The sequence below is a fragment of the Lolium rigidum genome, chromosome 3 (genome assembly GCF_022539505.1).
Source record: "Lolium rigidum isolate FL_2022 chromosome 3, APGP_CSIRO_Lrig_0.1, whole genome shotgun sequence".
NCBI lineage: Eukaryota > Viridiplantae > Streptophyta > Magnoliopsida > Poales > Poaceae > Lolium > Lolium rigidum.
The window spans coordinates 120,427,643-120,498,462 of record NC_061510.1 but is presented as its reverse complement, the minus strand read 5'-3'; the positions used below and the strand labels follow the sequence as shown (position 1 = coordinate 120,498,462).

Genomic DNA, 70,820 nt, shown 5'->3' with positions numbered 1-70,820 from the left:
CTAATACCAATGCAGTGGTTTTCATAACCATTTCTTCAAAAGGTTGCTTTTATTCAAGAACTATGTCCGTCACCACCGGTTTACTAGAACTTCATGAGTTCCTTTCCCAAGCCGTTCGGCAGCTTCCATATCCCGTAACAGGGAGTGACAGTCACGGCTTTACACTCGCGGCAGGTGTGTTGCTTTACCCATAAGAGATCTTAACCTTGGTGCCAACCGGAGGTCATGTGCCTGTCCACACTTCCTTTGGTGGTGAGGCTCCGAGTATAAGGTCTAGCCAATCATGTTCCTCCGCTACCTCGAACACCCACCCTTTGTTGCATGCCCCGACCCTCGGGTCCACGCCGGTCCCATTATTCCCGTAATTTCAGGGTGGACCCCGACCACGACGGCAAGCCGGGGCTCTACCATACACTCCTACGCCGGTAGCCGCAACCCATCATAGACCGCATCAGTGGGGAATTAGAATGGGATCCCCACCCTCCGCTTGTTCCGCAAGACACAACCGCTACGGCAAGCAATGCTTTACCGTGGGGAATTAGAATGGGATCCCCACCCTCCTAGCTGTTCCGCCGCACACAACTCGCTACGCGTAAGCGCATCCGTTGATGAACGAGAGGTGGAAACACTTTTGACTACTCCGTCCCACTCCGGATCTTATGGTTAACACGGGTATTACGGCACAAGAATCACTGGCGACATTTGTTGTTTAATCCTAGATGGATATAAACCCGTGCAATGGAACCTCCACCATATCAACACAATCCATGGTTCCATTGCCCACCACATAGTCATATTCATAGTTATGAAAGTAGTGGTTTTGATTTTTATGCAATAGTGATAACCATAATACTTTGCAAGTAATTTGATAGAAATACTCAAATGACATGAGAAAGTGATGAACTTGCCTTTCTTGACTGCAAGATTATGCAGGCAAGGTCTTCGATACGCAATAACTCCAAATTCTGAATAGCATCATCGTCCGGTAAGGACGATGTTTAAAAGATTGGCAAAGATGCAATAATGCATAAGTATGAGATGCAATCGCTCTAAGCGTGACCTAACCCCGATGATTTAGGAGCAATGAGTTGTAATGATTGGTTTAGGGTGTGTTTCACTTTTAGAATGATTCACATATAAGGTTCTTATTCGTGTGTGATTACTTGGTATCATGAACAGGTAGATAATAGAGCATAATAATCAATTGAGCAGACAAAGAATGATAATTGGCATAATGTTAACAAGTAAAGAACAAGTGGTCGGCTTTAGTACTATATGGCATGGTTGATGATTAATTATCATATACTTTAAAAGAATAACTTTGGAAGAACATGTTCTTTAATAAAGAACAAGTATGATAATTAGGTTGAGGGGTTCTATGGTTGACTATGGTTTCAGCTAGTTTCTGGAGTAAGTATTAGATGGATCACAACATAGTTGGATTCATCAACCAACTAGGCTTGATTGGTTAAGATAAGCCTAGGCATCCTAAGCAATTCATTATACATGGTTGTGGTCAAGGTTGGTTTATCTTGCTAGTGATAGCTGGCTAGGACTTATAGGTTCTTATAAGCAGGGTTGAGGAGGATTATTTATTTACTTCAAAAGAATAACTTTTGAAGAACATACTTCTTAAATAATCAGAAGTATATCAATTAGGGTTGAGGTGGTCTAGGTTTTACTGTTGGTTCTATGAAGTAAGGAATAATTGGCTCCTAAATAGGATAGTTGATAAGTATCCAACACTAGTAGGGTTTAGTGGATTATGGTTAGGTAATACTCAAGATTTGGCATAGTTGCTCCTGAGGTTCATCACTTTGGTGTGATGCTAAGCATGGGTACTTAAGGATGATGGTTTTGGTAATAATAACTAGGGTTTGCACTTGGTTGACCCTACTTAATTATTTAGGTCTAATGAAGATGAATATATGGAATACTCATATATTGGTGATAGGTCTTCTACATTTATGTGACCAAGACAAGTATTTAGTTGCTACTATGGTCCTATGATTTGGGAAATAGGTACCATGATCACATGTTCTAACCTAGGGTTTTAGTTTTAGGACAATTTAGGGTTCACATGTACTAATGGAACTAGGGTTCCTAATTAATTTAGGGTTTTAGGAGTCACATGAAATGATAGGGTTATAAAATCATTCCATGTGGAATTTAGGGTTTGTTATTAACCATTTAATTCTATGATTAATAACTTCATTTTAAAGTTGAAGTTATTAGTAACTTGGAGATAAAAATAATATTAAATTTGGCATTTTATTATTTTTAATGAATTAATAATTAGGGTAGTTACTAATCAGGGTTTTAAATCCTTCTAATAAGGATTTAATATGTTATTAGAAAAGGAAAATTAATTTTAATGTTTTCCTTATTTAATTATTGGTTTTTATTTGTTTTAGCGACGAGGAGAATCTGGTCACGGCGTTGTGCTGTCGTCCATGCGCGACGAAGGGATGAGGACAACCCTCTCTCTGTTTTAATTTGACGGAGGGGTATCTCGGGCTGAGTTGGGCATGTGGCTGGGCCGGTGCTGATGGGCTCCTGCTGGGCTGCTCGGCTAGCTGCTGTTGGACGGCTTGGTGGGCTGTCGCGGCCAGGTAGGCTAGGTAAGGTTTTTTTCTCCTCTTTCTCTTTTTCTGTTTTCATTTTCTGTTTTGTATTTCTCTTTTCTATATGGTTAATTTAAGTACTATTTTGAATTCAAATATTTTGTAAACTTTATAATTTGAATTCAAGTAAGATGCACTCCAGGCACTTAAAAGAGTTATATTATAAATGAGCAAATTTATTATGGTACTAAAACATTGGTTTAATAATTATTGTTGATATTTGAATTAATTATCCATTTAGGCATGAATTTATATTCTCTTTTAATTTCATGTTTTTCTTATGAATCAATCTGTTTGGAATTATTAGAGTTGATAATTTAAACTCAAAGTATTTCAGAGGTTATTATTAAGACTTGGTTTCCATTTGAGAAGTGGATGACTTACATATGATTTTATGTGAGCACCAACTTATTAGGGTTTTATAACTTCTATTATAACCCCCTTTTAAGTTTAACACTATCATTATCCTTGAAAGTATCTAAGGTAGGTATTGTTCCATCATGGTTGATCTTGGTTACAAAGATAAATAGTTGATCACTACACATATGGTGTTAACCATATAATGTAGCACAAGATTTTTCTTATGTTTCTTAGGTGAAGAATAAGTGGAATGTAGATGTGGTAGAATTCTACTTATGATCACCAAGTGAATCACAAGTTAAGGTTAGGATATAAGCCTATGGTTGCTTATTAGCTACCCCCCTATGATTTCATGTGGTGAATAACATCTACTAATCCTATTAGGATTTACTTATCCACACCTACCTCAAGAGCATGATCATGGTTTAAGAATGATCCACTTGTTCTTAGTATCCTTACATCAAGTTCTTAGGGTTTATGATCATTACTCAATTTATAATGATCAAAGTTTGGCTTCCTAAGATATCTCTCATTAAATAGGTTTCTCACTTCCATGATCAAGTACTGTCTTGATCAACTAGGGTATAGTACTTATATTTCACTTTCTAGGCTGGGCCTACTATGGTTGCCTCTAAAGTTTATATCCCAGGAGAATGTCTGAGATATTATGTTAGGGTTCTACTTAATCAATGTTGATATACTCATCTGGGTATATGGATAGTTCTCTCCCTTAAATTCAAGTGTTGCCTCAACTAACTTGAGTGTAGCACCATAGCTTGAGATCTCTTTCATAGGAATAGTTATTCTAGAGTTTATGGTGTACTCCTAATATTTATTTAGGTAGCTAAGCTAAAGATTCAATTGTCTAACTTAGTTGAATTAGTCCTATCCTTATTTCACTAATTCCTGGATATAGTCTTATTCCATTTGGTATTTGGTTATCTCACCACTCCAAGATTAAAGGGTTTACCTTCTAATACTTTAGTTCAAAGATTGTCCTTGATTCTTAAATAGGTAAAGCTTGGATTGATATGAATGGTCTCTCTCATTTAGGAAGGACTTGAATAATACTCTAGGGTTCCTCTTGAAGATAATGTTGTGATCTTTAATAAGATCAAGTAGTTGATCCTTGATTAATAAGTTCTTGTGTTGATTTTAATTCCATTGATCTAACCCCTTAGATCAAATAATCTCTACCCAAAACAAGGTTGTAGTAAAGTCACATTGAGGTTTATAGCGCTTGACTTGATGAGCTACTTCAATTCCACCAAGGTCAAGTGAAACTTCAGTTACTGTGATTGTTTTACTTTAAAGCGCGAAAATTCCCCAAATTTTCTATGCATGAATGCAATGCACACATCTGTTTCCTCTATTTTTGTAACCCCATTACCTGGGATATTACAAGATGCTTCGCTGCGCCTCTGCGGGAACTGCACCGTCGCTGTGCGCCAATAACTTCCGTCGCGAGATAGGCGACGGTTAGGTTAAACTTCAATGTGACGCTGACGCATCGTTCCCGCCACTCCTCGCCTCACTTTTCGTTGTGTCCGGCGTGCCCGGAGCGTTCCCTGTGTAGCGGGGATGGGCTCAGGGCACCGGACACCGTATTGAACCGCATCGGATAAAAGGAGACTTTAGAGCACGCGGCTGGAAACGTTTTTTTTTTTTTTTTTTGCTCCGACGCACTCTAAATTCTTTTGAGAAGGGACCGCGGGTGAATATGCTCTAATTTCCTGGCCCTTAGTCGGCACAGCTTTGTGTCGATCACGGCCCCCCTTCGGCGTGGAATGCAAACTAAATTAGCTAACGTATGTAGCCGCGCGTAGGGGACCAATATTTGCACAGGAAGCTGCAGACCAATATTTCGCGAAGTATATACAAGGAGGAGATAAGATACGTGTTAGATTATGTATCTTGCGGGAGCAGATGGATCAATGCCACCAACCTCCGGATAAGTCCTGAGAATGGAGTCGACATTAATAGACGGTGTTCCATTTCCGTATGCGTGTACATCTGGGTCCATCGATTCATTGTCTCCTGATCCATGTCGAGATCGAACGATCACAGCCCTGCTGGTTGTGTTGAGTGCGTGGATTCGCCGCTAACGGAGCCGGAGTATGGAGTAGTTTTCAAACAGTCAAGACGTTTATGTCAGCTCTCTGTTCGTGCGTTGGTCAGTACTATTATCATGGTCGTTCGTTGGTTCAATGCTAAGAGCATCTCCACTCGTCCCCCCGAACAGGCACCCGGCGAGCGTTTTTTCCATCCGGACGGCGTAACAGTCGCGCACCCGGTTCCTCGTTTTCGTCCGGATTTGGGCCTAAATCCATCCGGCGATCCCACGCCATCCCCGGCCCCCCGGGGAGCGCTCGGGGACTCCGGACGAAACGAAAGCGCGCGAAACGGCGAGGCAACTTCCCGCGCATCCGGTGGCCCCAACTTGTCGGCGAGAGAAACCGATCGTCGTCCTCATCGCATCGTCTTCCGCGCGCCGTAAAGCCTCGCCGCCGGTCTGCATTCGCCGGCCACGCGGCGAGTTAATGTCGTCGTCTTCCGCGCACGCATCGTCTTCCGCGCGCACTAAAGGCTCGCCGCGGTCAGCTCGCCGCGGACGCGTCGCATTCCACGCGGCATTTAATCCCCGCGCCGCCCACGCCTATATACGCCGGTCCGATCACCGCGAGGCGTACCCCGTGCTCCACTCTCCCTCCACTCTCCCTCGTACTCCCAAGATGGCGTTCTACGACGACGACGGCGCAGCCAACAACGGCTTCCCCGCCGGTCGCTCCACGCGTGGGAGGGGCACCTCCTCCACCGGGCGGGGTACCCCCGCCCGCCGGACACGAGGCCTCCCGGAGGCGGCCGGCGGCTAAGTGCCGGCGGCGTTCCAATCCCGCCGCCGCCGCGGGGCCATGCCCTCGACGTCGCCATCGAGGAGGCGAGGATGACGATGACCGACGAGGAGCGCGCCGACCCGCGCCACCACCCCGACAACTACACGCGGTGGAACTCCTACTTCCTCCGGCGGTGGGAGCGGGAGCCGGCGGCCTACGACGGCCCGCCGCCTCCGCCTGCGCGCAACAACGCCGCGGGCCGCCGACGGTGGTGGAGCGCGCCGGAAAGGACGTTGGCGAACGTCCTCGCGCACATCGAGGGCGGCAACTTCCCGGTGCTCACGATGCCCCCTCTATCGGCATCGAGGGCACCGGCGAGCCGCCGTCGGGGAAGCGTCTGGCAGCCCACGGCGCATGGCTGCCGGCTCGTCGTCTTCGGATCGGCGTCAAGGTCATCCTTGGCGCCGGTGAAGAGGAGGAGGCGACGTCGCCTTCGACGCCGGTGCGCGTCAAGAAGGAGCCGGCGTCTCCGCCGGCGACCGAGGGCGCAGCGGCGGCGCCCTCGTCATCCGAGAACAGCCTTCCGCGCCGCGAGCGGCCGGAAGAAGACGAAGAAAGAGGCCGCCGCAAGCCGGCTCGCCGAGGAGGAGGCGAAGCGCGCGGAGGACGCCGCGATGGCGGAGGCGATCGCCAGGTCGCTGCACGACATGGAGGAGGAGAAGCGCGCGGACGACGCCGCACTGGACTGGGTGAGGCGCGACTGGGAGCGCGAGGAGGAGGAGCAGCAGCGGCGGCTGCTGGACCCGGCCGCCGCACGCCAACTCGCCGCCCGCGCCGCTCCAACCGCCAACGACGATCTCGCGCGGTACCGCCGTCCTCGCGACACCTCCATCCGGCGTCGCTGTCCCCGTCGTCGACCTCGAGTCCTCCGACGACGACCGGTACAAGCCGTCCCCGGGTGGGGAGACGCCGGCCGAGGCAGCGGCAGCCAGGCCGCGCAGCCGAAGGCCAACGACGACGGCTCCGACGACGACGGCGGCGACTACACGGTGTTCTACCGCCATTTCGGCATGTAGAGCGCCGTGTTTTAAAATTAGCGTTTGCATTCCCTAGCCGAATTCGAAATATAGTCGACTCGGCCTCTATGTATGAACTCCTCCCGTAATGTAATAAATATCATTAAATTTAGTCTATATTCACCCGTTTTTAGCCGTAGTTTGTCAAGTTTCCGTTTTTAAATTCGCATCGTCGACTTCGCCTGGGCACGCGGCTGGGAAACTACTACTCCCCACGCCAAATCTTCCTCCAATCCGGACGGAAATTTCGCCGGATTTGGGCGTGGGGAGCGCCAACGAGTGGGGATGCTCTAAGCATATAGGCGTAGCCGCGTAGGAGTACGTAGGAGCAGCAGAGATCGCCGAAACGAACCTTAAACTGCTCCGCAGCGACAGATCAACAGACGGCCTGACGGTGCCATCTCCCACCGAAACGAGTGGCAACGAGGCAAGCGACCGACACGGCACGGCGGCCGGTGAAACGCAGATGAAGCTTTTGCGCGATCAGGCCAGTCAACATGAGAGGAGATCAGCGTCAGGCCATCAACTCGTCATAGGTAATCGATCTGTGTCCCAGGCCTTTCCTCTACGTCGCGTGGTCTCTGCAACTGTTTGGACAGCGAGGCTTTTTTCTAGTACTAGCTCAAAGCACCGACACGGCGCAGAGCGTCCGATCCGACCGGAGCAGGACAAAATGCCGTACAGCGGCCGGCCGGCGGTGATCTATGGGCCGGTCGACTTCCTTTTATCTTTTCTCTGAACTTCTGAAGTGCTTGGTTGGTAGACGACTGAATCTTGCTTGTGAACTGAAACAATCTGCATTGCTGAAAACTGTTTCGTTTTTAAGCTGTGCCGTGAGAGGTTACTCCCTCCGTTCTTTTTTAATTGACTCAGATTTAGTACAAAGTTGTACTAAATCTGAGTCAATTAAAAGAGAACGGAGGGAGTATAATTTAAAATCTACGGCATTGGTGCCTCGAGTGATTTGGGGACCGTCAGCATCGGTCTCTTTTGACAAATAAATTGAAGCATATTTATTTATATTGCGAAGATATAAATTACACCTAACTTCTGCATGAAAAAAATGTTTGAATCCGTCAAGGATGCACACAACCAAATCGAACAGAAAAGAAAAATCTGCCAGGATAAGCACACAAATTATATTCTTCAAACGTGAAACTTTCAAGAAGAGAACAATGCACACACACTTTTGTTGCTCGATTAGGTTTCCACCATGGAAACTAGCCGCCGCCTCTCCTCCAAAACCCTAGCCGCCTCCATTTTAGCCTTCTCCATAGATCGGTTCCCCCTCCTCCGGTTGGCTTCGTTGGCGTTGAGAGGAGTGGGGAATCCGATCTATGCGTGGAGTTTTCAATAAAAGTAGTGTTTTCAGTTGATTATGTTAGAATTTTGGTAGTCGTCTTCTTGTTGGTTTCCCCTCAATGAAGATGTCATCGTCTTCAATAAGTGATCTTCGGGCTTTCGTTCGACGACGAGATCTCCTTCCCGATGTCAACGGTGGTGTTGAAAGATTATAATCCTCTAGGTATGGGCCTTTAGATCTTGATTCGCTAGATCGATTTTGGATCTTCTGTCGTTGTTGCCGCGAGTAGGATTATCCTCGAAGTTTTTGTCCCGGCTGCTACGTCCTCGACAATGGTGATTCGTATTCTCGTCTCTCCATGGACATCGACAAGACTAGTCGGTTGTTATTCCCTAACATACTGGTGTTGGTACTCTTACCGATGTTGAATGACTGTTTTAATGGTTACGCGCGTGCACACAACCTCGGCATTGCGGCTTAAATTAAAATTATGGGAGAACCTTCGTCAGTATTTACATGTCTATGGTTCGTTATCTATCTTCAGCTGCCTTTAGAAGAGTACAAAATTATATTTTGGAGAAAAGAAAAATTTGAAGACTTCAAAGAATTATTAGTATCTTTTAGACTTTATAACTTGTATGTACTAGTTAGCATGCACGTGCAACGCACGTCTCGATTAAGTAATGCAAAAAACATTACCCTATTTAAAATATCATGTTAATATTTTTCACATCCCGAGTTGATATTTCTTTTCAAAAAAATAAAGAAGCTCATTCACAATAGAAAGCCCAATTCACCAAAAGCTTTCTACCCAAATGGTCTATTCTAGACTACCCAAAGGCTAATACCCTGATATAGAAGAACTGAATATCAACGCACAAAAGAAATTTTTAATTTATGAAACAGTCTGTTCTTTAACTCTAAGAAAAAAGGGTAAAAAATTGTGGTTATTTAATAATTTTTATCTTAGATTCTATTGCATAGCTTCTGAGTGTTTTGAGTATTGTTGAGCAAAGAATGCAATAGCAGTATGGTATCAACAATTTATGATAGCCTCAACTGATGTTTCATTGATAACTTCGGCAACAGATTCTGAAGTTCTAATGCTTTTCCACTATATGGCACACAAAATGAGTACTACCTAGAACCTCACCTGATTGTACCATTCATGCTGCCAGTCACTAATACCCTTGACTCGAGCAGTGCGCTCCGTGTTTGAACAATGGTGCGCAATTTCTTCAGTGCCCTAGAAGCAACTGAGGTTGCACACTGGTACTTCAAACCTCTAGAACGGTGCTGAGGTTTCAACGAATATTTCAAAAAAGGGGGAAGATACAACAAAAAGGAACCTCAGGTCAGCACCTTCCGCTTCGACGCCTGTTCATAATGGCTTTGTCGCTTGAAGATCGACATGTTGCTCTTCGAGAATATCGCACCACATCCGTACACCTCCTTAAAATGGAGCAGCTCAGCTAGTAGCGGTGAAGGTCGAGGACAGTGGCGCCAAGGACGGATGACGAAGGATACGTTGGCTGAATGGAACCTCAATCTGTACAACTCTCCATATTTCTGAATAACAGGAATCCACAGGCATTTTTATGCTTACATTTGGTAATAAATTTTACAAAGCAAGATTCACAAAGATCAGGTATCATATGAAAGATTTATAGAGATTTATCTGCCATTGCTAAGCAAGAAATAATGTACTTAAATAAGAAGAGAACAGGAGAACATTCAGTAACAATATTTTGAAATCAAAAAGCAAGGATTTAAGGCTGAGAAGTGTTTGCTGATGATGCTATGAACATTTTAAGCAGCCTTCTAGCTCCCTAGTATTTAGTGCCATCTATGATCACTCTTACTCTAATCCATACTAAAAATGTGCAAGAAATTTAAGTTTACCCAAACCCATCATAGAAACCAAGTTAAATAATTGACATAAAGTCCATATTCAGACATTATTTGGTGGATTTTGAAAGGCAGAAAAACACTACTGAACAGAGTGATTCTGAAATGCAACCTAGCAAGTTTTCAATGCATTTTTATTCAAATTGAGGCTCCATTCAGTCAATGACCCACACTCAAAACTGAAAAAAAGATAACATGTCATTAGATGAAATTTTAAATGTCATTTTTGTCCAAATTTAGGTTCCATTCATGAGTGTTTTATAGCTATCCGTGGTTTATTCCTAGCAGATAATCTAGTAATATTTATAGCAACTAATTTATACAAAAATAGTTATGTTTATTCTAGGGGACCTCAGCCCTCTGGTAAAACTTTATAAAAAAAGTACATAGCTAATACTTAAAAGAAAAGCACAATCAACAATTTCAACCTCCAGGGATGAATAAATAGTACTTCGTACCTTGCAATGCAATGCAATATATTTCACTTCCCATTTTTATTCTATTTTATCCAGCATATTCCCTGTACTGCATCTTTACTTATTTTGGTTATCTGCTTCACTCACTCCACCAATCTACAAGAAGAGAATCAAAATTGGTTTCAGTCAAACAAGTGACTAAATCCACAAAATATGTCAGTGACAATTGCCATTCTTACTTTCAAAAAAAGGACAGCTATATACTGGACTAACTTTATAAACATGTCCCTGCATCAGTGACTCAATGTGCTCCAACCCAATACCCTATACAGAAATTAAGCGAAATAAGGCCAGACGTGAGTACAAATTTGCAGTGTTCAAAAGACAATAATTGGTATATACATGTTCACAAAATCCTGTTGAATAAGAAAAAGTAAAAATCTTATATGGAAGTTATCAATAACACCTGGACTAATTCATCATACCCTGGCAGTCTTGATTGCTAACTGAACATCCCTCCTTTTTGTATAGGATAAACAAAGTAATTTCTGTAGCAGAACATTAGAGAAACAGGGAAACCACCTTTTTTAACAAGGGAAAACACCTTTCTCACATCAGAGGCTTCATCCAATTCCCCTTCACAACATAGTTCCACAATGATCAAAGGTACAAAAACGCAAAGTAAATCTTGAAGAGAAGCCTCTAGGAGGTTCAGAGGTACAAGAACTGAAGAACATATCTGAACGAAGGTTGAAAATAACCTTTGTTTACAAACATGATAAAATCACCATATTCTTGCAAGAAAATTTCTTCGATTCTTCCGGAGCATCTTCCTATTTATTTCACATACTTGCACCAGTCATGTTAAATGCAAAGAATGCATTGGATGAAATGGTCAAAATTCATTATCCAGACAAATAATAAGGAAAATTGGCATCTCACCAAAAAGTGACAGTGAGCTGGCAGGCGAAGAGTGGTGTTGCAGCTAACTCGCGTCCCGACTTCGAAGGGGCCTGCACGACATCACGAAGAGCGACGGAACAATGAAGGGGCCCCTGTAGGAGGCGACAGGGTGGGGTGTGGCCTGGCGGTGAAAGAAAAAAATATGGTTGCTACATTCTTGAGTTGACATTAGATGAGTCTGGGCAACATTCTGGTCTCTGGATTGTGAAGAACGAACCATGGTCAAACACATCTTATACTGAAAAAAAAAGATGTACAGTACTGAGAATGAAAAGTGAGAAACTTATACTCCCACCTCAAATATCTTCATAGACAACACGAATAACGCCAAAGGCTGAGCATTGCCGCTAGTGATTTGTTATGAACACACTCGGCTGATACAAGGTGAAGGGGATTGGAGAGGGAATTGGGGGATTCGGGAGTTGACAGAAGCACGGGAGGCTAGGGATTTCAGAATTCCGTTCTAGAGTTTTCTTCTTCGTTGCCTCAACACGAGGACTTTCGTCACACATATACGGCTCACTCAGGAGCACGCCCACTCACGCTTACAAAGTGCCAAAAGGCCACAGTGGCCAAAGGCCCAGCCCAGTAAGGCTCACACCGACTCTATGCTTAAGTAGGTACCAAGCCTTACATTACCCCCTCCTTTTTAGGACTGCTTGTCCCCAAGCAGGCGCTGATGGAAAACGTCGATATAGATCAGCTGCGTCTTCCCAGGATGTTAGAGCAGGTTCACCACATGACCATCTGACCTTGACCCGTGTTGCAGTAGAAGCACCGTGAGGAACCATGGCCGTCTCGAGCAGTTCACTGGCATCAGAGGGAAGTCATGAGGATGGTCAATAATATTGAGTGTTTTGTGTACCTGGGTAGACGCCGGCACATGACGCTTGAGCTGTGAGACATGCACAACGGGGTGCACTTGGCTGGATGCAGGCAGTTCCAATTTGTAAGCAACCTCGCCCACCTTCTTGAGGATCTTGTATGGACCGAAAAATCTGAACGACAACTTCTGGTTGCCTCGAGCTGCAACAGATTGTTGGATGTACGGCTGTAACTTGAGAAAAACCTTGTCACCAACAGCAAAAGAGCGTTCTGATCGGCGTTTATCGGCCTGAAGCTTCATACGCTGCTGTGCTCGCACGAGGTGATGTTGCAGCAACTGAGTCATCGCTGCTCGTTCCTTGAGCCAGCTTTCCAGATCCGTGGAAGCACAAGAATCCACTTCAATGCCAAAAGTGCGAGGAGGATGCCCATACAATACCTCGAACGGAGTGCGTCCTAGAGCCGAGTGGTATGTAGTGTTGTACCAGTACTCCGCTAATGGCAACCAGGACAACCATTTCTTCGGACATGAGTGGACAAAACAACGAAGATAGCCTTCAAGGCACTGATTCAATCGTTCTGATTGCCCATCCGTTTGAGGATGATATGCTGAGCTCATGTGCAGGTTAGTGTCTGAGAGCTTGAACAGTTCTTGCCACAAGCGGCTCGTGAAAATCTTGTCGCGGTCAGAGATGATCGTCTGGGGAAGACCATGCAGTTTGTAGACACTGTTCATGAACTCATGTGCCACTGTCACTGCTGTGAATGGATGCCTTAATGGTATAAAATGCGAGTACTTTGTGAATTTATCAATGACCACTAATATCACATTGTAACCGCCAGACAGAGGAAGTCCCTCGATAAAGTCCATGCAAATCACTTTCCAAGCACCTGTCGGAACAGGCAAAGGTTGAAGCAGACCTGGGGTCTTGACATGCTCTGGTTTTGCTTGCTGACAAACTTGACAACCAGCAACAAAATCTTGTACAGTTTTCTTCATGGATGGCCAAGAGAAATATTGTTTCACCCGATGGTATGTTGCCTGTACACCGGAGTGACCACCCACACCACTATTATGCAATGCTTGTAAGATATGGTTCTGTGCCAGACTATTGTTACCAACCCAGATTCGTTTATTCCACCTGAGCACGCCATCTGTTAAGGAGAATCCCTGTGCATTAGTTCCTGTAACACTAAGCTCTTCAATTAACTTGCGAGCTTGCTCATCGTCTTCGTAACCAGCCTGCAAGCGATCAAGCCAAGCTGGTTGCAGCGTAGAAGAGGTGACAGCTGCCAAGTTCCCGAACTGACGTGACAAAGCATCCGCAGCCAGGTTTGTGTTCCCTTTCTTGTACTGAATCCGAAACTGGAGCCCCATAAGCTTCACAAATGCCTTCTGTTGCAATGATGTATGTAGTCGTTGATCAGATAGATGGAGGAGACTTTTGTGATCCGTACGAATCACAAATTCTCGGTGTTGTAAATATGCACGCCATTTGTCGATGGCCATCAATATGGCGAGGCATTCTTTCTCATAAACTGATAACGCTTGATTTCTCGGCCCTAGTGCTTTGCTTAAGAAAGCAATGGGATGATCAGCTTGCATGAGTACTGCCCCAACACCAGAATTAGAGGCGTCTGTTTCGAGAACAAACGATTTTGTGAAGTCCGGTAATGCCAACACAGGAGCAGAGGACATGGCATTCTTGAGAGTCGAAAAGGCTGTTTTCTGTGCAGGACCCCATACAAACAACACACCTTTCTTCAGAAGCTGTGTGAGAGGTTGAGCAATCACACCATAGTTGCGGACAAATTTACGATAATAGCCAGTAAGTCCGAGAAAGCCACGCAAAGTTTTCAGATTAGTAGGAGCAGCCCAACCTTGAACCGCAGCAATTTTGGATGGATCCGTAGATACACCTCGAGGCCCAATAATATGACCGAGGTATTCCAATTCTTGAGAGGCAAAAGAACACTTACTCTGCTTTACAAGTAACTGATGCTGATCAAGTAGCTGAAACACTTGCCTGAGATGTGTGATATGAGCATCCATAGTGGGGCTATACACCAATATATCATCTACAAACACCAAGACTGACTTGCGCAGTAATGGTTCAAAAATTGTGTTCATTATACTCTGAAAGGTAGCTGGGGCGTTGGTGAGCCCGAAGGGCATCACCATGAACTCATACAGCCCCTGGTGCGTGTGGAAAGCTGTCTTGTACTGCTCCCCATCTGCTAGGCGTATCTGATGGTACCCGGATCGCAGGTCCAATTTAGTGAAGTACATCGATCCTGCCAACTCATCCAACAACTCATCCACAATGGGCAATGGATGTTTGTTTTTCACAGTCAGCTCATTCAATTGACGATAATCCACAAAAAAGCGCCACTGGCCATCTTTTTTCTTCACTAACAAGACTGGAGATGCAAAAGGACTGGTACTTCTTCTGATAATACCATGACATAGCATATCATAGACTTGTCTCTCAATCTCATCTTTCTGTTGTGGAGTGTAGCGGTAAGGACGCACCTTAACTGGTTGAGCTCCAGGTAATAAAGGAATAGTGTGATCCTGGGCTCTTTTTGGTGGCAATTCGGAAGGTTCTTTGAACAAATGACTGAACTCCTCCACAAGGTTTTGAATCTCAGGCTGAAGAGCTGGACCAGGTACTGTATGTTTATCAGTTTCAGAGTTTTGTGCCAATACAGACACATTTGCATTATCATCAGGAACAGAGTTCAACACCACTATCTCAGAGACACTGCCTTTCTTCAAGAGTCCCTTCAGTTTATGCATTGTGACACGCTTGCAACTGGTCTGTCTGGTTTGTACTCCGCGAAGAGTGATGCGCCTCTTATTGTGAGTGAAACGCATAACCTTCTTGCGCCAATGCACCCACATAGGACTATGCAAATCCAACCAATCAGCCCCCAAAATCATATCATAACAGCCAATATCAAGAACATGCACTGCATGAGTGAAAGTATGCCCTTGCACTCCCCATTCAAAATCAGGAACAAATTCATTGCATTGAACAGGACGACCATCAGCTACCGTAAACTGTCTAGCAGGCATGGTCTTAGTGACAGATCCTAGCTTCTGAGCCAGAGCAGAACTGATGAATGAAGACACACTACCTGAATCAATCAGAATTAGAATTTGCTGCTTACCAACAGATCCTTGCAAGCGAATGGTATGCTTCCTACCAGCTGCAGAGGGTAGATCGGTTGTACTTGCTAGCAACATCAGATCATCACTGTCCGAATCAGCATCGCTGCCCACATCTACATGAGCATCAGAAATGGGCAGTATTTCCATCAATTCTTCAATAATGTGTAGAGGTATTTTATCCGGACATCTGTGTGTTTTGCTATACTTATCCCCACAAGTAAAACACAGCCCCTTTGATCGACGATATGCCTTCAAAGATTCCAGACGATCTTCCCATTTAGAGGTGTCAGACTTCTTTGCTTCATCATGTTTCGGAACATGCTTCTCTTTGGAATTTAACTTGTCACTGTTGTAGTTGGAACGGAAATTGGACTTGGCAAACTCTCTGTATTCAGAACGTGCTGGAGATTGCTTTTTGGAACTCTCCAGGTCCTCTTCCTGCATCATAGCGAGCAAACTAGCAGAATCTAGATCTTTTGGGCAATGAAGATGAATTGCACTACGAATGTCATCTCTTAAACCATGCATGAATTCGTCAACAAAAAATGCCTCATCTAATGCAGGGTTATACAGCAGCAACTGATTCCGAAGAATTTCAAATTTGTCAATGTGTTCTGCTACTGTGCCTATCTGACGCAAAGCACGCATTTGCCTACGGTACTGCATGTATTTATTTTTGCCAAATTTATCATGCACTAACCTACACATTTCACCCCAGTCCTCTATACGACCCTTAGCCTGAACGTTGCGAAGCCATAAAGCAGCAGTGCCTCTAAAATTGAGCGAAGCATATCGAGTGCGCAAATCATCACTGACATGATACAACTCAAAGTAAGTTTCACACTCTTGTTGCCAGACCATTGGATTTTCACCCTCAAATTTGGGGAAATCCATTTTTGGGGTGGATCCACGCCCTCCAGTACCAAAAACATGCGCATGCGCGTTCTCATGGAAATCATGTTGAACAGTTGATTTGGCCTGAGGTGATGAATGGTTGGTACCTGTGCCCGGGGCAAATCGCTGGTTCACAAGGATACCAGGCGCATCACCCCGGTGAAGCGATGGATCGCGGCGGTCCGCAGACCCGAAGCTCGTAGCCGGCCCAGGTGGGCGCGCAGCTGCAGCTCCTGACGGCGATGGCCGCGTGGAGCCCATGGGGTGTGACTCCGCGCCAAGGCCGTCTCCAGCAGCCGGTGGTGTCACCGTGATGTGCTTCAGCGCGGTGCTCGTACTGGACTCGACTACAACGAGACGGGTGGCGATGTCGTCGGCGCGCTGCGTCCCTGCCGCCACCGCGGTAGTCGTCTCCACAAGGGAGTCCTGGATCTCGTCGATTTTGGTCTGCATCCCTTGCAGTGAGTCGAGGACCCTGCTTCATGTACCCCTCCATGGTGATGTTCTGCGCGGAAAGCTCCCCCATGCTGTTCTTCAACTCCGCTTCGATCTGTTGGATTCCGCGTCGGGGAGCCAGTGCGGTCGTTCGATTCGAATCAACCAACCGTAAGCAGGCGTCTCCGAGGAGAACTTTGTGCTAGAATTTCAGAGAAATTCCGCGCCCAACAGACGGAATCCAGAGGATTAACTGGTGATTGCGGATCGAAACAAGGAATCTGATACCAATTGTTATGAACACACTCGGCTGATACAAGGTGAAGGGGATTGGAGAGGGAATTGGGGGATTCGGGAGTTGACAGAAGCACGGGAGGCTAGGGATTTCAGAATTCCGTTCTAGAGTTTTCTTCTTCGTTGCCTCAACACGAGGACTTTCGTCACACATATACGGCTCACTCAGGAGCACGCCCACTCACGCTTACAAAGTGCCAAAAGGCCACAGTGGCCAAAGGCCCAGCCCAGTAAGGCTCACACCGACTCTATGCTTAAGTAGGTACCAAGCCTTACATGATTCAGATAAACACAACTACTAGAACTATTTTTGCATGAATAAAGTATCCAGAACGCATCAGCATCAAGCTATAATTATCAGACTATGCAAACTATAATCCATCCAAAGTACAAACATCCCCAAAGAAAAACATGCAAATTTAAGTACGCAAGTGAATTCTTTATCATATCCTCCCTTGACTCGAGTGACAAGCGCAGTGGTGCCCAGCGGTGTTGCGGGAGGAGAACGTCGAGGCCAGCTCGAGATGGACAAGCAGATGCAGGGCGAGGGAGGTACACAGAAGTGGCGCGACGACTGTGACCTAGGGTTGCGAGGGACGACCATAAAGGCCACGGTTCCGCATCGGTCATCAAGGGGATCTTGAGGTAGTAGGATAGCGCCAGGGGCGCGGATCAGGGACGCATGGATCGGCGCTATCGCGTGGGGAAGGCAGCATAACCGGCGGCGGCGCATGGAACGCTTATCTCGCGTGGAGAGGAAACGACAGGGAAGGGGGCCGCGTGGAAAAAGGATGACACGATCTTTCTATCCGGATCGTGCGAGGTAGCCTATTTTTCCTTTTGTTTTGCTCGAAGATGGACTGCGCCTCAGGGTGGGGAGAACAGATGCATCTCGATCGTTTGATCGGTGTCTACGAATGGTTGAGATTTAATTTTCCTATGACACTTCGTGCCTTAGTAGAGATAATCGTCAGCTCGTGTATCTCACCCCGAACCTATCACCCCGAACCGGCCACCTCCTCCACCTCACCGCAATTCCCAACTCCGTCCCCCGTCCGCCACTCCACCCATCCCCGACACCGCGACCAGGGGTTCGGCTCCCCGCCCTTCCTTCCGGAAGCTTCCAGAAGCTTCCCAACACAATGGCGATGCTCCTCGTGCTCCGCTCGGCGCCGTACCACCGCTCCACCCTCTCCGCCGCCGCCCTCCTCTCCCCCTCCAAGCTCCGCCACTCCGCCTCCTTCCCCCACCCCGCCCGCCGCCTCCTCCGCGTCCCGGCCCGCGCCATCGACTCCTCGTCATCTTCCGGGGCCCGCCCGCTGCAGAGGCCCAGGAGCCGCTGCCCGCGGCGCCGGCCTTCGTGGTGGAGGAGCTCGGGTGGGGTACCCAGCTCGCGGTCAAGCTCAAAATGCTCGTCGCCCCGCCGTGGCAGCGCGTCCGCAAGGGCAGCGTCCTCACCATGAAGCTTCGGGGCGAGGTGCTGACTTCGGCAATTCTGAATCTGTAATCTAGACTTGTTGGGATTTTGTTTCAACATCTGTTAACTTTGCTATTATACTGTGCGGATTTGGATCTTCATCCTGTAATTTTGTGGTTGCAGGTAACGGATCAGCTGACGACCTGCTTCTCGTCGGGGCTCTCGCTGCCGCAAATCTGCGAGAATTTCGACAAGGCGGCATACGACCCGCGGATATCGGGGATTTACCTGCACATAGAGCCGCTGAGCTGCGGGTGGGGGAAGGTGGGAGAGATCAGAAGGCACATTGTGGATTTCAAGAAATCTGGTAATCAGAAGCTATGCTGAATTTGCTATCTTATTCCATGTCTTATCATACTGTGAACAGGCATTGCATGTTTCTGTAGGTAAATTTATCGTCGGTTATATGCCTGTCGGCGGGGAGAAAGAATACTACCTTGCTTCTGCGTGCGCTGAGCTGTATGCGCCGCCAAGTGCTTATGTTGCTCTCTATGGTCTGACCATACAGCAGACATTTCTCAGAGGTAACTGCATGTCCGACGATGACACGATACCGCTCTGCTTTGCTGAATGCATTTTTTTTCTTGACTTCCTTTTGTTATTTCTACAGCAACGACCCTTCATTCTGTTATAATGTTCAATTTCTGATATTTTAGCTTCCCACTGAACCGACTTTAGTAAGCTTGGCCATGCGGCCATGCCCTATGTGTTATTTGTCCACAGAATGAGACAGTCTGGATGCAGCTAAGATTCTTTCATGGTTGCTAAGACTTTTTAATTTGATTTGTAAGGTGTGCTTGAGAAAGTTGGAGTGCAACCAGAAGTTCAACGAATTGGCCGCTATAAAACTGCAGGAGATCAACTTGCACGGAGGAGCATGTCAAATGAAGTTAGGGAGATGTTGGCGGCCCTGCTTGATAATATTTATGGAAACTGGCTGGACACAGTATCTTCCAAACATGGTAATTTGAAACAGATCTGTTTCACTTTCACTTATTTAATGGAAATGTCGTCATTCCATATTTTAATCTATATAGGGAAGAAAAAAGAAGAAACCGAGGAGTTTATTAATTCAGGAGTCTATGAGGTCGAGAGACTTAAGGAAGAAGGTTGGATAACTGATCCTACTGTATGATGATGAGGTACAAATTCCTTCCAATATCACTAAGGTGGCTAGCAATTTATAGAAGACTAAATCAAGTTAACTTAGTTGCCACCACATCTTCTGCCCAACCCATAGTGATTAGTAATTTATATTAGGAATGTAAAGTGATGTTTCAGCCTCTTTGTTTCCCAATATCGGGACACCAATTGTAAGAAATCAAAAGGACGTACCCAGTGCTGAGAGCTCCCGCACTGTGCGGGGTCTGGGGAAGGTGTTAGTGGCAAGCCTTACCCTCACAAAGTGCAATGTGAGGAGACCGCGACTCGAACCTGGGACCTCTTGGTCACAGGCGGTGAGGCTCTACCGCTGCACCAGGCCCGCCCTTCACACCCATTATAAGAAATCAGCAACTCAAATAATCGTACCAAACGGTGGTGGCATAAGCTGTGAGATTGGACTCGCTCGAAGGGCGATTTTCCTTGATTTGATTGTTACTTATCGACGTGTGCTCAAAGAATACCCACGCTGGATTAATCGTATTCTGGGCCGGAGCAATGAACCTATTTGAAATCCAGCTCTGAAAATAGTAACACGTGTTGTAGATAGAGTTTGAACAGATCAAACAAGCACACGCAAACAAGAAATATAAGACATGAGATGCAAATTTAGTCCCAGAGCTTTATGTCTCTATATATCTATTTATATTTCAGTGCACAAAAAAAGAGATCCTTGGCCATTGTTAGTGCACAAATAGGAAGTCGTGTCTACACGTGAATCTTTGATTTTGAAAGGGAAGGGATTTCAGAGTTCTAGTTTATCTGTTTAGGTAAGTGTCCACAAGTAAGGAAACATCAAATTCTCGTACAAGAACATGTACTTGATATGTAAAATTGCTAGCTCAAGCTTAGTTGGAGTTTCTTTATGAAAATATGGGCATCTTCAGGATACATGGCTTGTCAGCTGGCAAATTAGACATGAAATTTAGCATTATGCACTATTTCTTTTTTGAATTAGCATGCTGAATTATGTATTTGGCTTCCCTTGTTTTTGTTGGCATTGCCTTATTCAATAGGTAATGACAATGTTGAAAGAGAGAGTAGGACAGAACGACAAGAAAAGCCTGCGGATGGTGGACTACAGGTAATTATAGTTCTGGATAACTTGGTAGAAAGTGGAAACCAAGCAGCTGCATGATTTTTTATCTTTTATCTTTTTTTTTTTGCTTCAAGCATACACATAAACTCATAAACACTTTTATACACATTCATAGAAAATAGCAATAAATAAAATTCCAGGCTGAAAGACCAAAGTGGAACTATGCTTGTTATCATGAAGTGAACAATAGCCAGTGGGACCCACAACTATCGTGGCTCTTTCTTGTTTATATGAGCGGAGGAGTGCACACCTGTGGATATTGTTCTTATGGGCTGGGATATTATATAAGGATTGGATTGGGAAGGGTAGTTGTAGGTGTCAATAGACTTGGCCTTGGGCTCATGTGATCCAGCGAAGGAGCATTGGTACTGATGTCACTTCCAAAGTTCCAAGGGCAGGAAGAAGTAAAGGGGGCCTTCTAACCTTAATTGACTTGAGGCGCAAGCTAAACGATGACTTTATAATTTAAAGAAAAGATAAACTTTGTAGCTGAAAAGATGATTGGGATCATATCCTTTAGCTGGTGTCAGCCAGGCCCAACTAAGCTTGGCACACGGGCCCTGGGTGTGTCCCTGGTCCCACATGACACTCTATCCTGTTGCATTAAATGTCGTGATTTTCCTTTTCTATGCTATGAAGTGTTTATTCGTTATCATTATGTTTACACTCTTGCTTTGTTTGGTATTGTTTGATGTTGCTCGATTAATCTGGAAAAGTCAACAGCTATGAACTTATTGTTTCATTTACTGAACTGACATTGGTCTGCCTTACCAGGAAATATTCACGTGTAAGAAAATCAACTCTTGGAATAGAAGGAGGAGATAGAATTGCGGTAATCTGGAAAAGTCAACAGCTACGAAGAGAAATTTATAAGTCCGGGAAAGTGGATAAAATACCTCAAGAACAAGAAGATCATCATCGCTGCTAGAGCCATTGTCCACGTTCGAGGCAGAAGAGTTACCGGGGCGCGAGGTGTGGGTCCGGCCCATCTTGTGCTTGTTTCCCACCACGTAGGGATCCGGATCCTCCTTATCCAAGGGGCGCTTGCGGCAAGGCTCCCGTACCTCCTCAGCAATGCGAGGAAAGCGCGCGAGGGCCTGGAAAAAAGCAAGTTAGTTACACGTCAAAGATATACCGGAAACAGCATTCCGGATTCCCAAGCTCTTACTGCAGCAGAAGGGGGGTTATTGTAGCTGAGGGGACGGTGGCCCTAGGACCAGTCCGCCGACATCTCGGTTTGGCAAATCTGCTTGGCCTTAAGGACCACATCAGACTTGCTCAAGCCAAAGCTGGTGATCCTAGTTGGATCCCTACGGCCGCTCATCTGGCCTATCTTATGGACCCGGCGTTGTAGAGGAAGAACCCGGCGCGCGACGAATGCGCGGATTATATCGTCAGAACAGATGTCGGTGTCCTTGTTGAGTTGCTCCATGAACCGGATGATCCGGTTAGTCTCGACATGGGTGCTCTTCGGATTGTGCTTCCAGTTAGCTTGCGAGGGCACACCGGGAGCATATGCCGGAAGGTTGATGAAGTCAACGGCGCCCTTGTTCTTGACGTAAAAGAAGGTTTGTTGCCATGCCCGGCATGACTCCAAACCAGAAAACTTGTAGAAGGGGCTCCCCTGGCGGGCCGTAACAATGCAAGCCCCGCATTGAACCGGAGGCTTGGGTTTCGGAAGCTTCTTATCTTGGATCGAGTTGATCCGAAGATTGAAGAAGCGGGCAAAAGTTTCGATGGTGGGGAGGAGGCCAATATAGGCCTCCATGAAGAAAACGTAGCAAGAAAGATAAAAAAATAGCGTTGCCAGGAAGGTGGTGAGGTTGGAGCTCATAAAAATCTAGAAACCGGCGGAAAAAGTCCGACGCCGGGAGACCAAAGCCGCGCTCAAAATGAGCGGCAAAGACCACAACCTCTCCCTCTCGAGGCTCAGGCTCCAGCTCGTTGCCAGGAATCCGGCAGGCCCCTGCTCCGGTATCCTCCGGGAGCGATACAGCCAATCAATCTCGGCTTCCTTCACGTCAGAGCCCTTCCAGGCTCCGCGGGTGTACGCGGCCAAGTTCACGCCGGAACCTTGGTCGGAGCTGCTAGCCTCTTGGCCCCGTCCGGTATCAGTTTTCGGGGCGGCGGAGGTTTCATCCATCCGGGTGAGTTCTTCCTCGAGCCCATAGGATTCTGTAGATCCGGATTGCTCTTCCCCCAAGGAAATCTCAGGGGAATTGCTAAGTTGGGTTCCACCGGAAGGTAGCCCACCGGTTTCTTCGGAAGAAATTTTCCGGTTAAGTGTTGAACTGACTAAAAACAAGTTTCCCGCAAACTACTCCTTCTCAAAGATCTACGAAAGGAAGAAAAACGAGAACAAAGGGAGGATAAATACCCTACTGCGCCAGGTATGAACAGCAAGAGCAGAGGAATGCAGGATCTGCGAGGCTGACCTGAGGGCGGCGGCGAAGACCTTGAGGCTCGATGGAGTGAAGGGTTCGCCGGAGTTCGGCGAGGAGGCGGCCGACGGTGGCAAACGGTGAGGAAGGAGATTCAGAGGTGCATCCCTGGGCCGGTTGAGGACGTTGCGGCGCAATCTTGGCCGAAGAGGGGAAGCCTGCTTCGCGGTGCACTCCTGCGGGCGGTCGCCGGAGAGCTTGGGCGCGACGATGAACGGCGGCGAGAAGAGCCCAAGCGGCGGAGTGCGCAGAGAGCGGTGGGAAGACGAAGTGAGAGCGTGAGGGCGACAAGGAACCGTCGCAGCCTTAAGTAAGGAAGAGGGTCTTGGGCCGAAAACCGCCAGGCCCATGGCGCTTCGCTTCGTGGGCCGCCACGTGGCCCAACAGTACACGCGCCGCAGGAGTAAGCCACACGGAGGACCACAGGGATCAGGAGTGGCGCATTAACTGCGCGCGGAAGATGAAGGACTTGACGCCTGACACTGGCGCGTCAGGCACAGTGCGCATGTCACTGACAGGCACAGACTTCGGGATATTCTCGACTTCGTCGAGGTGAGCTTTAAAGACAAAGAAACCGGCGAAAAGAAGCCGGAGATGTTTGATGAAAATAGTTTGGACAAGTAAGTTCGGCGAGGTGCCGGATGAGTTTAAATGGAAACCGGAAGAATTAATCCGGTACGTTTTGAGGAGGAACGTGGCATGGCCTGTCGGAAAGATTCCGCCAGGCTATACCAGCTTCGGGGACTAATGTTGGGGGGATGGCCCCCGGTAGGCCAAGAGTGTGGCAAGTTCGCCATGTTTGGGTGATGTTAAACCGGGTCACAGAGTGATCCGGAATCTTTAGGTTCAGCTAACCGGAGCTAGTACAAACCGGTATCCCCAGAGGGGTATGCCAAAGTACTAGTTTAGAGAGGCTGTGCGGCTAAGTGAGAAGGTACCGGAACCAGAAGTAACGGTACCGGAAAACCGGAACCAGGGGTTACTGTAGCATGTTGGCACTCTGGTCAAAGATTCCTTCGGGAGCTAGAAGACAAGGATGAACGAAGCAAATCAGCTTTAAACGAAGCCCTGGTGCCAAAGCAAGAAGATGACGTTAAATATACCGGCGGAGGTCACTGCCCCCTGATTAAAGTCATAACAGGCGCCAGCTGGGCCAAAGTAGCTTTATAAAGTAGCTTAGCTCATCCTAGATTCCATTCTTGCCTTGTAAGCCACCCTCTCCCCTATATAAGGAGAGGGGGCACTCCCCTGCGCGGGACGATTCGCACCTAGAGAGAAATTAGGTTGTTCATCAGCAGGTAGGAAGAGACTTGTATTGTAGATCTTCTACCTCTGGCCAAGGGTCAAGTTAAGGAATACATGCCGGTTTCTTTTCATCTTCCTTCCCTGTTAACCAAACCCTCCCCCGGATCCTCTAGCGCACATTCGGCCCCAACTTAAGCCATCCTATGACATCTGTCTGTTCACCACGACGACAGTCATGGTGTCCATCTCTTCTCCCCCACTATCGGGTGCCCTGGCTAGCTTTATATATGCAACCAGCCTAGGGTTTTACGAGAGTCCTAGTTGATTACTTCTTCGGGTTGCCTTCTTGGGCCTTCTCCATATTGTGCCGAGCCAGGTATAGTAATAATGGGTACCCAAAGGGTATGCCCATGTCATCTGGTGTTTCCTCTTCCTGGCCTAGCCGCCGCCCTCTGTTAGTATCTCTAGCCTCACTTTCGTGAAGAAGAGGATACACTAGGAGAGTTGGAGCAATTTTCGTTGGTTTATTTCTCACACATCTCACACAATGCCATAACCAACCTGAGGGTTGGGGATACAGATATATAGCTGCTAGCCAGCCACGAATATGCTAAGATGCTAGTCTAACTGCCAGTCCTTGATGCCCCTAAAAGCGATCAAGGGTGCCGCTAACCGCTTGATGCCCCTAAAGGCGATCAAAGATAGTTTCCTATCCTAACAAGCAATCCTTCACAAGGACCATGTATGTCGCAGCTCAGCCCTCCACAGGACCATGTGCAGGCAGCCCTCCACAGAGACAACAAGACAGGGACTTTATCCAACATTCTCCTCCTAAGTCTTGTACGTTGTCTTGTGGGAGCGCTCGAGCCATCCCGAGCCGTACAAGTCCCCGTGCACGAGCTCGAGCCTCTCCTTGGCTCGAAGCTCGCCCGGACGTCGCAGACTCGCTCCACATGGTCGAGGCACGCGAGGCCTCGCACCATCTCCGTGTCACCGAGACGCTTCGGGGCCTCGAAGTGTGGATGCTCGAAGCGCTCGTGCCATCGCCACGCCTCGTCCTCCCGACGAGCAGCCGAGACAGAGGGGTTGTGCCACCTGCACATCAAGAATATAGAGGCGATTTGTGCCTCTGGTTATCTTGGCAAGCAGGCGACGGTGGCGATCCCAGATGTGTAGGGTCCCATGCTCGATCAGCACGCTCGAGCCGTTCTCATCCAGCTGTCCCAGGCTGATGATGGAGTTCCTCAGCGCAGGAATGTAGTAGACACCAGTGAGCAGCCAATGCTCTCCAGTCATGGCGGTGAAGGTGACGGAGCCGACACCCTTAATCTCCACGGCGGAGGCATCCCCAAACTTGACGGAGCCTCGCATGTCGGAGTCAAGGTCGGCGAAGAACTCCCGTCGACCGGTCATGTGGTGAGTGGCGCCGGTGTCGAGGCACCACCCGCCAGTCTTGTTGTTGCCGGAGCCGTCGCCGAGAAGGGCGTGTGCCTTTGACTCCTCGAGGTGGAGGAGAGCCGCTGCGGTTGGTGCCGCTGGAGTTAGCTCGATGCTTGCATGCGCCATGAACAGAGCTGGCTCCTCCTCCTCCGCCTGTGCGACGTGTGCCTGGCCGCGTCGTGGCTGCCGACACTCCCTGGCCCAATGGCCAAGCCGGCCACAGTTGCGGCAGGTGTCGTCTGGTGTCGGCTTGTGCCTGCCGGCGACGCCTCCACGGGCATTATCGTTAGCAAGTCCTTGCACCCCGGCCTGGGCGTCTTTGCGTGGCTTGCCACGCTTGCGGCCGCCTGGCGTGGAAGAGGACTCCCCCTTCTTCATGTCACCGTGGCAGGAATCCCACTGCTCCCGAGTGAGAAGTAGCTTCCCGTCAATGGTGATGGGCCCCGAGAGAGGCTGTGGCTCGTCGGTGTCGACGACCTTGAGGCGACCTATCGCCTCCTCGATCGTCATCGTAGGGAGGTCCAGCAGAGACTCGATCGAGCGAGCCATCTGCTTGTACTTCTCGGGGATGCAGCGAAAGAGCTTCTCGACAGCTCTCTCCTCGTCGTAGGTATCATCACCGAACTGCACCATCTTCCGCAACAGAGTGTTGAGACGGAGAGCAAAGTCATCGACGTCCTCCCCTGGCTTGAAAGCTAGGTTCTCCCACTCCTTGCGAAGTGCCTGTAGTGTCGACTTGCGAGCACGGTCGCTGCCGATGCGTGCCGCAGCGATGGCGTCCCAAGCCTCCTTGGCAGTCCGCTTGTTGGAAAGCGAGAACTGCATCTCGAGCGAACCGCAGCCGATGAGGGCATCCAACGCCCGTCGATCCTCATGGCGGTCGACGTCGCCGCATCGGGACCGCCTCCCACATGTGCCACACTCGGAGCCTCGATCCTCATGACCGCGGCCCACTCGACGTAGTTGGTTTTGGCGAGGGTAGGCCACCCAACGACCGGACCAACGTCCTCGACCACGATCCCGACCCCATGCGAGGCCACGGTCTTGGTCGTCCCAGCGGCCGCCGCCGTGCGCGCCTCCTCCGGGAGCGCCACCGCCGTGCGCGCCTCCTCCGGGAGCGCCACCGCCGTGCGCGCGTCTTCCGGGAGCGCCACCGCCGTGCGCGCGTCCTCTGAGAGCGCCACCGCCGTGCGCGCGGGCGTGCTCAGCTGCCCACTGTGCCACCCGCTCTCGCACTGCATGTGGCGCCGCTGCGTCGACGCTGCCATCAGCAAAAACGGAGCCGTTGGCGCTGCCGCGCAGCACCTCGACCTCCGCCGCCACTGCACGTGCTGCCCCGCTGCTTCTGATGCTTCTACCTCCGCTCTGGCTGCTGCCAGCTCCGCCGCCGCCGACCCTCGACGCCCTTCCTCGTCGCCGCAGCGGCCGCCGCGGCCACTCGTTCACGCTCCTCCGCCGCGGCGCGACCGGCCTCTCGCCGACGCCGCGTGCCGGAGGTAGCCGTGTGCCGAGAGTGGCCGTCGGACATGGCTCGGCCGTCGGGGCCGAGCGCCGCTCGACAACCCGGACGGAGGAAGCAACCGTGGGCGACTGAGGCTGCTCCTTCCCCGTGAAGGGGAGGAGCGAGAGATGCTCGAGCCGCAAGACAACCTTGCTCTGATACGACTTGTTAGTATCTCTAGCCTCACTTTCGTGAAGAAGAGGATGACACTAGGAGAGTTGGGGCAATTTTCGTTGGTTTATTTCTCACACATCTCACACAATGCCATAACCAACCTGAGGGTTGGGGATTGAGATATATAGCTGCTAGCCAGCCACGAATATGCTAAGATGCTAGTCTAACTGTCAGTCCTTGATGCCCCTAAAAGCGACCAAGGGTGTCGCTAACTCGTCGATCCCTGATGCCCCTAAAGGCAGTCAAAGATACTTTCCTATCCTAACAACAGTCCTTCACAAGGACCATGTATGCTGCAGCCAGTCCCACAGGACCATGTGCAGCAGCCTCTCCACAGATACAACAGTACAGGGACTTTATCCAACACCCTCCTCCCCCGCCATCCTCCTGGGCGGCGGCGGAGGATCTGCCCGCCCCGCCTCGAGCAGCCGCCCCTGAACCGCCGCTGCTGCCAGCCTAGGCCCCGGTCCTGGCCTTGGCCCCGGCGGCAGTGGTGGCGCCCCTTCCGTCGGATGACGAAGTGGAGGAGAGGGTTTCCGCGGCGATGTTTCATGGGAGGCGATGAATCGTCGATGGAGGAAGTAGGGCGACACTGCTACTTGGCCGGGGCCTGATGCTCTCCGTTGGTAGCCATGGAGGATTCGGAGGAGCGGGTGAACACCTAAGTCCTTTGGTTGGGCGACGACGGTGTTGGTGCACTGTTCCTTTCTTGGAGGCGTCGCTTTTGGAGAGTCTGTATTTCAGGTGTTGTCACTGTGGTTGTTGTATTGATGTTGCTAGGTATGGAGTGCGGTACTTTTATTTTTTTTAGTTTTCTTTACTCTTTTTTGGATGTGTAAAATTTTGTGGGACAAGTTAGCAATTCATTATAGGAAGAAATGGACGACCAAGATGGGCAGTCCGATGAGATAAATTTTGTGAATGATCGTATATTGAGAAAGGCTACTACTATAACAGTTCTTTTATCGCAAAAATAAATAACGCACTTTTTATTTAATTAACTGAAACATGGGAAATATGTGCTGGACGACTAGGAACTGGGATGGTTATTAAAATCTGTCTCTTAGAGGGGACTCATGTGTCAGCCTTACACGCTGCCGTTTCGTCCCCTCCGTCTTTACGCCCACCGTCTTCCTTCCCTACCCGCACAACTTCCCAGTTTTGAAACTACACTAGAATTGGGGAAATCGCAGAGCGTCGCCGGAGAAACCGCCGCGCGAGGAGGATCCTTTTGCCTCCCGTAGACCGTTGCGCGGTGTATCGGCCGAATCGCCGTGCCTACTTTGTCGCTTTGCTCCCGCGCGTCGGCCCTATCGTCCTGGTACTGTTTGTCGCTCCCGCCGCTAGCGATCTAGCGTTCCACATTGCCGTCTGAGTCCAAGGTTCGCATCCGTAACGAGATGTCGTCATTTTCGCGATCATCCCCGCCGTTAAATCTCGGTACACCGCTTCGTTATATAATTTTAAGAAACTCTAGGCGTAATAGTTCTAGGATTGTTAAATATTCCTAATTCTTCTTCAGAGATTCTTTAGTACTACGGTGCTACAGATTCACGGGTTCGGCAATATGTTGTGTTATGGTTTGTTCATACTTGATGCGTGCCTTGATTTGTACTTGACCTCGCTTGTCTTGTCCGTGTACTTATCCCGTGTTCAAACCCTGGGACCTAACGGTCCGGGAGTAGTTAATTGTTCATGTTCATTCTTCTGTTGTTGTGTTTTTCATTACATTTTGCAGTGCAGCAGATTGATTGCGTCCGCAACTTTCATTGCTCGAGGTCGATCGAAATTGTACTTGACACACGTTTGTACTGCGTACTCGTCAACTATTTAGAATTAATAATTAAGGCTACTTTTGTCAGTACTTGCGTGTAATCTGCTTCTGACCATTATTGTTTTTTCTGTTGTTGTGTATATATGCTTTGTTGCAACAATCCAACACGATGGATGTGGATATTTGTTTTTTGTTGCGCAGATAATTTCTCAAGATCTCCAACAAGCCGAACAATCGGTGATACATTGCTTCTTTTAAGCACATCGACACGAAATACCCACTCGTAGACAAGCTTTCGTTGAACATAGAGCTGATCTCGCGAGATTCCGAGCTCGGACTCGACAAGGAAGGAAAAAACTATTACTTCTCTTTTCTCAAGAAGGAGGAAAGGGAAGGCTGGACACGGCGACAAGATGCATAAAACCAACACCAAGTGTACAAATGATGTAGCAGTTGCTCGGCCTGTTGAAAATGCAGAGGAGTGTGCTACTTCACTCGCTGCTGCTGATAATAAGAAGGGCAGTCAAGTGCACAAGTCGTTGAGCACAGATAACAGAGGCATAACAATTGCTCGTCCGAATACAATTGTCAGCAGCAACACTTGTATTCGGACGAGCAATTGTTATGCCTCTGTTATCTGTGCTCAACGACTTGTGCACTTGACTGCCCTTCTTATTATCAGCAGCAGCGAGTGAAGTAGCACACTCCTCTGCATTTTCAATTGGCCGAGCAACTTCTACATCATTTGTACACTTGGTGTTGGTTTTATGCATCTTGTCGCCGTGTCTAGCCTTCCCTTTCCTCCTTCTTGAGAAAAGAGAAGTAATAGTTTTTTCCTTCCTTGTCGGGTCCAGGCCTGGAATCTCTGCAGGATCAGCTCTATGTTCAACTGAAAGCTTGTCTACGAGTGGGTATTTCGTGTCTGATGTGCTTAAAAGAAGCAATGTATCACCAATTGTCCGGCTTGTTGGAGATCTTGAGAAATTATCTGTGTAACAAAAATTAAATATCCACAAAAATTGTGTTAGGTTCTTGCAACAAAGCATATATACACAACAGCAGAAAAAACAATACTCTTCAGAAGTAGTTTACATGCAAGTACTGAATAAAGTAGCCTTAACTATTAATTCTAAATAGTTGACGAGTACAGGCACAAACGTGTGTCAAGTACAATTTCAGACCGGCCTCAGGCAACAGAAAGTTGCAGACGCAATCAATCTGCTGCACTACAAAATGTAGTGAAAACACAACCACAGAAGAATGAACAGGAACAATTAACTACTCCCGGACAGTTATGTCCCAAGGTTTAAAAACGGGGATAAGTACACAGACAAGACAAGCGAGGCTGAAGTACAAATCAAGGCACGCATCAAGTATGAACAAACCATAACACAACATATTGCCGAACACGTGAATCTGAAGCACGGTAGTACTAAATAATCTCTGAAGAAGAATTGGGAATATTTAACAATCCTAGAACTATTACGCCCTAGGGTTTCTTAAAATTATATAATAGAGCAGTGTACCAGGATTTAACGGCGGGGATGATCGCGAAAATGACGACATCTCGTTACAGATGCAGACCTTGGACTCAGACGGCGAATGTGGAACGCTAGATCAGCAGCGGCGGGAGCGACAAAACAGTACCAGGACGATAGGGCCGACGCGGTGGGAGCAAAGCAGCAAAGTAGGTACGGGCGATTCGGCTGATACCCTGCGCAACAGTTCTGGGAGGCAAAAGGATCCTCCTCGGCGCAGCGGTTTCTCCGGCGACGCTCTTGCAGTTTTCCCCAATTCTAGTGTAGTTTCAAAACTGGGAAGTTGTGCGAGTAGGGGAGGAAGACGGTGGGCGTAAAGACGGAGGGGACGAAACGGCAGCGTGTAAGGCTGACACATGAGTCCCGTCTAAGAGACAAATTTTAGTAACCATCCCAGTTCCTAGTCGTCCAGCACATATTTCCCATGTTTCAGTTAATTAAATAAAAGGTGCGTTATTTATTTTTGCGATAAAAGAACTGTTATAGTAGTAGCCTTTCTCAATATACGATCATTCACAAAATTTATCTCACCGGACTGCCATCTTGGTCGTCCATTTCTTCCTATAATGAATTGCTGACTTGTCCCACAAAATTTTACACATCCAAAAAAGAGTAAAGAAAACTAAAAAAATAAAAGTACCGCTATAGCACTCCATACCTAGCAACATCAATACAACAACCACATTGACAACACCACTCTCCAAAAGCGACGCCTCCAAGAAAGGAATAGTGCACCAGCACCGTCGTCGCCCAACCAAAGGACTAGGTGTTCACCCGCTCCTCCGAATCCTACATGGCTACCAACGGAGAGCATCAGGCCCCTGCCAAGTAGCAGTGTCGCCCTGCTTCCTCCACCGACGATTCATCGCCTCCCATGGAACACCGCTGTGGAAACCCTCTCCTCCCCTTCGTCATCCGACGGAAGGGACGCCGGGGCCAAGGCCAGGACCGGGGCCTAGGCTGGCAGCAACGACGGTACAGTGGCGGCTGCTCGAGGCGGGGCGGGCAGATCCTCCGCCGCCCTCAACGTCAGGAAGAGGAAACACCAGATGACATGGGCATACCCTTTGGGTACCCATTATTAGTATACCTGGCTCGGCACAATATGGAGAAGGCCCAAGAAGGCAACCCGAAGAAGTAATCAACTAGGACTCTTGTAAAACCCTAGGCTTGTTGCATATATAAAGCTAGCCAGGGCACTCGATAGTGGGGGAGAAGAGATGGACAACATAGTTCCGCCTACGACGCCCCCCTGCAAACATAGGCCGCCCTGTAAACATACTTATGATCATATACTAGATTGCTAGCAGCACGTAGGGATCCTCCACCGAGGGGACCCGAAGCTGGGTATGTCGTGTCCCCAATCTCGCTCCAGTTATCTCCATCGTCGCTCTTTTCCGAAACCCAAGTCTACAATTCGTATGCATTGGCGAGGTGATCCCTCGTCACCAGATACACCATGACACTTCTCGGTTGAAATAAACGACTAGGACAACACTGGATAAATACCAAGTCAACAACTTGGTTAAGGATAAATGGAACGATACCATGTAAGATCACCAAAATATGATACAAAGACGCTCGAGGAATATTTGCTTCTTGTGGATGGCCCCTCCTACACAAATAGACAACCTAATCGACTTTGTAAATTTTTAGTGATAGCAATTCCATATTGCTCCGTAATAAGCAAATGCCTACATTGGTGATCAATCATATGAAGAAGTGAGAGAGAGTTGGAGATTTTGTTACCCACCGGTGCCAACAATGTCTGTGTTGTTATCTTGGTGCGATCAAACACCAGGGTTGACATCTGCGTGTCTAAATAAATGCGTTATATTATTTCTGGGGGAGGAAACGTTCCCCAATGGTGACTTCATCAATTTTAATATCTGATCCGCCGGCTTAGTCTTCGAAAGATGTGTGTGTCTGCGTTCATAGGGGTGAGTCAATGCGTGTGTATGTGAAACGTATGTACTGTGTTTCTCAAAGGTAAAAAAAATGAACCGTAAGGCGCAACTTCATCATATGCCCAACTTCTAAGTTAATAATTTTAAAAGCACAATTGCAATTACATAAAGTAAATACACAACAAACCAACCTAGAAGTACTACACGAAAAACAACTCCGTGGTTGCTAAACTAGCAATAAGTCTTCCACACCGAATTCTAAGTTCTCTTGCAACAGTCTCAACTTTGAACTTACATCTACTCTACTCTATTTCAGAATTTAGATAGTGAGTTCAGCTGTTGTTAAGTGTTTGTTCCTCATTTTAATACTGTTTTATTGGAAGAACAGGGAAATTCATCCTTCAGAAGCTCTATGAGAGGATTGATTTCAATAAAGAAATTCTATCTAAGGGTAGATATGCAGAGCTTAATGTTGCTGACAACCGCCCTTTAAGGTATAAGATTTGACACTTTTAGTCGTCATAGTATATTTAGAAAATGAAAAACCTTAAAGTTCCACGAGAACTCACAGGATCCAACAAAGAGAAGGATCAGACAACCTTTACCAGCTTGTTACAAAAAGAATCTGATACAGCCAGACTTAGAATCAACTTAATAACATGGCACTTGAAATTTGGGATATTCACTTTGGCTCATAGGAGCATTTGCTCCCATTGTGTGAATCTACATTTCGACGTGTCAAAAAATTCTAAACTAAAAAATTTCATGTACATCTACACATTTTATGTTCGTACACTAGTTTTCAAAAAAAAACTATAAAAATTTGTGGCTCCAGTAAAAAAGACAAATTTTGATGCTATAACACGACTACGTACAGGACATTTTTTTGTCTTTTTTGTACACGCCACATAAAATGTTGTTTCTCCATGAAAACTTGTGTACTAACATAGAATGTCACGATGTACAACAAAAAATTATGTCAGAATTTTTTGACATTTTTAAAATTGTTTTTTAATTATTTTGTATAATAGGAGCATTTGCTCCTATGAGCCAAAACGCCACCTCCTTGAAATTTGGGATAGTGCTATAGTTTTACAATGATCCAATGTATCTGCATTTTTATAACTTGAATATTGGTGTTATCATCTAATTTCGCCATTAATCAAGCAGACTGTACCTTCACATATTTTTTGTTCAGCTATGTCATCTGCATTTTTATAACTTGAATATTGGTGTTATCATCTAATTTCGCCATTAATCAAGCAGACTGTACCTTCACATATTTTTTGTTCAGCTATGTCATCATCATATTTTCGTTTCAATCATAAAACAGTGTATACTTACTCTTATAATGTGGTTTATTAGGTCTTCTATGATTTGTAACTAGCTTTGATATTGAATGGCCTAGCACATATTTGGTTTAGCAAATAGCTAGTCAAATTTGACTTCATTTTTTCTAACATAAGATGCAAATTGAAGTCAATTTTTCGCTCCTCAACTCTTGGCCGAATTCAGATTTTGTCCCAACACAGTAGTCTCCAATACTAACCTTGCCCCTCAAATCTTGAATCCACAGTTTCAGATGCGTTGCGGTGGCTTTCTTACACATGGCATCCTAGTAGCAACGTAGCATATTCAACACATGATCTTCTAAAGACTAGAAAGGAAAAATCGTAAAACGAACAAATAGTAAACAACCATAAAGTTTAGAGGGGAGGGGGTGATACAAGGAAATCAGAAAATAGCGTGGAGGCATATGAAGAAAGCAACACAGTAATATCAAGGCTAAAATAGCTATGTTTCGACTGTAACCCGCATTAAACTGTTATTACTGATATTTATGATAAAATTATGTGCGTGTTTTCTCACATTATCTATTTTCTCTAGGTTATTTCTGAATGCTTTTCTCTCGAATTTTTCTGAACTTTTTGGCTTTCCTCTGAACTTCTGTCGTTATTTGTTATAAATAGCTGACTGAGTTGCCATATGTTCTAAAACTGCCACCCGTCATCCAAAACGCCTTGCAATGGTCTGAGGGATGAAATGTAAATGTTTTCAAGGGTTGAGGGGCAGGGTTGTTTGGTATTGGAGTTTATGGGCGAAATCTAAATTCAAGCAATGGTTGAGGGACGAATAATGGACATCTCCACCTATCTTTTTATTATGGCTGTTTAGGTGTGAAAGGAGAAGATAAATGTAAGTTACAATTTCGCTTAGCTAACAAGTTTAAGCCTTTTCACCTAAGTTCTTTGGCTGATAATAATGTCAGTAGTTGAGCACAGTATTTGCATATTGTTCCCACCCAAATGGATACAGGGATAACAAAAATAGGGTGCTTTCCTGTGTTGCACTTCCCTTCTTTCCACTTTCACTTTCACTTTCATATCATACCCACCATCAGTGCTGCTGGATAACTATTTTACTACTTCTGCCTTTGTGCTACCATCCTATTACTCCCTCCGTCCCACCCAAAGTGTCTCAACTTGGTCAAAATTTGGATGTATCTACCTACTAGATAGTGTCAAGATACATCCAAATTTTGACAAAGTTGAGACACTTTTGGTGGGATGGAGGGAGTACAATTGTCATGGGTTCTAGATTTATTGTTTGTGATTCATGCTTCACTGTTGTTAAGGGTGGCATTTCTCTGTGCGGTAGAGTTTTGCGTTGTTGACTCATTGTATTTTATATTTGTCCCTTTGGGCTCTACCATATTACTAGACCTGCTCATAATAACCATCATACGAACCATTTTGTGTTTGAAGAATGTGTTATATTTCCACAGACCAGATGAGGCAGAACTTTTTGAAAAGTCGGCGCAAAATGCGTATGCATCGTTTCGAGATAAAGCAGCCATGTCACGCTCAATGAGTGTAAGGATTGATCTCAGATACTGAGTAGCTTATAGTTCTTCAAGCATGTGCTGAGTTCTTGCTCCACCAGATTGATGAGATGGAGACTGTTGCTCAAGGTCGGGTGTGGACCGGCCAAGATGCAGCTTCAAGAGGGTTGGTTGATTCACTAGGTGGATTCTCACAAGCTTTAGCCATTGCAAAACAGAGAGCTAATATACCGCAAGATAAGAAGGTTAGTTCATCTATAGACAATGAGTCTTTTGTCATGCATATATATGCATGTATTTAGGGTTTATCAATTACATTCAATCTGGGAGTATATGATTGTAGCAATTGCCATCTCAATGCTTGACTTTTGGTGAAGTTCAAATAGCAGTGCTTTCTGTGCTTCATTCAGCTGTTTCAGTTGGGAATCCAGTTAAAAAAATTCACTTCTCAACAGATGCTGCAAGTTGCAGTGCTCGCTTCGAGGGGAAATACATGATTGAGAGTTTGCCTCCCAGATTCTGACTCTACTGAATAATGCAGGTCCAGCTAGTTGAGATCTCGAGGGCCTCGCCATCACTACCGGAGATCTTGTCAGGTATTGGGGGTTCATTGCTTGGAATTGACAGGGTTGTGAAGGGGTTGCTCCAGGACGTCACCTCCTTAAATGGAGTCCAAGCTAGAATGGATGGCATATTGTTTGAAAGATTGGAAAATGCGTCAGGGGAGAGTCAACTCTTCGTGCTCATAAAGGAAATCGTAAATTCTTTTGATTGATCATACCAGTCAATACATTAAGTTCTGCGGAAAGTTATAGATAGGAGAAGATGACAGAATAGCATGTCAATAGTAGACATCCACATCAACTAGATTCAGGCAGGCCAGATTAATACTACAATACACTTGGGATTGAATCATGCTACTTTGTTCTTTTGTACCGATGGGGCGATGCCCATGGAAGTGTTGTAACGGCCATACTGAAAATGCAAGAGTCTTAGTTTTCGTGTTGAACATGCTCCTGAGTGCGCTTTACTTTCTGTTACTGACATTTATGTATGTTGCACCATGTACCACATTCTGGTAGGTTCTTGTTGGTGAAGGCTTGTAGCTGTATGTTTCCCAGAGGATTTTTCTCGAAGAAGTGCCATGAGCAGGAGGATCTATGTTATGAAGGGATACGGAGGAGACCCAGTAAAGCACTTGCATTCGAATAGGAGCTTCAGTGATCTGCCCAGTTACGTGTGACCATGGTTTGTTAAATTTCACAGTTTGGAGTTCCTTCTAGGGCAGCTGGCTGATGAACTAGTAAGAGGAAAAAACTAACAAATGTGTTGTACCATGTACGTGCCATATTCTGGTAGTAGGTTCTTGTTGGTGAAGGCTTTTAGCTGTATGTTTGCAAGAGGATTTTTCTCGAAGAAGTGCTAGGAGCAGGAGACCCAGCATTTGCATTCTAATAGGAGCTTCAGTGTTCTGCACAGTTACGTGTGAACCATGGTCTGCCAAATTTTGCACTTTGGGATTCGTTCTAGGGCAGCTGCCCGATGAACTATTAAATTGAGCCAAACGGTTCAGAAATTGAGGTTTTAGGAAGAAAAACTAACAAATGTGTTGCAAACCAAATCCTATTGATTAAGCTGCTCAGTAATCAGTTGAGGTACATACCGGAGAGCATGCAAAGAAAAGATGCCCTCAATCCAAGCATGCTCGAAGAGCACACATGAATTAACCTCAATCCAAAAAAGTTCATTAGGTTGACTGGCCACAGCTTTCACAAAATATTTACATCTCTAATGCCAGTCATATAAATATCCAACTCCCCCTTTGGTTTTCCCCAATCCCATCCTTCCTCAAACCCGACTTGACGCGCAGCTCTCTCTCCCAACCCAGGTGGCGCGACCTCACCTCCACCAGATGCCCCGCCGGATTGAGGGCGGCGAGGACAGCGTCGGCAGTGAACGTGACTTCCAAAAGCGACCTCATGCCACTGTTACATGGAACACTCCCTGCCTTGTTGAGTGAGCATCAGACCAGTACCTTCTTGAGTGAGCATCTCCAGTGTGAAGAAACCTCTTGTTCCAGCGACGGTGCTTCTAATAGGAGAAACATTGAACAACACAATATTGAACTCGACATACTTGTCATTGATGCCATCAAAGCCGGCAGATAGCACTTCACTAAGAAAAAAAAACTAGAATGTGTCACTTGAATCTTGAGCAAACGATAAGGACGAATGTAGGAAGCACGGGACAATGTTTAAAATACAATTATATTTACAATTTAAATAATACGCAAAAACGTAAACTTTCGTAAAGAAATAAATACATAGTTTGGAAGCATTAGTTTTAGGCTATCTCAATATAACTAGTACCATGTAAAAGCTTGGAAGCCTGAAACAGAACTAGGTACATATGAAGCAGGGATATTTCAAAGCAAGAGATTAGTGCTATCTCAACTTAAATCATCTTTGTTGGAAGCATAAAAGTTTGAAATTGGAAGCATAAATATTTGTAAACAAGGAATTAGGTATATCTCAATAACTTATCATATCTGCATTGGAAGCATATATAGATATTATGAAGCACATAATCAGTGCTATCTTAGAATAACTCATCTTCGTTGGAAGCATATAAATTTGAGAATTTGGAATTGCCTATGCTTGCCTCTAGCATGTGAGTACATCTTCCTTTGATGTGCAAACAAATTTCACCAGGAACTATTTGTTTGTGGTCAGCTTACACATTGCATGATGGGCAAACGATAAGGATAAAAATCAATCTGCGGATTGCAAAAATCATATTACTCAATTACTTGCAGGGTACACACTGGGAAAACACTATAATATCACTAACTGCATGAGGACGAGCATGCTGCAATCGCTGAAGAGATGGATCGTCTAATGAGGCAGCTAGGAATGACAGCATCTCATCGCGGCTGCTGTGCCCTCTGCCTACAGGTTGGGACCTAGATAGTTGTAATTACCTTATCCGGACTCGTGTCGTCGTTGAAAAACGATACATGGATCAGTGGAAGCAGCCTCCAGGGCCGTGCTGATCCGCCAATCCCCCTCCCAACCTGCAGTGCCAGCCGCCGGCAATAAGGTATGCCTCGGCGACGGTTCTCCACGGCGGAACAACATGGGTATCAACGATTACTCCATCCAGGTGAAGGCGCCGGTCTCGGGCAGGATGGCGTGTGGCGGCGCGTTAGAGAGAGGAGTGGCGGTACGGCGCGGCGCTGTGGGGAGAGGAGTGGTGATGCGGTGGGGCGAGAGAGGGAATGAGATCAGGTGACATGCCTTAGGCCTGTCACGCATGAACAGTGTGGTGACATGCACCCCTTTTCTCACCGTCGGATCTAGATTAGATGGCAGGATATCACTGCTACAGAAACCATCTACAATACATTTGCTACAGGACATTTGGTACAGGATATTGCTACAGGACCAGCTACAGTCGCGCGCTACAGTGTTTGATCGTGTGTGTTCCTTTTCAATCCTACGGCCTATGGTGCATGTCACCGCACTGTTCATGCGTGACATGTCTAAGGCATGTCACCTGATCTCAGTCGCGAGAGAGACGACTAGCAGCAGAATCGATTGGGGAGGATGCCTGGATCAGAATTGTTAACCGACCGGAAATTATGGAGATGCACGTGTGGTTAACGGCACAAAAGAGATGGTGTGGGAAAAAAAAGTTGCGCGTGGACCGTATGATGGAATAGAGTTGGACGGGATTGGATCGGTCCGATCATTTGTTTCTCATCGGACCCCGGTAGGGAGTGTTTACCATAACTTCTCTTGTTTCCTGGGTGAACAGACTTAAGGTCATAGTACTATTCACGTTATATTTGTCATAGATTTGTTTTTTTTGTTACCTGAAGTAAATGTGAATCATTTCTGGGCCAAACAATTTTATATGAGTACAATACTGGATTATCTTTGATTCCTAAAAGAATTTAATTTTTTTTACTTTATTTGAAATTACTACATTTTTTGGAATATATAGGATGCGTCTGAGAGCATAAAGTGCGGGTCAGTTACAAGTGGTGTGGTGGAATCATGTTCGATGTTCGTGCAGGCCATAGATGGGTGACGATCATAAGAGCATGTCTAGTAGAGCCCCTAAACCCCTAAATCTGTAAAAATAACCGCCTTTTTACAGTTTTTGACGAAAAAATCGTAAAGACTAGAGCCCCTAAAACTGTAAAACTGTAAAAAAAAATCCCAGGTCGGACCTGGGAATCCCTTCTTGGCCTGTAGAAACGAGGGTTGGGCAATCCAACCCGTCCCCGACCTGTAGTCGTCTCGGACACGCGCGGGAGGGAACATTCAGCTCGTTCCCCTCTTCCTCCCTCTTCCTCCCCGATCCCGCCGCCGCCGCCCTCCGGCCCGCCGCGCCCGCCTCCGCCGCGCCCCGCCTCCTCCGCCCGCGCTCCGCCGCGTCCCGGCCTCCTCCGCTCCGCCGCGTCCCGGCCTCCTCCCGCTCGGCCCTCCTCCGCCTGCCCCGCCGCGCCCGCCCTCCTCCCGCCCGCCCTCCTCCCGCTCGGCCCTCCTCCCGCTCGGCCCTCCTCCCGCTCGGCCCTCCGCGCGCCCCGCCCTCCTCCCGCCCCGACCTCCTCCCGCTCGGCCCTCCCGCCGCCTCCCGCCGCCGCCGCGTCCCGGCCTCCTCCGCTGCCGCCGCGTTCCGGCCTCCTACGCTCTGCCCGCCGCGCCCGCGCCTCCTCCGCATCGGCTCCTAGCCGCCGCCGCCCGGTCAAGGTATGTTCTTTTTTTTTCTTTTGTTTCATTTCTTTTGTTTCATTTTGTAGCACTAATTGACGGTTGATTTTTTTGCAGATGGAGATGAACAACGACGTTGTCACGGACTCGATGTCGGATTCGTCGGATTGGTCGACATCCGACGATTCCGACATTGATGAGTTGTTGCAAGACGATGATGTCGAGATGATGAGCCTCCTCGTCGAGGTGCAATCGTTTGAAGACCGCGCGAAGCCGATGGATCGAGAGGAGAGGGTCGACGATGGGGCGAACCACCATCTACCGGAACCGCGCTCTCGGACACGAGCATTTGATGGAAGACTACTTCGCCGAGGTACCTACATACCCTCCTCGCTTCTTCCGCAGAAGGTACCGAATGCTCCCTAGTCTATTTGTGAAGATTGTCACCGACTGTGAGGCGGCCTCCACATATTTCAAGCGTCGTAGATCTGCCGCCGGTATCATGGGGTTTAGTGCATACCAAAAGATATCGGCGGCAATGCGGGTATCGGCCTATGGTGTACTCGCGGACTACACGGACGAGTATCTTCGCATTGGGCAAGATACAACCACGGAATCCGTCCGTAGATTTGCTAAGTTAGTTATCCGGTTGTATGGTGAGACATACCTTCGAGCACCAAACGAGGAAGATACAAAAAGATTGATGGAAACCAATGAAAAAAGGGGATGGCCGGGGATGCTAGGTAGCCTTGATTGCATGCATTGGACATGGAAAAATTGCCCAAAGGCATGGCATGGAATGTATTGCGGTAAAAGCCGTGATGCTACCATTGTGCTTGAGGCCGTGGCATCGGAGGACACATGGATTTGGCATGCATTCTTTGGGTTGCCGGGAACACTCAATGATATAAATGTGCTCAATAGATCTCCTTTGTTTAAAAGATTAATTTCTGGAGATGCTCCAACTTGCAACTACACGATCAATGGCAATGACTACTCAATGGGATACTATCTCACCGATGGCATTTATCCCGAATGGGCAACTCTTGTGAAGTCCATCAAGGAGAAAAATGGGGTGCCCTTGTCCAGAAAAGAGGCTCATTTCACAAGGGCACAAGAGGCAGCCCGCAAGGATATAGAGAGAGTTTTTGGTATCTTGCAAGCAAGGTTTGCCATAGTTCGGGGTCCGGCTCGGTTTTGGGACAAGAAAACCTTGGTGGACATCATGAAGTGTTGTGTGATTCTACACAACATGATCCTAGAAGATGAGAGGGGGTTAAACTTGCCTTGTTTCTATGACAATGTTGGCACACGTGTGCAACCGGAAAGAAACCCTTCTCGTGTAGAAGCTTTTCTTCAAGCACATCGTGAGATTGAAGATGCAGCCACTCATGGTCGTCTCCGTGATGATCTAGTCGAGCACCGAATGGCGCGTTGGATGGGCAGCGCCGTGGCGCATGATTTACCTTTGTTCTATTTGATTCGAACAATTATTGTTGTATGGTCCAACATTGTTGTAACAATTTGAATGATTATTGTTTTATGTGCTCAAATGTACTATTTGGTGTTGTAATAATAACTAGAATGATTATTGTTTTATGTGAAATGTGATGATATTTGTGATATGTGAAATGATGATATGTGATGAAAACTGTGATATGGCATATGACAGTTTTAGAGGTTGGGGTTGAGCCAAAGACTAGAACCCTCAAACTGCATTCTTTAGGGGTTTAGGGGTTCTACTCTTTACCCCTGTTATTCAACCTGTAAAAGTGCACAAAAATGGCTATTTCCAACCTGTAAAACTGCTATAGAGGTTTGAGAATTTAGGGGCTCTACTAGACTAGCTATGTAAATTTGAAATTAGATAGAGTCGTCGCCATGATCAGTCCTTTCTGCTTAAAGTGCAGCGCTACTGATGTCTCATCTCCCCTAGCCTACAAGTGTACAACTCCAAGCATATGCTCGTCCTTTTGGTCCCGACCGATTGTGCAATCCGCGTGCGCACTCCTCGCCGTCCATCAACCATCCGTTCATTTTCCTCAAACGATCTAGTCCTGATTAGGCCTCTCACGAAGATGTAGCGGGCCATATCTCTCATGTCCTTGCTATTTTCAGGTCACCCGAACTGTGATTGAGAAACGAGAACTTAGGGAAGGAAAATCTTGTGCCCAATCATGGCCCTATCAGGGAATTGCCCCACACGCATACGTATATGGACATACGGCCATTCGTATCCCACTTATGCCTTGGACCAGCGATGAAGGGTCGATAGATAGGCATGACAAGCTTGGCCCTTGTTCGATCTGCATTGCACGTACGCAGATAAGATCAAACACCATTCGGTGTCCCCGCGAGGGACGAAGGTGACAAGGCTTGTCTCCGTTGTCTGCAGACGGCCAGTGCATTCCTCCCGGTCCTGCTAATTGGTTGCTAGGTTTGCTGCCACCTACCCAGCATACGTGGTACGTGATACCGTTGAGCATTTTGTACCGTACTGCTGCTGTATACTCACTCCGTAGTAAAGGAAATCGTCGTGTGCTGTACTGTCGTACCTACATATAGTGGCATCGGGAAGGGGGCTTCAAGTCACTTGCAATGACAGGCTGTGAACGTGCGATCCCTGGGTCTTTCTTCTCTCCCTCTTCGCAATGCCACTCCACATGCAGGGTAGATCTCGCTAATCCACGCATGCTTTAGTTATCAATTACTACTATCATAGCTAATCCGTCGGGAAGAACAACCCTACCTGAAATGGATGCAAGTTGTTGCGACATTCCTCATGTCCTGTCTAGTCGTACATGTGCGCGATTCAGGACCAGTTCTGAACCCTGGACAGGATCATTTTGGAAGCCAAAGATGAGCGATAATTGCTGCCATAATTTCCACCAAATATCACTGACGCTAGTCGGCACAACATTCATTCTGTCCATCACGACCGGGGACCATCTGCATACGGAGCTGCTGCATGTACGTCTTAGCCCAAACGGTCAGCATTTCGCCAAGTATATACAAGGTGGAGATAAGATACATGTTAGATTACGAGAGCAGATTTTGCTCAATGCCACCTACTGATTGCTAGGGTCGATCGGGTCGGTTGCTAGGGTCCATCGATTCATTATCTCCGGATCGACGATGTTGAGATTGATTCAGAGTCCTGCTGTGCTGGTTGGGTTGAGTGCGTGGATTCGCTGCTTCCACTATGCATTTGTCAAACGAGCCTACTAAGATGCTGATCAGGGAGGGCAGGCTGCTGGTTGACGCAACTGACCGAGTTCTTAACGTTGCCCCTAATGTGACGACAGTTTCAAAAACAGTTAAGACATTCATGTCAGTCACGACCCATCTCTCTCTGGTCGTATCCAGTACGTATCACATGTATGTTGCCGGCAGATACAGGTGGTCAACAGGCCATTAGCACCATATACAGTTGCCATCTTCATTAGTTCAATATGCTAAGCATATAGGCGTAGGAGCAGCAGAGCTCACCGAAACGAATCTTAAACTGCTCTGCGGCAACAGATCAACAGACGGGTTGACAGTGCCATCTCCATCTCCAACTCAAACTCAAACTGAAACTGAAACTGAAACTGCACGAACAAGCCCAAAACCACGTCATGGTTGATCTCGCTCGTGGTTTGCGTTAGCGGTGAGCAAGTACGCCGATCTGCGACAGGCCATGGCCATCAACCCGTCATAAGTAACCTGTGACCCAAGTCTTTCCTCTCTGTCGCGTCGTCTCTGCAACTGTTCGAACAGCGAGGTTCTCTAGCCACAACCTTCGTTGCTGATAAGTTTTGCATTTTCAGGATGGGCCGCCAGGTCATCCTTTTCAACTGTGTGGAAATGGTACCTGGAGCGATCTGGGCACCGTTAGCATCGCCCTTAGAGCAAGTCCAGCAGGACCCCTAAATTTTCCTCCCTACATCTCCATGTAGGGGACACCCCTAAATAGATTCCCTCCCTACATATTGTCCACTTCCAGCAGCTCCCATATATCATCTTCCCTATATCATATTTACATATATTTAAACAATATTTCATAACTAACTTTGTAAACGGTTAATTTTCTAACCGTCGTAATTCGAATGACTATATTTTCATCTACAAACAATTAGAGTTTGGAGAAAACCTCACTTAATTTCCCAAACAATTGGACTTCATCTACAAAACAAATTAATTGGATAGAAAGCAGTACCAAATAACAAACAGTAGCAAGCACTAGCAAAATCGACCAATGCATCCTTTGTCTCTCTCCCGTCCACGGCCGTGGCCGCGCAGGTCCTGTGCGACCTTCGCGCTGCTGGCTCCGGCGCGGCGCTCGCGCAGCTCCGGCCTACTCTCCTCACGGCGGCGACCCCTTGAGCTCCCTTTCCCCCTGCTCTACCGCCCCAACCCCTCCCCTCCCCTCCCCTCTCCCCACCATGACCGATCTGGACCTCGAATTCGAGCGAAATAGAAGAGGAAAAGGGCAGAGATGTACCTGGTCCGGAGCAAGGTGGCGGGAGGAGGCTTCCTCGAGCGAGCGGTTGCTCTCCACGACGGATTGGGGACGCCTCCAACGCCCCGATGTGTAGGGGGAGAAGCCGGTCTCGGTAGGGGACGCGGATGTTTCGGGGCGGTGGTAGGGGTCCTGCTGGAGGCGTTTTTTCTCCTTCTCTCCCCTATATTTGCTATCGGGAGAGGTATAGGGCCTCTGCTGGACTTGCTCTTACTCGCACGTATCCAAGTCCTCCCCGAAGTGCTACTGGTAGCCTAGTGTTTTTGTGCTGGTACAGAAAAACAAACTATGTAAGATGTACTGGTTCTAACATTCTGAAAGAAGACTCAGGGTGGGTTACTTCATAACCAGATTGAATTTCTGCTGCAAAGGTCTAAAGGAAAAAATTAAATTTACCGGCATTGCAAACCGCAAAGAAACAAGACGAACGGCATTCTCAGTTGTCACATGTTTTGTTCTCTTTATAAAAAAAAGAAGAAAAAAAAAGAGAGATGCGAATTGAAAGCGCTAAGGCCCTCCACAGCGTATGACATATTGGTGCCCAAACTCGTTTTTCAGGCATCGGGCGTCGATTCCCTCCGTTGTCCAGCCGGTGCCCCAAAAGAAATTCAGGGAATCGGATCAACTTGGTGCTTATGCCAGGGATTAAAATACTACTACTTTAATGCCTCAACATGGCAGCGCTGAGAAAAACTAAGAGTAACTTAGCTAGTAACATCACACACTCCAATGTATTTGGGTGACATGGCATAACAATAAGTGAAGAAAGAGAGGGAGGTGGTAACTAGCTATGTTACCATAACATCACACACCCCAAGACAAAATGAGTCTACAAATTAATAAATGAGACTTTGCATGATACTACCTCTAAGTTACTTTCCACTATGAAGGTAGTAACATAGTCTAGTAACTTATGCATGACACCACCTTATGTTACTCTCCACTATGAGCAGCCTAAAGGAGAAAAGGACGATATGTGGGTCCTGCATTTGTTTCCGGGCATCGATGTAGCTGCCGAACGCTGTGTGAGTTGGAGCCTGAACATTTTCTCTGGGGATCGATGAGGAGGTGGCAAACTTTATACGCTTTGGGCATCGACTACACTGTGGAAGGCCTAAGAGAAGCCCGTTCTAGAGACCCACTTCTCTGGAATGGGTGGTCCGGTACGATTTTGCAATGCAGAAGAAGCCCATATGCACCAAACTGCAAAAGGCCAAGAATGATGCTGGCAATAAGGCGGGCTCCTCCGAGGAGCGCCGCCAGCAGCAATGAGTTGCTTTGTCTGGAACTGTCGCAGACTTGGCGAGGCTGCGACAGTAAAGGAGCTTCGCGACTTCGCGAGGTGTTTCGCCCCCTCGATTTTATGTGTGATTGAAACTCAAGTGCATAGATCGAGGGTAGAAGGATTACGGCATACACTAGGTTATGATCATTCTTTTGCTGTAAGTAGCTCTGGACGTAGCGGAGGGCTAGGTATTTTCTGGAACAATGGAATAAAAATCGAGATTTTACCATATTCGCAATATCATATTGACACTATTGTTACGGAGGCTGCTGGGCCTCCGTGCGTGGAGATTGACGTGTGTATACGGGGAAGCACAGACAAGGGAAAGATACAAGACTTGGGACATGTTGAAATTCATCAAGTCGTCATCAGATTTACCTTGGGTTTGCTTAGGGGATTTCAATGAAGTTTTACATCGATCGGAACATGTAGGTGTGCAAGAAAGGAGTCATGCTCAAATGGCAGGGTTCCGAGAGATGGTGGACGTGTGTGGCCTCAGAGATCTTGGCTTTGAAGGCCGGAGTTGGACTTTCGAGAAGAAAGTAGCAGGGGGTACTTACTGTCGGGTGCGTCTCGATAGGGCGCTACCTACACCGGAGTGGAGTGACCGTTTTGCGGGGGCTTTTGTCCGAAACCTGACAGCGGCATCATCAGATCATGGTCCGATCCTACTCAATTGGCGTTATATGGATGATCGACGAAGGAAGCCGTTGGGTTTCAAATATGAATTGATGTGGAAGAAACATAAAGAATTCTCGCCGATGGTCTCTGATGCATGGAAGGGAGCCGGTGAGGCAAGGGATTTACAGTCCTTGCAGGGTAAACTCGCATCCTTTGCGGGTGCCTCAAGAGTTGGGGGAAGTCCACATTTGGTAATGTGAGACTTGAGCTGTGCAAGCTCAAGGATGAGCTGGAGCGTTTGCAAGCAGTACCCGGCAGACTAGGTCCAACACATGCTGAAATCAAAGTGACGGATCGCCTGGTGGAACTGAACCATCGAGAGGAAATTATGTGGCAGCAGAGATCAAGGGTACAGTGGCTTGCTGCGGGAGACAAAAACACTCGTTTCTTCCATATGAGAGCGAGTTAGAGAAGGAAGAAGAACCGCATATCACAGCTGAAAAAGCCTTGTGGTCAGGTGACGAATGACGAGGTGGAGATGAAGAATTTGACCACGACTTTCTACAAAAATCTGTACACTTCGGAGGGTACGACAGGTATGGAGGGGGTACTTGATACAGTGCCAACCAAGGTTACATCAAGGATGAATGATTCACTGTTAGCTCCGTTCACGGAGAGCGAAGTGAAGGAAGCGCTCTTTCAGATGTTCCCTACTAAGGCGCCAGGGCCAGATGGCTTCCCTGCTCATTTCTAGCGTTATTGGGAGTTATGTGGCGCGGAGGTGACTGCAGTGGTGCTGACGGTTTTGAAAGGAGATGATGATCCGGAAGTCATTAATAAGACCTTTGTAGTGCTGATACCAAAGGTGGCGAGCCCGGAAGAATTGGGTCAGTTTCGGCCAATAAGCTTGTGCAATGTCATCTATAAGATTGCGTCGAAGGTGGCAGCAAATAGACTGAAGGTGATTTTACCGGAGATCATCTCAGAGGAGCAGTCTGCATTTGTACCTGGCAGACTTATTACGGACAACATCATCACAGCATATGAATGTTTACATTTCATGAAGAAGAAGCGAGCAAAGAGGCTTCGGTGCTGTGCCCTGAAGTTGGATATGAAGAAAGCATATGATCGAGTAGAGTGGAGCTACTTACGTGCAATCATGCTTAAGCTAGGGTTTCATAGGCTATGGGTGGAGATGATCATGCGCTTGGTCACCTCTGTATCCTTCTCAGTACTGTTTAATGGAGGAGTTACAGAGAGTTTTACCCCTTCTAGGGGGGATTCGGCAGGGAGACCCAATCTCCCCCGATCTTTTCCTGCTGGCAGCAGAGGGCCTTTCGTGCCTCTTAAAATCAAGAAGTGAGTCACCGATCTTAAGTGGAATTAAAGTGGCCACATCCGCCCCGGTGGTAGGACACTTACTCTTCGCTGATGACAGCCTGCTGTTCTTCAGAGTGTTGACGTCAGAAACCCACCGGCGGGCAGCGACGGGCAACACAGTAGAGCCGGGAACAACTAGGGCTGCGGCTGGCCCCAGTCCCTCAGAGCGACGGCCCGCAAAGCCTCCTGGTCACACGTCCGATGCTATCGCAAGGGCGTGCCACCTGACCTATACCGGTCGGGAAGGTGTTGGATGATGCCTCACTTAGTTTCCTGCATGGCATACACGTAAACATTAAATACGGGCCTCGATCGGCTCTCGGGTTATCTCGGGAATCGGCTCAAAGAGCCGATCCACCCATGATTCGTACAAGGTGTCCGAATATATGGTGGTCCTGCTTAATCAAGATAAAGCTAATGAGATCTACGACGATTTAGGGTTTGCACCGCATAATCGGATCATCCTACTCACGATTGGGCCTCGCGCTCGCGCACGGTGACCGTAAGCCGATCCTAGACGAGGGCCTAAAAACCAACACGAGGTTGATCCCGGAACATCCTTTCTAGGGCTAGCAAACTTCACCCTACACGCCGCTGGATCCTCCAACCCTTTGTAGGGCCTAACTAATGCGGATATTAAACTAATCCTTGCGGAACAAGGAGCAACCGTAACGGATCAGATCTACTAAACTATGATCAAGCGGGGTGCCGCCCCTACACCCGAGATAGGTGTAAGGGCGGCTAGATGCATAAGGGTCGCACTACGACGAGCATATGATACGAAGAACAATGCTAACCCTAACACATCTAAGATAACTACGTTGCTCGCCATCAAAAAGGCTTCAGCACGAGCAACGCATGAACAACGTGGGTAGGCTTGTGCTTGCCTAGATCGCAAGATGCGATCTAGGCAGCATGGTGCTTACCGGAGAAACCCTCGAGACGAAGGAGTTGGCGATGCGCCGAGATTTGTTTGTGTTGAACGTTGGTTGTTGTTTATTCCATAAACCCTAGATACATATTTATAGTCCAGGGGACTTTCTAATTTAGGCGTGCACCTAACCGTGCACGGGTCAAACTCCAACTCCTAATCGACACGTAACCTAATATGTTACAGATACAAGGGCAAACTAGCCCAAACTTTGCATGTAAGGCCGATCCACGTATTTCTTCTATATATATATTCTTCGAGTCCATCTTGATCACGGCCCACCTCTGACTCGGTCAAATTCTGGTGATAACACATGCCCCCCTGGTTTTGGAAATGACATTTCCAAAATCATTACGCTTTTCTTTCGTCGGGTCACGTCGTGGCAGAGCAGAAACCGCCGCAGAATCCTCATCATGATGCCTTGCCCCCTCCACTTCTCTACGTGGCCGCAAAATTTTCCTGTTGGGCAACATCTCCTCGGAAACTGCTGTGGCATTGAATCTCCCTCATATCCCTTTTATTTAACCGTTCTAAACAGCTTGCTCCTCCTTCGTCCTCCTCGCATTAGCACCAAAAAACCCTCTGTGCCACCATGTCTTCTTCCTCCTCCTCCTCCTCCGAGCTTTCCTACGGGTCCTCCTCCTCCCGCGAGACGCCGCCGGAAATCCGTGCCCCAGAAGAATGGGACGAGGAGAGCCACGCCTCCTCCATCTGGTCCGAGGACGACAAGTCCTTGACCAGCGGGGATGCAGATCTTCAGCTCCTCGCCGACGGGGAACTGGAGTCAAAAAGCGAGGACGACCAGTTCCCCTGGGACGGCTGCCTCACCTCTGAAGAAGAGGAAGAGGAAGACGATGACGACGACGACGACGAATCCCTCGAGGGCTACCCGCCGGCAAAACGCCTCCGCATGTGGTGGGACGACGACAGCAGCGACGATGAAGACGGGGATGAAGCTCCCGTAGAGGGCTACGGGAGTAGCGACGAGGAGCCCATCGGCGGCGGTGCCGATGAGAGTTCCGAGGATGCCGACGAGGGCAGCGATGGCCCATAGATTAGGATCTACTAGTGTAGGCCTAGCGGTAGTAGATTGGTCAATAGACCCTTCTTTTGTTCTTCCTTCTTTGAGCAATCGGCTCTTTCTTTGTAAGAACTCCTGTTTATGAATGAAGAAGTTTCCCCAATTTGACTTTGCCGATTTCTTTTAAACCGATTCTCAATGAGCCGATGGAAACGCATCGGTCTCTCATAATCCGCTCTCCCTTTCTTCGATCCCAGGGTGACTGCAATCTTGGTCAAAACTCAAAAACCGACGTCAGCGCATCAAATCTTCATGAACTATCCTTCATCCTTTCGAACAATGAATTTGAGTTCCGCCAGGTCACCACCCTTGACGCAAATCGCGGCACAGGACTAGCCGATGGCCACCCAATCGGCTTTCAAAAACAGAGCATCCACCAGGCCAGCTGCCCCCCGAGTCTCAGTCAAGGCGAAACAGAGACGAGGGCATGCCATTCAGACAAAGGGGCACGAGCTAGATCAATGTCTGAGAGAACATTCATGTAGAGCCAGCCGATTCCCAGCAAAATCGGCTCTTCAGAGCAGAGAACCTTCAGGGTGAGCTGCCCCCCGAGCTTCTTCAGTCCACTTCTTTGTCTGAGGCAAACCACCCTTAGCCTGATCTGCACATCCCTGCTGCTCTTGGCATTGTTTTTGAAGAGAGGAACTGAGCCATTAAATCACTTCATCGAGGAGTTCTTCCATTAAAGTCTCTCTTCGTGGCCCAGTTCCTGCTCCATCGGTCCTCTGATCATAACAGTTATATCCTTAAGTCGATGGCCATGCATCGGCTGTGCTTAAAAAAAATTTGAATTCTTACGGCCGATTTATGTATCGGCCCCCATACCTCAATATCCATCATCAAAGAATATCTTGGGCTGCTGGGTACTTGCAAGACATTCCTACTGCATATCCTCGTGTTGCATCCACCTAGGTGCCCCCCCCCCCGAGCCGATTCTGTCAAGAAAATTGATGGTATCGGCTCTTCAGGTATCCCCTGTTGGATTAAATGCCGAACCCGGGCGGAATGGATGGTGAGGATAATTTTGGCCGATTGCTCGGAATCGGCCTCCATGTTGCTTGTTCGACGAAGGTTTTGTAATGTCCTTCCATAAATTTTTTGGGGCCGATCACAAGGATCAGCCTCGCCACGTTTACTCATTGATTTGCTCTTGCTACTCGTTCGGGCCGGTAGATAAAACCAGCCCAATTTCTGACTTTATCATGTTGGTGCGCTTGTTGTCGTCCACCTTGAGTGCATCGTGTAATCGTGGAGCACTAAGCTTCGTCGGAAGGACGAGTACCATGTTTGTGCCGGCCGATGTTTCGTCATCGGCTTTCCTTTGCTTGGGACGCCACTCCATTTTCCGCGGACGACCCTCTTCATCCAGGGCTCGCTGAACTTTCGCAGCCAGATCAGGTCTTGCCTTCCTCAATGTATGCAAGTATAACCTTTAGGCTTCCTCCAGGCCGCGCAATCGCTGAACCCTGCGCTTTTGGGAACGGCTGAGTCCATCAGGGCACCACCTTGGCCGGTGGTACCTGTCTTCTTCTTCTCCCTCGTCTTCGAATCTTCGAGATCTTTCAACCGAGGGGACTCGGCGCGTTTGCTTTGTGGCGGGAGAGGCCCTAGGCGCTTGAATACGGACACGTTGGCTGCCTCCTTCTTCTTCCGGTTGCATTCGGGCAATTGCCGATTGTGGGCAATCGGCTCATTCCTGAATCCCAGCGAGTGTCCGAAGAAGGGACAGTCCCGATGCCTATCCTCGTCGACTCGCTCCCCCAACTTTTCCTTGGCACGGCGCTCATGCTCCTCCTCCTCGCGATCATGCCGATGACGTCTCCTGTCGTCCCTAGCCAGACGATCTTCTTCATCATCGTCGTTGTATCGCCGGCGTTGGTCATACTGACTCACATACTTGTTGAGGAGGTGATCAAAGAGAGGTCGTTGATACCTTATGTTTTTCACTTCTCCCTCTGTGACGTAGCGCTTGCCGTCTTGGCGGAGCCGATCGCGTGGAGCGGCTTCCTCTCGTATCTTTGCTATGAGAGCAGCTGCCCTCATCTCCGTCCTTACCGAGTGGTGTCCGGGTCCTACCATGTTGATATTGCACGAGAAATCCGGCTGGCACCCTCCATGGTAAGTATACTCCACCATGTTCACGGCGGGGAAGGGGTGTGTGTCGACCTTCATGGCGTACTCGGTTGAAAATTAACCGTCCATTTTCTATCGCCATTTGGATCTGCTGCCGCCACACCCTGCGGTCGTTGGTGGTGTGGGTGAACGTATTATGCCACTTGCGGTATGGCTTTCCGTTCAGCTCTTGCACCGTGGGGATCTTGTGGCCTTCGGGTACCTTTAAATGCTTCTCCGTGAGTAAGAGATCAAAAATCTGCTCGGTTTTGGTCACGTCGAAGTCGAACCCTTTTGGAGGGCCTTGTGGCTTCACCCATTTGCGGGACACGGGGCCTGCCGCTCGAGTCCATTCAGCCACTGCTACCTCTCGATCTCCCGCAGCACCTTCATCCTCGTCCGCCTCAACCGGGGTCACCGCACGCTTGAATTTGTCCTGGTAGACATCCGGGTGGCGCTGCTCATATGCCGACGGCTTCGCACCATGTGCGCCAATGAAGGGTAGTCCGCTTGGGAGGCCACGTCCTTAATCGATGATGAGAGACCCACCACCGCCAACTCGATCGCTTCTTTTTCACTTACATGAGCCGAAAAGCATCGGTTCCTAATGGTCCTGAAGCGGCTGGACGTATTCGACACTTGTCTCCCCGCGCTTCGTCGTACTTGTGCTAGATCGGCAATACCAACCTCGGAAGCCTCCGAGTGATACTGCTCATGGAACTGCTCTTCCAACTGCTTCCAAGTCCGGATGGAGTTCGGTGGGAGCGATGTGTACCATCCGAAAGCCGATCCTGTGAGGGTCTGCGCGAAGAACCTCACACGCAACTCATCTGATGCTGAGATCATACCCAGCTGTGCCAAATATCGGCTCACATGCTCGATGGAGCTGGAACCATCTGATCCACTAAACTTTGTGAAGTCCGGGAGCCGATATTTGGGTGGTAGAGGGATCAGTTCGTAATCATTGGGGTACGGCTTGGTGTAGCCGAACGTCTTCCTTTTCGGCATCATGCCGAACTGATCTTTCAGAATTGTACAAATCTGATCCGCGGTGATGGCTGACGGTGTCGAACCCTGAAGATTCGCCGGGGTGGCATACTTAACCAGCCATGCTTGCTTTTCCAGTTCCGAGCCAACTGCAGGAGCTGGGCTCTGGAGGTTTGTCGGAGTGGCGTATTTAGCCAGCCACGTTTGCTTCTCAAGATCTGCTCTCGACGTTCCTCCTGTCGTTCCAGAGGCCCCTGCTGTTGCAACCTGGTTCGAGAGTGCCCAGGTATTGCAGTCTGGTACGTATGCGCACGCGTATCCGTGCGGGATCTCCTTGGGTGCCTCAGGTAGGAATTGGTAGTCACTAGGATCACCACCAATCTTGTAGACGACGTATGCCGATGAGTTCGGCACTTCGGGTGCCGCCCATGCGAACGGCAGCGGAGGATGGGACTGGAGTGGCATCTCTCCTTTGAAAGTCCCCGCAGCTGGTCCCGTCGGAGAATACCGGTGGCTCATGATTTCTGGACCACGCGCGAGCGACACGCTCCAAAGTGTTCACCGGGCTCTCGCAGTGGCGGTGCAGCGAATGAGCCACCATGTAGTTGATCTCCCGATGCGGCGACCTGGTGCGTTCTTCCGACGGGGCGGACAGGTCCACTCCATCGAGTGCGCCTTCAGGTGTGAACCCCTTCCACCCGACGCCATGGGAGCGGGTTCGTGGAAAGAGCCGATGAGTTCGGCTTCGAGGGTTGCCTTGATCTCGTCATGTTTCTTCTTGAGTTCATCGGGCAGATCCTCGTACTTGACCGGAGTGCTTTCCGCCATCTCGGATGTAGATGGCGATGTGGTGGATGTCGAAGGTGGTCCCACCGGGCGTGCCAGAATGTGTTGACGTCAGAAACCCACCGGCGGGCAGCGACGGGAAACACAGTAGAGCCGGGAACAACTAGGGCTGCGGCTGGCCCCAGTCCCTCAGAGCGACGGCCCGCAAAGCCTCCCGGTCACACGTCCGATGCTATCGCAAGGGCGTGCCACCCGACCTATACCTGGTCGGGAAGGTGTTGGATGATGCCTCACTTAGTTTCCTGCATGGCATACACGTAAACATTAAATACGAGCCTCGATCGGCTCTCGGAGTTATCTCGTGAATCGGCTCAAAGAGCCGATCCACCCATGATTCGTACAAGGTGTCCGAATATATGGTGGTCCTGCTTAATCAAGATAAAGCTAATGAGATCTACGACGATTTAGGGTTTTCACCGCATAATCGGATCATCCTACTCACGATTGGGCCTCGCGCTCGCGCACGGTGACCGTAAGCCGATCCTAGACAGGGCCTAAAAACCAACACGAGGTTGATCCCCGGAACATCCTTTCTAGGGCTAGCAAACTTCACCCTACACGCCGCTGGATCCTCCAACCCTTTGTAGGGCCTAACTAATGCGGATATTAAACTAATCCTTGCGGAACAAGGAGCAACCGTAACGGATCAGATCTACTAAACTATGATCAAGCGGGGTGCCGCCCCTACACCCGAGATAGGTGTAAGGGCGGCTAGATGCATAAGGGTCGCACTACGACAGCATATGATACGAAGAACAATGCTAACCCTAACACATCTAAGATAACTACGTTGCTCGCCATCAAAAAGGCTTCGAGCACGAGCAACGCATGAACAACGTGGGTAGGCTTGGCTTGCCTAGATCGCAAGATGCGATCTAGGCAGCATGGTGCTTACCGGAGAAACCCTCGAGACGAAGGAGTTGGCGATGCGCCGAGATTTGTTTGTGTTGAACGTTGGTTGTTGTTTATTCCATAAACCCTAGATACATATTTATAGTCCAGGGGACTTTCTAATTTAGGCGTGCACCTAACCGTGCACGGGTCAAACTCCAACTCCTAATCGACACGTAACCTAATATGTTACAGATACAAGGGCAAACTAGCCCAAACTTTGCATGTAAGGCCGATCCACGTATTTCTTCTATATATATATTCTTCGAGTCCATCTTGATCACGGCCCACCTCTGACTCGGTCAAATTCTGGTGATAACACAGAGCTGATAGGGAAAACGCGGAGGAAATTAAGGATGCGTTGGAGGTTTACTGTCGTGCTTCAGGCCAACAGGTGAATATGGATAAATCGTCCATTCATTTTGCCAAGGGATGTAGTCAAAGTATCAGAGCTGAGATCATGGATTTGTTGGATGTTCATAACGAAGCTCTGAGTGAGAAATACTTAGGGATGCCTACAGATGTTGGTACTTCAACTAATAGAGCCTTCAAATATTTAAAGGACGGAGTTTGGAAGAAGATCCAGGGCTGGTTGGAGATGTTACTATCCTCGGGAGGTTAGGAGGTTTTGATAAAATCGGTAGCCCATACACTAACAACATATTGTATGTCTTGCTTCAAGCTACCAAGGGGTTTATGCTTGCATATCAACGGTTTGATTCGAAACTTCTGGTGGGGTAGCAAGGAAGGCAAGAGGAAGACCTGCTGGGTGGAGTGGGAAGCTATGACTAAACCAAAAGGGCTTGGAGGGCTTGGGTTTCGTGACATAAAGCTCTTCAATTTGGCTCTTCTCGCAAGGCAAGCATGGCGTGTTTTGCAGGATCCTTAGAGCTTAAGCGCTAGGATTCTCAAGGCAGTTTACTTCCCATGTTGTGATCTCCTGGAGGCGGAAGTTGGATCATCTCTGTCTCGGGTATGGAGGGCAATCAGAGAAGGGAAGGAAATCCTCAAGCAAGGCCTGAAGGGATTCGTAGCATAGAAAACAAAAAATTTCCTACCGCAAGAACGAAACACAAGCCAAGATCTAATCTAGAAGACGGTAGCAACGAGGGGATCACGAGACTAACCCTTGAAGATTTCCAAAGCCTACGAGATTAGATCTCGTTGTTGCAGAAGATGATCACTTGCCGCTTTCAAAAGCGCGTAGAAGATCTTGACGGTGCCACAATCGGGCAGCACCTCCGTACTCGGTCACACGTACGGTGTTGATGAAGACGACGTCCTTCTCCCCGTTCCAGCGGGCAGCGGAAGTAGTAGATCCTCCTCGGAATCCCGGCAGCACGACGGCGTGGTGGCGGTGGTGGTGGAGATCTCCGGCAGGGCTTCGCCAAAGCATATGCGGGAGAGGTGGAGGAGGAGGGCAGCTAGGGTTTGGGAGAGGGGGCGCCGGCTAGGGCAGCCTTGAGGGGTGCGGCCAACTTGTGGTCTTAGGGTGGCCGGCCCCCTCCCCTTGTCCCTCATTATATAGGTGGAACTCATCTAGGGTTTGCCCAAGTCTTCGAATAAGACCCCAATTCAAAACTGCCATATGGACGAAACCTAGTTGGGTTGGGACTCTCCCCTTTCCCCCCTTGCTTGGCCGGCCAAGGAGGTGGAGTCCACCATGGACTCCACCCTCCCACTTGGTGGGCAAGTTAGGGTTGGTGGAGTCCAACCGGGACTCCACCTTCCATAGTGATTTATTCCGGATAATTCTAGAAACCACCTTCCATAAATTCACCGGATCATTTCCAAACTTGGAAAGTGACTTCCTATATATGAATCTTATTCTCCGGACCATTCCGGAACTCCTTGTGATGTCCTGGATCCAATCCGAGATTCCGAACAAAACTTCGAACTCCATTCCATATTCCATATCTACTTAAACGACATCAAACCTTAAGTGTGTCACCCTACGGTTCGCGAACTATGCAGACATGGTTGAGACCTCTCTCCGACCAATAACCAATAGCGGGATCTGGAGATCCATAATGGCTCCCACATATTCAACGATGACTTAGTGATTGATTGAACCATTTACATACGATACTGATTCCCTTTGTCACGCGATATTTTACTTGTCCGAGGTTTGATCGTCGGTATCTCTATACCTCGTTCAACCTCGTCTCCTGACAAGTACTCTTTACTCGTACCGTGGTATGTGGTCTCTTATGAACCATTCATATGCTTGCAAGCTAATTAGACGACATTCCACCGAGAGGGCCTAGAGTATATCTATCCGTCATCGGGATGGACAAATCTCACTGTTGATCCATATGCCTCAACTCATACTTTCCGAATACCTAATCCCACCTTTATAACCACCCATTTACGCAGTGGCGTTTGATGTAATCAAAGTACCCTTCCGGTATAAGTGATTTACATGATCTCATGGTCGAAGGACTAGGTAACTATGTATCGAAATCGAATAGCAAACTGAACTTAATGACGTGATCTTATGCTACGCTTATTTGGGTGTGTGTCCACTATATCATTCACTCAATGACATAACCTTGTTATTAATAACATCCAATGTTCATGATCACGAAACCATGATCATCTATTAATCAACAAGCTAGTTATACAAGAGGCTTACTAGGGACTCCTTGTTATTTACATAACACACATGTATCAATGTTTCAGTTAATACAATTTTAGCATGTTATGCAAACATTATCATAAACACAAAGATATATTATAATAACCATTTTATTATTGCCTCTTGGGTATATCTCCAACAGTGGGCACTAACATTTGGAACACGAACTGGTTGTCGCGTGATTGCATGTTGAGGCCGATTTGTGTCCAGTCGAGGATCCGCCCCAGATGGTGAGTGAGTTGGTTGATGGTCACACAAGGACGTGGAACACTGACAGAGTTCAGGAGGCGTTTGTACCCATGGACGCCGAACTAGTGCTGAATATACCGCTTCCGACGCGCCAACAAGACGACTGGTGGGTGTGGCACTATGAGAAGGGGGGTATTTTCACGATGCGATCAGCATATATGATGTTGGTAGACGCGAAGGAGCGGCAGACTGCATGGTTGGAAGACAATGCAGGTAACTCAGATAAGAAGAGGGAGGAGAAGGACTGGACATCGCTATGGAACATCAGAGTTCCTTCAAAACTGCGAGTGTTCCTTTGGAGACTTGCTAAACAGACTCTCCCCTCGATGGATCTTCTCCACCACAGACATATGGCGCCTAATGATTCTTGCAAGCTGTGTGGAGTACAAGATTCCTGGCGGCATGCCCTTCTCGAGTGTAATATGTCAAGAAGTGTATGGGCCTTGCTACCTGATGTTTTGGTAGAGGTGGTGGTCAACATACAGGAGCCAGATGCTCGAGGATGGCTGGCAGCGGTAATTGAGGCGTTATCGCATGAAGAGTTCACTCTGACGGCGGTGAGTCTATGGGCGATTTGGTATGCAAGGCGAAAGGCGGTGTATGAGGAGGTGTTTCAAAGCCCCTTGTCAACGTTGAGCTTCATCAACCGTTTCTGTGCGGACCTGGAGGTACAGAGGGCGGCGGACAAGCCAGTGAAGGGGGGTAGGGCTGGTTGCGCTGAGGTGGATTCCTCCACCACCGGGTGTCACAAAAATAAATGTCGACGCGGCTCTGTCAAAGAATAGCAAGCGAGCAGCTCTGGCCGCTATAGCAAGGAATGATGCGGGAGATTTCCTGGGAGCATCAACCATGGTGATGACAGGTGTTGATGACCCAGAGGTTTTGGAGGCTATGGCATGTAGAGAAGGTATGTCTTTGGCTGCTGACCTATATTTGCGCCAAGTCAAATTAGCGAGTGACTGTGCCAATGTAATCAAGAGCATCAACAGCAATGATGTCCTCACATTATATGGCTAGGTGGTGAGGGAGATCAGGATGACTAGGGAGGAGTTTGAGGTTTTCGAATTTGTTCATGAAGGTCGGAGATCCAACGGGGATGCACATGATCTAGCTAGAGGCTCTTTGTACTCCTGTGAGGGGAGGCATGTTTGGCTTAATGATCCACCTGATGGGGTTTGTAAGAACATTTTGATTGAATAAAGCAATAAAGGGGTGGTGTGCTAAAAAAAAACTGCAAAAGGCGTGCCCATTTCGCTTCAGGGTGATCTGGCATCCATCAAGAAGTGGCCTTGAGAGTTGAGACTGCCGGAAACGAAGGCTCGCATGAAACACCGGGCTTTTCTGTATAACCCATTATCGAAAAAAGAGAGACTTTTCGAGGATTATTAATCGGATGCATATTCAGATCCTGCATCCATCAAGCTAAAAAAAACATATAGCTGCATTCAACTAAAAAAGCTCAAATCTCTGCGTTCGTTGTCAAATTTGGTGAATGCGTGCTCAACCGGGTGTCAGCGTGCATATCACTACCCATATTTTTTAAAAATAATCACACCTCTCATAGCTAGAACGGTAATTGAGTGTTGGGTTGAGCATATAGCTCCACAACCGTGGGGGTGAAGTTCTGACACTTCAAACGGCTATACCGAGTAGACGATGCCTGGGTGCTCTCCTTCGGGGTTGTTTTGTTTGGATACCTGGGATACAAAGAACAGAACCTGAATTTTACAAACTAGGAAAACTGTCTAACGGATTAAAACCCTGTTTGGCTTCCATAAAAAGTCTGCAGATATAGAAAACTTAGTTTCCGAAAAGCTGAGAATCCAGTTTTCAAGAAAAACGACTATTGCTTGTTTCGCAATTGCTAGTTTTCGGTAAGTCAAGAACTAACATAGCCCTCAATTGATTCCAGCTTCGATATTTTTTTCCTCTGTTTTGTCTTGTTTTCTTGCAGCCCGTCGTTCATTAGGCCGATTTAGTTTGTAGGCCTTGCTTGTTAGGAAATTGCATGGGTGAACCTGGGAGCAAGCGCACCCTATATTAAAAAAAATTAGTAATTCAGAAAAAGGTCAAACAAAATCAAATCTTTTTGGGAATCAAAGATGATCATGTATTGTACTCGTATACGAAAGATTCACCATGGAATAACTTCTCTTGTTTCCTGGGTGAAAAAAGCAGACTTGGAGGTCCTATATTAAAGTACTATTCACGCTATATTCGTCATAGATTTGTTTTTTTCTTGCCTGAAGTCAATGTGAAATATTTCTTGGCCAAACAAATTTATACGAGTACAATACTTGATTATCTTTGATTCCCAAAAGGATTCGATTTTTTTTGTCTTTATTTGACATTACTACATTTTTTGGAGTATATAGGGTGCGCCTGCACCCGAGAGCCAAAAGACCGGGTCATTGCTTGTTACCCTTTCTTCGCTGGGCTGCTGGAGATAACGTGCTACTTTTTTTTTTTGGCAACGAATCGGCTGGTTTAGAGGGAGTGATCTAACATGACAGGATTTGTCGGCATCCCACATCCCGTAAATACTATAGCCGTGCGAACCATAAACATAGCATATAGTTTCTTGGTACAACCGTTATACCTCAAAGCATCAGGCTATGGACAATTATTAAGTAAATACAGATCAAAACATTAAGATCAATGATGTTACTATTACTCTCAAGTCGATCAGTAAACGAATATTGTACTCCCATTGTTATCATTGGGTTTCACGCGTATATGCCATTGTTGGAGATAGTGCCCTAGAGGTAAATAATAAAAAGTATTTATTATTTGTATCTCGTATTGTTCATAATAGTTTCGTGCCATGCTATAAATGCATTAAACAAAAACATTATTACACATGTGTTATTGTAAATAAATCAAATTCCCTAGTAAGCACACGGTGCACAACTACCTCATTATGGTCAATAGTTGATCGAGATTTTCCGACCATGGACATACACATCATTGACATAGGAATCCTGTTATTGGGTGAATGATGTGATGAAAATACCCAATATGTAAATATTGTAACAAAATCAAGTCACATAAAGTTTAAAGTTACGATGTTTATAAAAGGGTAGTGATTTAATCCTAAGACCATGAGATCATGCGTAATCACTGTCACCGGACACTGTTTTGATGGCATCAACTGTCACACCGTAACAAAGTGATCATAAAGATGTAATTAAGTATTCCAAAGGGATGGGTTGACGAGTATGTATCAATAGCGGGATATGTTCATCCGTGTGACATAAAGATACATAGGGCTCACTCGGTGAGATTATATCCACAAAATTGCTGATACGTGCATTTTACAACATCAATATTGTTACATATATGTTTAGCTTTCATTGATATTTGCCATCATACATCATTATTTATGCATCATTAGTTGATTTTCAGGACTTTCCTAAAAAATTCCTCTCATTGGTATTTAATTTCTGGGAGGCAGAAAATCTTCTTTTTCGTATTTTGATGTTTCAGGGATCTTCGGGACACCTAAAAATCGAAGGAAAATACCTTATCATTTTTTTCACCTGGAGAAACACCGTGGGCCAAAGAATCACGCGAGGGGAGCCACGAGGGGAAAAGGAGGCCAGGTGACGCGCCATCCCTGCCTGGATGCGCCACCTATGCTCTCTTTTTTTCTCGAGTGTCGCCTCGGGCCCCCTTTTATACAGACGCTTCCGTTTCACCCAAAAACTTAAGCCATATTTTCCCGAGATTTATTGAGGCGGTGGCGGAGACGAAAGTCCTCTCCTACTCCAGGAGAGGGCAGATTGATGGCCTACAAGAACATAGGGTCATTCATGTATATTTCTGTGGAAGTATTATTTACAGTTTTTATATCGGATCCCAACGAGGAGCTTAGTAGGATGTTTATCTGCGGTATTTCTGTTGCACACAAGGTGTCAAAATTCTTAGGTGAATTAACTGCATGGATTGAAATGGAAAAATGTGAATGTGAGTATAGGAGTTTTGATTATTGAAAGTACAATAAAGTAAAGTGCATAAAAGTAAACAGCTACTTATAAATATAATGAGTTTCTGCATATGAAAGATAAGCCACCGAGAGATTTAGTTCATGGTGATAGTGAATGTGTCTGGTGGCATAAATGTGATAAGTGAATATGATTCTTTCTATTTATATTTGAGTAGGCAAGCAACCCAAAGGAGAGAAAGACTCTTCTTGATAGATTTCATCTTTCTCCAATGAACCTTTTGCCTGTTACCAAAGCCAAGGTCAGCGCATCTATTAAGGTGGTTAAACCAGATCAAATCCCTAAGCTTGGTGGTTTCGTGTTTATCCTTGAGTACTGCTAGATCCTCTTGGATATCGGCCGTGTTACTCGGGGAGTCGTCCATTCCCTAGCAAACAAGTTCCTTTCAATGAGTTCTTGAGATCATGTTGCCTTGTCCCTTAAATTAGGTAACGACATTAGGTGCATATAGACATTCATTCTCATACATAATTATCTTAATCATAATTCACAAATAGATGAAACGGAATAGGCACAACACATCTCACCAATCCCCTACGTCTCCCACGCCGGCCTATGGGATGTACTAACACATGAGAGGAGAAAAGCAGAATGATATCATAGTAATGTAAATGGAGTTCATCTCGATATTATCGTAGAAAGCCACAATAGCTGAAGGCCAAATCAAATACAAACTAAGATGGAATAGAGGTTTCAATCCCTAATCTTATAAGTATGAATCTCTCTCTCGGTACAAGTGGGATGTGATGAATGAGTGGATGATCTAGAGGGGCAGATATTCGCGAGAGTCGATGATGGTCTTCTCCTTCTTCAGATCTGAACTCCTCGATCTATTCTGGTGCGAATGGAGGTTGTGTCTCTGCTTTTTTCTGCCTCTCTCCTTTACGAAAAGGGTTTGAATTGATATGGGGAAGGCCGGGGCGCACAGTACATGTGCGTGGTACGGTCGGCCCCGCCCGTACAGATGCTCGCTAAACACCCTGCCGCACCTTGATCAATTTGGTTTCAATAGGAAATCTTAATATTTTGTTGAAATCAGCTCATAAATACCCTGGGATCTTCCATAAGTGATGGTTTCCTGAAATACATAATTCAAAATAAGGTTTCGCCTGCATTGCGATATTAACATTAGTTAAAACACAAAATCTAATGAAAACCCAATGAAACCAAGTGATAAATAGTTAAGAATCCTCGGTAAAAAAACATCAATATTTGGAGCTATCAACTTCCCAAGCTTAACTGTTACTCGCCCTCGAGTGACAAAGTGATAAAAGAACAATCGCGAGAAATAAACTTGAGTAGAAGAGCTCACAAGTCTAAAGCGATATCAAATTCATCTTCAAAAACCTTGCAACTTCAAACATGCTCATAAGATATTCAAATGGTTGCACCTAATGTTGCGTCCTAACAACGTGTACCTTGCCAATAAAAAAATAAATCTCAAACCCATGGATAGTGTCACGAGTTTGGCTAGGCTCGCGAATACATTCTTTCGGCTCCTCTCTTCTTATTGAGAGTAAAATAAATATTTTAAGAAATGAATGTTCTCGTCATATTAAGGGTGCACACATGTGAGTCATAAGAGAATTAAACTTAGAGAAAATCGTTGACCTCCACATCGAGAATCATGACCTTCTAACACCCAATTTTTCATTGTCTTTCAAGAACTTCCATCCTTTGGTGATGAGAACATGCCAAATTTTTATTGAAACTTGAATGACTTGCATAAATGCTCGTAGATAATTATAAGTTGCGGTAATATCCATCCCCATGAATCTAATATATTTTTCCCATGGGAAGCATGGTCCCCATGTCTCCAACTCAAAATAACCGAATATTAGGACTCTTCGTCCGCAGATCATTCGTTCGCCAGCGGAGTTGTTAGTCTCATGGGAATGGATATAATTGCAAACTTTGCTAGATATAGAATTTTTTTATTGCTTAAAGTAAAAGCACAAATTTTGCATTCAACTCACACGCCGCAAAATATCTATTCCTTCAAACATGTCTTTTCAAAAAGTGCTATCCAGTCAATTCATCAAGTTGATCTGAAGCTTACTTCGGGCAAGATCGTGCAATTGAAGAACGTGTTGCATGTCCCTTCTATCAAGAAGAATCTCGTTAGTGGCTCCCGTCTTTTGAAAGATGGGTTTAAGTAGGTGTTTGAGTCCAATAAAGTTGTACTGTATAAGTATGAAATTTTTGTTGGAAAGCTCTATGAATGTGAGGGAATGTTTCGCTTCTCTCTAGAAGACTTCTGTGATAATGTTGTGAACCATGTAAGCACTGGTTTTATTGAGACTAGTGTTTGGCATTCACGACTTTGTCGTATTAATTTCGGTTGTATATCGCGGCTTGCTGATATGAGTTTAATTCCCAAATTCACCTTTGTTAAAGGCTCTAAATGTCATGCATGTGTACATGCAAAGCAGCCTCGCAAGCCTCACAAGCCTGCGAAGGAAAGAAACTTGGCATCACTAGAGCTCATACATTTAGATCTATGCGAGATGAATGGTGAGTTGACAAGAGGTGGAAAGTAAATTTTCATGACTTTGATTGATGATTCCACTAGGTACTGTTATGTGTATCTCCTGAAAACTAAAGACGAGGCTCTTGATTTCTTCAAAATCTATAAGGCTAAAGTTGAGAATCAACTTGAAAGAAAGAGAAAAAAGGTTCGGTCCGATCGTGGTGGAGAGTACTTTTCTTACGAGTTCAATTTATTCTGTGTGAAATATGGTATACCAATTCCCCAAAATTCAATGGGATTGCGGAAAGGAAAAAACCGTACTCTAACAGATTTGGTTAACGCCATATTAGATGTTTCGGGTTTATCCAAGGAATGGTGGGGGAGGCTATATTGACTTCGTGGCATGTCCTGAACCGTGTTCCAACCAAGAATAAAGAGATCACCTAGTATGAGGAAGGGGATAAGAAAAGGCCATCACTCTCTTACCTACGAACTTGGGGTTGTTTGGCTAAAGTGAATTTACCAATCAACAAGAAGCGAAAGCTTGGACCGAAAACTATGGACTATGTCTTTCTTAGCTATGCTGCCCATAGCATTGCTTATAGATTTCTTGTGGTGAAATCTAGAGTAGATGACATGAATGTTGGCACCATCTTTGAGTCAAGAGATGCTACATTCTTTCAGGATATATTTCCTATGAGAGATATGCATGACATGTCTAGTTGAGAATATGATCCAATTCCTGAAAATCCTATGGAGTTTGGTGACGAATCTGATGATGAGAGTTCAGATTCTTATGAGGATGACAATGAAGCTTCCATAAGGAGCAAGAGACAAAGATTGCAAAGTCTTTTGGTAATAACTTCATTGTGTATCTTGTGGATGATACGCTCACTACCACTTCAGAAGCTCTTGCATCTACTGATGCAGACTGCTGGAAGGAAGCGGTTCAAAGAGAGATGGATTCCATCTTGGCAAATGGAACATGGGAGTTAACTGAGCGTCCTTATGGGTGCAAACCTGTAGGATGTAAATGGGTGGTGCGTAGTTGACGTGGGAGTTAGAAATCTTTGTGGTGTAGCTTTTCTTCAGTTCCCCGGCAACGGCGCCAGAAAAAGAGCTTGATGGCGTGTATTTCACACGTTCGTTGGGCAACCCCAAGAGGAAGGTATGATGCGCACAGCAGCAAGTTTTCCCTCGGAAAGAAACCAAGGTTTATCGAACCAGGAGGAGCCAAGAAGCACGTTGAAGGTTGATGGCGGCGGGATGTAGTGCGGCGCAACACCGGGGATTCCGGCGCCAACGTGGAACCTGCACAACACAACCAAAGTACTTTGCCCCAACGAAACAGTGAGGTTGTCAATCTCACCGGCTTGCTGTAACAAAGGATTAACCGAATTGTGTGGAAGATGATTGTTTGCAGAGAAAACGAGTAAAAACAAGTATTGCGAGCAGATTTGTATTTCAGTATTAAAAGAATGGACCGGGGTCCACGAGTTCACTAGAGGTGTCTCTCCCATAAGATAAAAGCATGTTGGGTGAACAAATTACAGTCGGGCAATTGACAAATAGAGAGGGCATAACAATGCACATACATGACATGATAAGTATAGTGAGATTTAATTGGGCATTACGACAAAGTACATAGACCGCCATCCAACTGCATCTATGCCTAAAAAGTCCACCTTCGAGGTTATCATCCGAACCCCTTCCAGTATTAAGTTGCAAAGCAACGAGACAATTGCATTAAGTATGGTGCGTAATGTAATCAACAACTACATCCTCGGACATAGCGCCAATGTTTTATCCCTAGTGGCAACAGCACAACACAACCTTAGAACTTTCTGTCACATCGTCCTGGTGTCAATGCCAGGCATGAACCCACTATCGAGCATAAATACTCCCTCTTGGAGTTAAAAGCAAAAACTTGGCCAGAGCCTCTACTAGTAACGGAGAGCATGCAAGATCATAAACAACACATATGTAATAACTTGATAATTAACATAACATGGTATTCTCTATCCATCGGATCCCGACAAACACAACATAGAGTATTACGGATAGATGATCTTGATCATGTTAGGCAGCTCACAAGATCCAACAATGAAGCACAATGAGGAGAAGACAACCATCTAGCTACTGCTATGGACCCATAGTCCAGGGGTGAACTACTCACTCATCACTCCGGAGGCGACCATGGCGGTGTAGAGTCCTTCGGGAGATGAATCCCCTCTCGGCAGGGTGCCGGAGGAGATCTCCGTAATCCCCGAGATGGGATCGGCGGCGGCGGCGTCTCGGTAAGGTTTTCCGTATCGTGGTTTTTCGCATCGGGGGTTTCGCGACGGAGGCTTTAAGTAGGCGGAAGGGCAGAGTCGGGGCCCGACGAGGGGGCCACACCATAGGGTGGCGCGGGCCCCCTAGGCCGCGCCGCCTTGTGGTGTCGCCACCTCGTGGCCCCACTTCGTATGTTCTTCGGTCTTCCGGAAGCTCCGTGGAAAAATAGGCCCCCGGGTCTTCGTTTCGTCCAATTCCGAGAATATTTCGTTACTAGGATTTCGAAACCAAAAACAGCAGAAAACAGGAACCGGCACTTCGGCATCTTGTTAATAGGTTAGTTCCGGAAAATGCACGAATATGACATAAAGTGTGCATAAAACATGTAGGTATCATCAATAATATGGCATAGAACATAAGAAATTATCGATACGTCGGAGACGTATCAAGCATCCCCAAGCTTAGTTCTGCTCGTCCCGAGCGGGTAAAACGATAACAAAGATAATTTCCGAAGTGATATGCCATCATAACCTTGATCATACTATTTGTAAACATATGTAGTGGATGCAGCGATCAAAACAATGGTAATGATATGAGTAAACAAGTGAATCATAAAGCAAAGACTTTTCATGAATAGTACTTCAAGACAAGTATTAATAAGTCTTGCATAAGAGTTAACTCATAAAGCAATAAATCAAAGTAAAGGTATTGAAGCAACACAAAGGAAGATTAAGTTTCAGCGGTTGCTTTCAACTTGTAACATGTATATCTCATGGATAATAGTCAACATAGAGTAATATAACAAGTACAATATGCAAGTATGTAGGAATCAATGCACAGTTCACACAAATGTTTGCTTCTTGAGGTGGAGAGAAATAGGTGAACTGACTCAACATAAAAGTAAAAAGAATGGTCCTTCAAAGAGGAAAGCATCGATTGCTATATTTGTGCTAGAGCTTTTATTTTGAAAACATGAAACAATTTTGTCAACGGTAGTAATAAAGCATGTGAGTTATGTACATTATATCTTACAAGTTGCAAGTCTCATGCATAGTATACTAATAGTGCCCGCACCTTGTCCTAATTAGCTTGGACTACCGGATCTTTGCAATGCACATGTTTTAACCAAGTGTCACAATGGGGTACCTCCATGCCGCTCGTACAAAGGTCTAAGGAGAAAGCTCGCATTTTGGATTTCTCGCTTTTGATTATTCTCAACTTAGACATCCATACCGGGACAACATGGACAACAGATAATGGACTCCTCTTTAATGCATAAGCATGTGGCAACAATTATTATTCTCATATGAGATTGAGGATATATGTCCAAAACTGAAACTTCCACCATGAATCATGGCTTTAGTTAGCGGCCCAATGTTCTTCTCTAACAATATGCATGCTCCAACCATAAAGGTGGTAGATCTCTCTTACTTCGTACAAGACGGACATGCATAGCAACTCACATGATATCCAACAAAGAATAGTTGATGGCGTCCCCGAAGCATGGTTACCGCACAACAAGCAACTTAATAAGAGATAAAGTGCATAAGTACATATTCAATACCACAATAGTTTTTAAGCTATTTGTCCCATGAGCTATATATTGCAAAGGTGAATGATGGAATTTTAAAGGTAGCACTCAAGCAATTTACTTTGGAATGGCGGATAAATACCATGTAGTAGGTAGGTATGGTGGACACAAATGGCATAGTGGTTGGCTCAAGGATTTTGGATGCATGAGAAGTATTCCCTCTCGATACAAGGTTTAGGCTAGCAAGGTTATTTGAAACAAACACAAGGATGAACGGTGCAGCAAAACTCACATAAAAGACATATTGTAAACATTATAAGACTCTACACCGTCTTCCTTGTTGTTCAAAACTCAAAACTAGATATTATCTAGACTCTAGAGAAACCAAATATGCAAACCAAATTAGCAAGCTCTAAGTGTTTCTTCATTAATGGGTGCAAAGTATATGATGCAAGAGCTTAAACATGAGCACAACAATTGCCAAGTATCAAATTATCCAAGACATTTTAGAATTACTACATGTATCATTTTCCAATTCCAACCATATAACAATTTAACGAAGAAGAAACTTCGCCATGAATACTATGAGTAGAGCCTAAGGACATATTTGTCCATATGCTACAGCGGAGCGTGTCTCTCTCCCATAAAGTGAATGCTAGGATCCATTTTATTCAAACAAAACAAAAAACAAAAACAAACCGACGCTCCAAGCAAAGTACATAAGATGTGACGGAATAAAAATATAGTTTCAGGGGAGGAACCTGATAATGTTGTCGATGAAGAAGGGGATGCCTTGGGCATCCCCAAGCTTAGACGCTTGACTCTTCTTAATATATGCAGGGGTGAACCACCGGGGCATCCCCAAGCTTAGAGCTTTCACTCTTCTTGATCATAGTATATCATCCTCCTCTCTTGATCCTTGAAAACTTCCTCCACACCAAACTCGAAACAACTCATTAGAGGGTTAGTGCATAATAAAAATTAACATGTTCAGAGGTGACACAATCATTCTTAACACTTCTGGACATTGCATAAAGCTACTGGACATTAATGGATCAAAGAAATTCATCCGACATAGCAAAAGAGGCAATGCGAAATAAAAGACAGAATCTGTCAAAACAGAACAGTCCGTAAAGATGGATTTTATTAGGCCACCAGACTTTCTCAAATGAAAATGCTCAAATTGAATGAAAGTTGCGTACATATATGAGGATCATGCACGTAAATTGGCTTAATTTTCTGAGCTACCTACAGGGAGGTAGACCCAGATTCGTGACAGCACAGAAATCTGGAACTGCGCAGTAATCCAAATCTAGTACTTACTTTACTATCAAAGACTTTACTTGGCACAACAAAACTCAAAACTAAGATAAGGAGAGGTTGCTACAGTAGTAAACAACTTCCAAGACACAAATATAAAACAAAGTACTGTAGCAAAATAAACACATGGGTTATCTCCCAAGAAGTTCTTTCTTTATAGCCGTTAAGATGGGCTCAGCAGTTTTAATGATGCACTCGCAAGAAATAGTTTTTGAAGCAAAAGAGAGCATCAAGAGGCAAATTCAAAACACATTTAAGTCTAACATGCTTCCTATGCATAGGAATCTTGTAAGTAAACAAGTTCATGAGGAGCAAAGTAACAAGCATAGGAAGATAAAACAAGTGTAGCTTCAAAAATTTCAGCACATAGAGAGGTGTTTTAGTAACATGAAAATTTCTACAACCATATTTTCCTCTCTCATAATAACTTTCAGTAGCAACATGAGCAAACTCAACAATATAACTATCACATAAAGCATTATTATCATGAGTCTCATGCATAAAATTATTACTCTCCACATGAGCATAATCAATTTTATTAGTAATAGTGGGAGCAAATTCAACAAAGTAGCTATCATTATTATTCTCATCAAGTGTAGGAGGCATAGTATAATCACAACAAAATTTACTCTCCATAGTAGGTGGCACCAAAAGACCACTATCATTATAATCATCATAAATAGGAGGCAAAGTATCATCAAAGAAAATTTTCTCCTCAATGCTTGGGGGACTAAAAAGATCATGAAAACCAGCTTCCCCAAGCTTAGAACTTTCTATATCATTATCAACAATGGTGTTCAAAGCGTTCATACTAATATTACTACCAGCATGCAAATAAGATTTCATAGGTTTTTTAATTTTCGCATCAAACAATCCATGTTTTAAATCAGGAAATAGAATAAGAAGCTCATTGTTGTCCATTATGCTTAACTAGTGAAATAAAAACATGCATGATATTAAGTAAAGTAAAACAAGTAACTAATTTTTTGTGTTTTTGATATAGAGTGCAAGACAGTAAATAAAGTAAAGCTAGCAACTAATTTTTTTGTGTTTTGATATAATGCAGCAAACAAAGTAGTAAATAAAATAAAGCAAGACAAAAACAAAGTAAAGAGGTTGAGAAGTGGAGACTCCCCTTGCAGCGTGTCTTGATCTCCCCGGCAACGGCGCCAGAAAAAGAGCTGGTGCGTAGTTGACGTGGGAGTTAGAAATCTTTGTGGTGTAGCTTTTCTTCAGTTCCCGGCAACGGCGCCGTGAAAAAGAGCTTGATGGCGT

The 70,820-nt window shown here is 46.5% G+C and overlaps 2 protein-coding genes across 2 annotated transcripts; both read left to right on the top strand.

The window, feature by feature from the left end:
- Window positions 1–18,497: 18,497 nt before the first annotated feature.
- LOC124702236 (serine protease SPPA, chloroplastic-like) lies at window positions 18,498–20,829 on the top strand. Its single transcript, XM_047234359.1, has 6 exons — window positions 18,498–18,584; window positions 18,708–18,891; window positions 18,971–19,108; window positions 19,376–19,546; window positions 19,622–19,726; window positions 20,762–20,829. Exons 1-5 carry the CDS (start codon window positions 18,516–18,518, stop codon window positions 19,717–19,719), a joined length of 660 nt encoding a protein of 219 aa, XP_047090315.1. The 5' UTR covers window positions 18,498–18,515; the 3' UTR covers window positions 19,720–19,726; window positions 20,762–20,829.
- Window positions 20,830–31,021: 10,192 nt separating this feature from the next.
- LOC124695427 (serine protease SPPA, chloroplastic-like) lies at window positions 31,022–36,715 on the top strand. Its single transcript, XM_047228280.1, has 5 exons — window positions 31,022–31,106; window positions 33,253–33,358; window positions 35,650–35,737; window positions 35,808–35,951; window positions 36,248–36,715. Exons 1-5 carry the CDS (start codon window positions 31,022–31,024, stop codon window positions 36,479–36,481), a joined length of 657 nt encoding a protein of 218 aa, XP_047084236.1. The 3' UTR covers window positions 36,482–36,715.
- Window positions 36,716–70,820: the final 34,105 nt, after the last annotated feature.

Excerpts from the sequence above, each read along its gene's own strand:
- LOC124695427 (XM_047228280.1), top strand. The coding sequence starts at position 31,022 with ATGTGGAACGCTAGATCAGCAGCGGCGGGAGCGACAAAACAGTACCAG. Across the intron at positions 33,359-35,649 it reads GCTGACAACCGCCCTTTAAG|ACCAGATGAGGCAGAACTTT; the intron begins GTATAAGATTTG and ends ATATTTCCACAG. Across the intron at positions 35,738-35,807 it reads CCATGTCACGCTCAATGAGT|ATTGATGAGATGGAGACTGT; the intron begins GTAAGGATTGAT and ends TTGCTCCACCAG.
- LOC124702236 (XM_047234359.1), top strand. The coding sequence starts at position 18,516 with ATGCTCGTCGCCCCGCCGTGGCAGCGCGTCCGCAAGGGCAGCGTCCTC. Across the intron at positions 18,892-18,970 it reads TGTGGATTTCAAGAAATCTG|GTAAATTTATCGTCGGTTAT; the intron begins GTAATCAGAAGC and ends ATGTTTCTGTAG. Across the intron at positions 19,109-19,375 it reads ACAGCAGACATTTCTCAGAG|GTGTGCTTGAGAAAGTTGGA; the intron begins GTAACTGCATGT and ends TTGATTTGTAAG.